The sequence below is a fragment of the Miscanthus floridulus genome, chromosome 11 (assembly GCF_019320115.1).
Source record: "Miscanthus floridulus cultivar M001 chromosome 11, ASM1932011v1, whole genome shotgun sequence".
Taxonomy (NCBI): Eukaryota; Viridiplantae; Streptophyta; class Magnoliopsida; order Poales; family Poaceae; genus Miscanthus; species Miscanthus floridulus.
In genome coordinates this window covers 70,555,122-70,622,786 of record NC_089590.1, presented here as the reverse complement: position 1 = coordinate 70,622,786, position 67,665 = coordinate 70,555,122, and the positions used below count along the sequence as shown (strand labels likewise).

At 46.4% G+C, this 67,665-nt stretch overlaps 2 protein-coding genes and 1 pseudogene across 3 annotated transcripts; 2 read left to right on the top strand and 1 right to left on the bottom strand.

The window, feature by feature from the left end:
* Nucleotides 1–7,475: 7,475 nt before the first annotated feature.
* On the top strand, nucleotides 7,476–8,884 carry LOC136493894 (flavanone 3-dioxygenase 2-like). The gene is made up of 2 exons (XM_066490021.1): nucleotides 7,476–8,196; nucleotides 8,284–8,884. The coding sequence occupies exons 1-2, from the start codon at nucleotides 7,837–7,839 to the stop codon at nucleotides 8,536–8,538; spliced, it is 615 nt and encodes a 204-aa protein (XP_066346118.1). The 5' UTR covers nucleotides 7,476–7,836; the 3' UTR covers nucleotides 8,539–8,884.
* An 8,466-nt stretch (nucleotides 8,885–17,350) lies between these two features.
* LOC136492160 (protein DMR6-LIKE OXYGENASE 1-like) lies at nucleotides 17,351–37,774 on the bottom strand (annotated as a pseudogene).
* A 21,448-nt stretch (nucleotides 37,775–59,222) lies between these two features.
* LOC136490723 (probably inactive receptor-like protein kinase At2g46850) lies at nucleotides 59,223–61,431 on the top strand. Of its 2 annotated transcripts, XM_066486922.1 has the most exons (3): nucleotides 59,223–60,051; nucleotides 60,145–60,228; nucleotides 60,329–61,431. In XM_066486922.1, exons 1-3 carry the CDS (start codon nucleotides 59,223–59,225, stop codon nucleotides 61,357–61,359), a joined length of 1,944 nt encoding a protein of 647 aa, XP_066343019.1. In that variant the 3' UTR covers nucleotides 61,360–61,431. The 2 variants fall into 2 exon arrangements, with proteins under 2 accessions (XP_066343019.1, XP_066343018.1); XM_066486921.1 differs by having other exon boundaries at nucleotides 59,223–60,228.
* The last annotated feature ends 6,234 nt before the right edge of the window (nucleotides 61,432–67,665 follow it).

Here is a 67,665-nt window from a genome sequence, read left to right as displayed (position 1 = left end):
CACCCTTCTTCATGTTAAACCTAGTAGCAAGGTCTGTGGAAACAAACTGACCGAGCAAGTCTGGTTGGACTGCGAGAAACCTATGCCCCAGTGGCTATGGCACTCTTGCTTACCAGCGTGATCAGAGTTTCCCTCCTACACCTCAAGCTCTACGGTCTTAACAAACAAAAGGTTCGGAACGCATGAACCCCTTTTCACACATAAAAAGGGAGGAAAAACAAATTCGTTCACACCAAAACAAAATGACAAGTTTGTTCAAATGATACAGAAGGGTCAGCACTTGTCTGCTGATTACAAGAATGATCGCCCGACCTATTGAACTAACAAACCCCTCCAGGGGAGAACCATGCCTTCAATCATGTCCACCAGGTCCTGCGAAAGGGGAGCCACCGCCGCTTCAATCTCCTCTAGCTCGTGAACTTCATAGCCAGGCGCAAAGCCATGGCTCATCATCTCCAGATCCATACTGTTCCCATAGTGAGAATGAGCAATCATGAAGGATTGATTGACCCTAGCAGCGAAGGTGTTCCTATCGAGCTGGAGCACCAGCGCTGTGATCTTGATGGCATGGGCCATGAGTGAACTGGTCCCCTCCGACTGCACCACCTCAAGGTCATCGTAGACCACTCTGAGGGTGGCACTCAGGATACCGAGCTCATCACTCTCCACCTAAAGATTCCTCCTTGCCTCAGCGAGGTCCATGGCCACCCCGATAGAAATGCTTTCGGCCTCCAGCTTCTGGGCTGTTGTGTTTCCAAGCTCGGCCTAGAAGGAGCCAACCTTCTGCTACACGTCATCGCGCTCCTCGTGAGTCACGTCACGCTCTGAGCGGAGCCTCTCCATGGTCTGGAGTAGCTCATCTCGCTCCTTGCGCAGCTGGGCGACCGCCTTGGCATCCAGGCTCGCCCTCTTCTCCTGGGTCGTGAGCTTCTCCTCGACCCCCAGCTTCAGCTCCCTTTCCTTCTCAACCTCGACCAGAAGGTTGAGGATCAGCTGGTGGGTCTCAGCGTCCTTCTGGAGTAGCTCATCCCGCTCCTTCCTGACCTTGGTGGCCTCCTCCTCATCCCATCGTGACCTCACCAATAGGGCCTCGAAGGCCTTCTCGGTCTCATCAGTGTCCCAGCTAACCTTGGCCACCTGCGACCGAAGACTGTCTGCTTCCTTCATGAGGGGAGTCAGCTCGGCCACCCTCTATTGGGCAACAACAAGCGGAGTGGTCACCTCCCCGCATAGCCATGCCTCCTCGATGAGGTGGTCCCAAGTTTCCTTCTATTCACGAAGGAACCGAGACTTCCCTCGGCTGCGAGTGATGAGGGACTGAAGGGAGATGATGGTCAAGATACAAAAAATATATAAAGAAAGAAAAGGGCGAGAGGAATATCAAGCAAATACCTGACCAGAGGGAATGACAACATCGCATAAGGCACCCCTGGCATGGTCTAGGGCTTCCAGCATGGACGCGAATCCCCACATCGAGGCTGACAACATCTCGCTCCATGCTCTCGGTGGCATCGTCGAGGGTGAAGAGCGTCGAGCTGGATCCTGCGGATTCATCCACCAGAGCAGGGGCTTGCCCCACATGGGTGAGTCACAGCCTACCGACATCAACACCAGGGATGGCTCCCTGCTGGCTCCAAGTGCCGCCGACCCTTCTCACCGTGACATCCCCGTCAGGACACTCCCTCCGGCGATGGAAGGGATCAACAGTATGGACATTGACCTCTCCTAGCACCATGATGTCTAGGAACCCCTTAGCTATGTCCCCCTCTGTCTAGGCCCATGCCAGGCGCCATCGCTTGAGCTGCCGATGGCACGAGTCGCGTCGGTGCTTTAGGCGCTGCCATGGTTGTGTCCAGCTATGACCCGCCTGTCATAGCCACCGCCACCTCCACCTATGTTGGTGGGGCCCCGACCGGCTACGTCGCGCCCACCACGGTTGGTGCCACAAGTGTGGTCGGTAGCCCCATCCGCCCCGTCATCGGCAGCGGTATCGCCGCCATCACCAGGCTGCTCTACGACCTCTGAAGGCACCCCTTGAGCTCCCGCATCTGCCTGTCCCACCGAGGGCATGAGCGCCACCATGGGCAGCGCCTATCCTAGCCAGAGATGCAGTCACACCTAGAGCCACCCCCGCCCAAAATGGGTGCAGCGCCAGCCGATAACTGCTGAAGGGTGATGTTTTTCTTTGGTGCCAGCGCCAAAGGATTATGCTGCATGCCGACTGCTGCAAGGAACCAAAAACTTAAGTCATGATGAAATCCAACCAAAATAAGGAAAAATAGAGGAGCGGGTAACTCACCTCCACGTCGTTCAGGCGGCAGATACATTTAGGGGGCGAACCCCCCGACCTCTGCTCCGCCTCATCTGGGCGAGGCCATTTTGAGCCCACCCCCTGCTCCTAGGCAGATGGGCTCGCTCCCCTTGACTCTTGGGGCATGACGGCGGAGCCGCTCGCCTCTGCCAACATCTTAGGCGCGGCAGCAGAGCCACCTGCCCCATTGACTCCTAAGGGAGGCTGATGGTATGTCCCACCTCCAGTTGGCTCCCTAGACGTACCCTCCCCTCTGTGGAACAGGAAGGGTCCTGACTCCTACAAGGACGAAACCAATACCTGTTAGCGCATCTTCGTTCTCTAGGATGTACCACTCGACATCGTCGGCTATCGTATCGTCATCGCCAATTGTCATCATTGTCATCAGTTGTCGGTGTCCTCCCCTGCTTCTCAGACCTACAGCTTCCGCTGCCTCTTCCTCCTCTTGTCCTCCTTTGCCTTCCTCAGCCGCTCGCCCTCAGCGCGAGTCGTAGCCCTCATAGATGAATCCCTCGGCAATGGTGCCGAGTGATCCATGAAGATGAGGTCCCTTGTCTGGTCCCGCCCCTCTCCAAGTTAGTATCAAGAGGTCAGGAAAATGATTGAAGAGAAGGCAGGAGATGGGGAAATGTATAAAGACGACATGGCCTAGTTCCAGCCACATCGGAGGATGTCCTGGCACTGGGAAGACAAAATCGAGGGGGCACCCACATTGTCCCGTGAGGGCTCCATGGCCTCCTTGATGCGTTGCATGATCATGGAGTTGGGGAGCGCACCCTCGGCGAGCGTCGTTCCGTCGAACGACGCCTCGGGCATTATCGCGTATAGCGGGAGCGCTCGCGTCATCAACGGCGCCACCCTCCTTGCGTGGTAGGCCCCGATGACATCCAACCCCGTCAGGCTGTTCTCCTTGAGGATGTGGATGGCGGTGATGTGGTCTCGGATCTTCTTATTGTCCTTCTCTAGGACGCCCCATTTCCTCCATGACTCCGGGGCCTCTTCGATCAGGCGCCCAGTGAACTCCGGTAGAGGGGTGGCGGTGTCGTTCTTGAGGTAGAACCACTACGAGTGCCACCCCTTGTTGGACGTCGAGAGCCGCATGGGTGGGTACTCGCCTGACCCGATTATTCCGGAGCTAAATGCCGGCGCACCCCATCGGCATATGCAGCTCTTGCTTGCCGCTCTTCTCCCACTTCTTCTAGAGGGTGACAGCGAAGAAGTGCCTCCACAGATCGAAGTGGGGGCTGATCCCCAGGAACCCCTTGCATAGGGTGATGAATGCTGCCATGTGCTAGATCCCATTGAGGTTGAGATGCTACAGCTCGATCTTGTAATAATGCAGTAGCCCCAGAAGAAATTTGTGGGTGGGAGTCATGAACCCATGCTCATGGAAGTGGGCGAATAGCACAACATAGTCGTCAAGCGGCGATGACAGATCCTCCTCGTCGGGCAGCAGCCACTCCTCGGTCGAGGTCCGCACGCGGAGAAGACTGCGATGGACGAGGCCTTCCATGCGCTGGAAGGTGATGTTAGAGCGGCACCATGGATCCATTGGAGGTCGAGGATGTGGAGGCAGGAAACCTAAGCGATTGGCAGCAGCGGTCGTGGTTGCGGAGGCAAGGGTGCAAGGTATGGAACCCTAGGGGTGAACCCTTTGGTTTTATAGGGGCGACGGGTGTGAGGAAACCAACCGCCCGCCTAGATCTCTGCGCCTGCCATGATCTACCACCACGTCTCCCCGGGGGACGCGCGCATGTAATCTCTGTCTGATCCCTCAGAAAACTCGCTGGATGTTTTGCCTCTCCGGACGGACCATGACTCGTCATGAGTAAGAGGAATACGGATCTAAAAGCGCCTCTATGGCCCGATTGGACCTAGGAGTTCGTAGGTTGGCCCATTGATGAGTTCGACAACCACTCTGGGCGCCTTTAGGGTGAGAGGTGGAAAGGGATGGGCTCACTAGCGGCCAGTACCGGGCGCACAAGCACCGCGAGCATCCTGGCCCATGTTCAAGTCTCAACCAGTTATGATCCATGATTTTTTTGAAGAAAGGTACTTAGCCCTTGGGACTGGTCGAACGGACCCGAGAACTATATGGATTGACCACTGAGAATCTAGGGTCAGTCACCAAGCTGACCCAAGCCAGATCCCCACAAACGGGATGCTGGGGGCCCTACTCAGAGTAACCCATTAATAGCTCACCACGTGCCATGATTCGTCCTTAAAGGAAAATCATGGCATGGCTCGGCCCCTCCGTTTTTATCGGAAAAAAACACTTGAGGGAGGACGATCGCAAAGACAAACCGATACTCAACCGAGCCCCTGCTATGGGAGGGGGCTCGAGGAAAGGGATTCACCACCCCTAGGTCACGCTGTGGGCAACAAAAGAAGGCCGAGGCCTTTAGAGTCCTTTCGTTCAGAAAAGCCTCCGAAGAAGTATTCTACTCCACAGGCTCGGGGGCTACTATTGGGGACCAATACTAGGGTACCCGAAGAGGAGGAGCTAATAACCATCAACATTGATTCATTTGAGCAGTCAAGAGCGCGGCTACAGCTCCAACCAACCCCTAGGTGCGCAAGCTCCACCTCGCCCGACCTCTGGGGGCGGGCTCTACCTCATCCGACACCGAGGTCGCAGGCTCTGCCTCGCCTGACCTCTGAGGGCTAGCTCCGCCTGCCCCGACACCGAGGCCACAGGGCTCCGCCTCGCCCAACGAAGACCCATACCACCGCCAACCACTCTAGGTCCAAGCGAATGGGCCTGGGTCAAAGCTCTAACACCAGGGAGGTGACCGACACGCCCTGATATAACCCATGGCCGTGACGGGCCATACCTGGGGATTCACATCAGGAACTAGCGTCGGGCGTACTGGTGTTGTTCTGCTTAACCCTCGTATGAGCACTGACAGGCGCGTCAGTTCACCACGACATCCGCTAGGATAGAGTGGAGCGCCACGACCGGGAGACGACGCCTGCGCATGACGCCAACGACGGACAGGGCCGTGACGTGGAGCTATCCTTGTTGACGTCTACAGGGTCGGTGGGACCCACGTGAAGGAAAAGAAGGACCCGGCGATCCTATAGGACTTCTTCTCCTTCTCCTTCTCCTTCTCCTCTTCTCCCTCAAATGTAACACGTGCTTTCCCTTGGCCTATAAAAGGAAAAGCAGGGCATCCCATAAGGGGCATCGCAACGCACCGCAACACATCACATTGATTCAAACTCGAACCCATCGAACCCCAAACCGATAAGAACACACAAGCACACAGCCGGGAAGCGACCGAACTCTCGGCACCCATTCGTTCCTCTCACCAGAGAATTGGGACATGTCCCTCTCTCGGCCATTTGTAACCCCTACTACGAACTTTCAGTGCTAGTAACACGAGCAACAGCAACGAACTGGACGTAGGGACATTCTGCCCGAACCAGTATAAACCTTGTGTCCTCTTAGCACACCATCCGAGCCAGACACGCAATATTAGAAATTTACTTGTTGGTGGCAAATCGAAACACCGACAGTATCCTTAACTATCAATACAGGTATGTTGGATAAAAAAAAAAGATGTCATACAACCTAGAAGATACTCGATCTACGCGTTGCTATCAAGATTGCGAAGAATTTTGGATGAAATTAAGTAGAGATGACATGGATAGCTTGCATTAATAGATTGAAAGTTAGTGGCATAACATAGCTATTAGCAAAAGTTGATGTGGATAGTTAATGGGAGATGATGTTGATGTCTTGCATGTATAGTAGGGATTAGGTTTATAAGAGACATAGATAAATTAAAGAGCTATGAGTGTACTCATTTATTTTTTTCTTAAAACTTTTTTAAAGATGGCAATATAGATATGTTACAATAAAAAATATGATCAATCTATACCTAATAATAGACAAAATTTCCGGCCACTTTTTTCTTTCATCCATTTTTTTCGTCCACTTCCCCCTAACTACCGGTAGTCGAGAGTTTCTTCCGTCTAAACTTATATAACCCTAGATAGTTAGGATAAATAGATCTCTCCGGTATGTCGAGTTTTAGGTAACCTAAATAGGAATCCTAATCCTAATCCAAATAGATTTGATTCCTCGGACCTATCCTAATCCAAATATAAAATCTGTCCTACATATCTTTTTCTCCTTTTATGTTTTTCTATTCCTAATCCAAATATAAAATCTCTATCCGTACGGGTCTCTTTTTCCTTTTATGTTTTCCGTTAGGTGTCCGTTTCCATTTTTCTTGCATGGCAGCCGCCGCTCATCCTTTTTATTAATTTCTGGTTTCCCCGTTTTCATCCTTATTTCCTATTTTTTATTTCTTTTCTGGTATTTTCCGATTTTTTCTTATAAAAGCTAAAAAAATATCTCATCTATCAATATCTACTTCTCGAAGTTCATTTAGGTTGATTCTGATATGTTAATAGATTGAATAGATTTCTAACTCAATTCGGTCACATTAGCAGACAGTTCATGTGAATACATTGGACTATAGAAATTAACATGTATATCCTATTTTCTTCGTAGTGTCCCTATCTCATACGTTAGAGATTTCTACAAACAATATGTGCATTAAGCGTCCACGTAGTGTCCATATCTCATACGCTAGGGATTTCTACTAAAAATGTGTGCATTAAGCGTCTACGTATAATCTATATTTTATATCTATACATCTACACCTAGTATAACTGAAATCTCTTAAGTAGTTTGTTGCCTAATTTAGTCTAAATAAATATAACCCTATAATCCCGGACGAAGGCTGACACGTGAAAAAAATGTGAGAGGTCTCCCGTCATAAACATCAATGGATAGATCAATTGTTCACAAGTCAACAACTAACTATTTGTGGACTTTAATAATTATAAGTATTAGAACTATGGATGGTCCACATGATATTAAACTATTACAACACATGAATAGTATGAAAATTAAAGTTTATAAGTTATGATAATACATCTAAATATATCCATATGCTTTGCATTGGGAAAAAAACAAATCTATCAACACTGTATTTTAATTCGATACATGTTAATAGGATATCGATATATTATTACCATCATTAACTTATAGTATATTATTGTGTGTGCGTGCGTGCATACCTCGTGCGTGTGTACAATTCTCGTTATCGTTTCCATAAACATATGTTATTGGCTTTGCATATGATTCATTTAAAGAATTTTTTATGATTGCTATGTTGGTAGCTCCATGCATGCATGCATGTGTGGTTTGCATGCATGTATCATTCATGTATTTAGTTTTTCCATATATCATAAATGACATGAGTAGTTTTTTTGTGGCAAAAGGTAGGAGTGTAGGTAACTTAGGAGCATTATATATGGATGATGATGATCATAATGCTAGAGATGAGTAATTTTAATATATAGGGGTCACTTTATTTATCATTATTTTTTTTACCGCAAAGGTGGGTAAGAAACAAATCAGATTCAATAGTGGTTCTCATCAACAATGGATGTTATTCTTGTGGGATTTCTAACATTGTCTCTTTTTCTAACGTGCATGGAGGACTGACATGGAGGAATTTTCCGTTCCAATTTTCGGCAGGGAGATAGCCAGCGCGTACTGCCGCGAGGTCCGGCTGCTCGGTCTCCGGCTTCTCGGCATGATCTCCCTCAGCCTGGACCTTGAGGAGGACTACATCGAGAAGGCCCTCGGCGAGCAGGAGCAGCACATGGCCGTGAACTACTACCCGCAGTGCCCGGAGCCCGAGCTCACCTACGGTCTGCCGAAGCACACGGATCCCAACGCCCTCACCATCCTCCTCCAGGACCCCAACGTCGCCGGCCTTCAGGTCCTCAAGGGCGGCGACCAATGGATCGCCGTCAGCCCCCTGCAAAACGCTTTCGTCGTCAACCTAGGCGATCAGTTACAGGTAACGCGTACGTACGTAGTGACGCTAGCTGTTCTCAAATTGATGCCTTGGGTTTCGATGTGCTCATTTATACACATGCATACGCAGGCGCTAAGCAATGGCGCGTACAAGAGCGTGTGGCACCGTGCGGTGGTGAACGCCGCGCGAGAGCGCATGTCGGTGGCATCTTTCCTGTGCCCGTGCAACAGCGCGGTGATCAGCCCCGTGGCGGCGCTCGTCCGCGACGGGGACGTGCCCGTGTACCGGAGCTACACCTACGACGAGTACTACAAGAAGTTCTGGAGCAGGAGCCTGGACCAGGAGCACTGCCTGGAGCTTTTCAGAAGCACCCAGCTCCAGTAAAGGCAGTATATAACTATATTGCACGTACGTGTGAGACTTAATTTGCTTGAACTAAGTTTATTTGCTTGCACTACTACAGAATGGACTTGTTGTCCCGGGCGGTAACAGCCTTTAGTCCCGATTACCGCGCTGGGACAACGATCCTGGGACTAAAGGTGGAACCTTCAGTCCCGGGTCATCGAGCCGGGACTAAAGAGGGACCTTTAGTCCCGGTTGGTAACATCAACCGGGACTAAAGGCCCTCCAGCCGAGCGAACCTGGCGCACCCTTTAGTCCCGGTTGGTAACCCCAACCGGGACTAAAGGTTCCTTTCCTTTTTCTTTTTTTTTTGTTTAATTTGTTTTCAGTTCAGTTACACGTATTTGTTTAATATATAATATATTTTTATGTGCGTATTCTATGCTGCTAATATAAATACACGCATGCGTATAATTACATCTAATTCTCATCTTGAGCATTATTATATTCGAATAAAGTATGAAACTATATATATTATAGATATATATGTATATATACAACACTTTCATAATCTTGTTCTCGAAAATAACGATATCAATAAACATTTAATTTACATCATTTATTCCTTAAGATCAAAGTAGAACTCGCCGTTGTGATTTAGCACTTTTTCTAGAAGATATCCTGCTATTGACTCTTGAACTGCTTTCAGATGGTCTTTTTGCATGACCCTTCGTTTCAACCATTCAGTCTTGCATTTGAAATAAAAGGAAAAGTATTAATACACATATATGTATATATATTCATTTAAAAATAAATAAAAATTGATATATACGTACTCTCAGGACATCTTCAGGAGTTCTTCTTATGTGCGCAGTGATAAATTCACAAACGTAGTATCCACACAAGTTATTACCTTGTTCCTGCCGCAAACACCACTGTACGAGAAGAAGATTATTCTCATCATCTCACACGTAAATTGAAGTACGATATAGTAATTAAACACGTGGGGAAGTGTATATAGTACAACTTACTGGTATTTCAACTACATTAAGTGGTGCCTTGCAATCCTTGCGATGTTACCGAATAAACTCTTTCCAAACCCTGTGCGACCAATAATGTACGATCGTTAATAAATTATGGCAAAGTCTATTCAATAATAGTTGTGCGCGAGAGATCGAAATTACCCCTAGATAATGTCTATCATATCTTGGTATAGTGCCCGTTCTTTTCTCAACGAGTCAAAGATTAGTAACCGACTTGAGTTTAACTCAATGACAATGAGTATCCAGTGAAAACTGCATTGGTTTATATACACACGTACATGCATATAAGTTGTATTGATATTACATAAAATGTGTAGACTACATTATTATTAACACTTACTCAAAGTTGTACGGGAAAAGTATTGTTGTCTTGTCGTGCTGCTTCACGAAGAACATCATGATATTCTCCTGTGCTTCAGATACCCATCGCTCCTTGACAATAATACCGGTTTTGAATACGATATAAGGATCAATGAAGCCAACACTGGTGTCTTGTATTCTTTGAAGCTCTGACATCTGGAATCTGTATATAAATATAAGTTACATGTGAGGATAATTATATACACGTACGCATGGAAGTGAGTTTATTAAATAAAAGTAAGAATCACTTACAAACAAAAGGAGCTAATGATTGATTTGTCCAGAGCGTCCATGTGGTATAGTTGATGCAATTCTTCGAAACTAATATGTAAGATGTCATCGCCACGGAAGTAATGATGGTCTCTAAATCTGACAAAGATCCACTGCTCACCCCTGCCACACGCCTGCATGTACCACTTGTTGAGCAAGTACATTTGCGTACCCAATTCATTCAGAGCCGCAGGGTTGTACAGACTTTTGCCATATTTATAAGTCTTCCAGGTATCAACTTCCAGGTTCTGGATTGGAGCTTTGCCCGTCAATTGATCCAAGGTTAAACCAGTATCTTGAAAAAAAGCATTAAGGGCTTGAACCGACACTTCTCCAGAGTTGTCTGGTCGATAGACTTCTATGTTGGAACCATATTGATTAGCAACAATAAGATTTTGCATTGGTTGCTTCTGTTGTCCGAGCTGTGGGACATCCTTCCCTGATGCTCTTTTCCTTTTCTTATCTGCATCATGTGACTTCACGAGGGAGCGGTCATAGTCTGATAGTGGCGAAGGCTTACGAAGTTCAATCATCTTTTTCTTGTGAGCATCGACCTTCTGCCTCAGCACCTCTCGTGGTAGGTAAAAGTACGGCTTCTCCTTAAGCTTCGCTTGACTCTTCTTTTTGGTATCTATAAAAAAATCTTTACTTTTTTGTCTTCTTCAGCTGCTATTTGCTCATCAGTTTTTTCAGAAAGTATTTCTTGAGAAATAACTCTTTTTCTCGGGGTCTTCTTTGCCATCGGGACCTTAGACGTCTTTGTAGTGCGTCGCTGTGGAGGGGGTGGGGGCGGTGTTGGAGACCGGCGTGGAGGCGATGTGGCCGGTGTTGGTGGAGACCGGCGTGGAGGCGTTGGAGATTGTTGTGGAGGCGGTGGGGCCGGTGTAGGAGTTGGAGATCGTCGTGGAGGCGATGGGGCCGGTGTAGGAGTTGGCGATCGCCATGGGGATGAAGTCGTCTCGCCCCCCGCGACGCTGTGATGAGATGGGGAATGAATGATTAGGCTAGGCTGGGGGGAGACCCTGCTACAAAAACAAGTTGTGTGTCAATTATTTTTTAAGCCAATAGAAAATTAATGGAAAATAATATTTCATTCACTTTCATTCGTACCTAGGGTGAGGTAAGGGAAGCGGTGGCGCCCCAGGAATGATGATGAAGCGTTTGCGCCATTGAATAAATGTCTTTTCTGCTTCTCCTAGTGTCTTCTCCCCATCACCGCCTTCAATGTCAAGAGGAACATTGCTGTAACCTTTGAGCACTCTATCGACCGAGACGCTAGCATATCCAGGTTGAATAACTGACCCATGGATTCTTGGTGTCTTCGTTCGGTCTATTGGAGATACAACCCCGACAGCCACCATGATTGATGTATTATTACCATCTGGAATGTGCAGCTCACATGTTGTTTCGTACGTAGTGGTGGGCAATTCATTTGGCTTCGGAAGCATCTTCTTTATAAGGTTCAATAAATTTCCAAATGCCTTGTCGGATATACCATTCTTTGCCTTCCACTGTAGCAATTCCAGTGTTGTACTCAGCTTTTTTTGCCCCTCTTCGGCCGTCGGGTATAGCAACTTCCTATGATCCTCAAGCATGCGCTCGAACTTAACTTTCTCTTTTTCACTTTCCCATTCTTGTTGTGCATCACGAATGGCATCGCCAAGAGCATCACCGAGATCATCTTCTACCGCTACCTTTTCTTCATCTCCCCCCATTGTAGTATCATCAAAGGCACCATACTGAGCAATAATATCATCAATGTCTAAATCTTCCCCTTCACCTTCTTCCATCATGATCCCGCTTTCTCCATGCTTAGTCCAACATATATAGTTTGACATGAAACCTGACTTAAGCAAATGTGAATGAAGACTCATTGAGCTTGAATATTCCTTTAAATTCTTACATAGGGCACATGGACAGCACATGAAACCATCCCGCTTATTTGCCTCGGCCACACCAAAGAAATAGTGCAAGCCCTCAATAAAGTCTTGGGAGCGGCGATCAGCATTGTACATCCAATGGCGTGACATAATCTGTATTACACGACAAATTATAAAAACCTTGAACATAATTTAGTATTTTATTACACAATATAAATGACACACACACGGTTGATTAATTAACTAAGTCTGGCTACAACGTAAGCAATCCCAACTATCACTAAACAAACTAAAACTACAATGCACTTCAGTAACATAATTATTTCATGATCGTACGCAACTAAAACAGACAAATCATTCTTCTGTTGAATATCAATAAGCTTCTCCTGCTGGCTCACTGCCTCATCAGCAGCAGCCGCTACCTCAAGCGCACCCAAATTCTGCACGTATGTAGCATAATCTTCCTCCCAGTACCAACCATCGCATCCATTGCCCTCCCACTGTAATTAAAGCCAAAAATTATTTAGTCAAAAATATTCAAGAAAAGCAGGTCAATTAGCCATACAGATAAAATGCGTAAGAAACTCACATCGCGATCCGGGCACTTGTAGAAAACACGACCCTTGTTGGGTCCCTGTCTCTTGACTCGGTACTCCATCACAATCTTCTGCTTACACTTGCCGCAGATAATGAGAGGGAGTTCTGGCCTCAGTCGTTTCGCAACCGAACGAGAGGCCGATGATCCGGTACCAGTTGTCATCTACTTTCTATACTTATTTTTGTAAACTAGTGTAAATTTCATATTTTCTAAAATGATATATTTAAACAAAACTAGTACGGATTTCACATGTTTCAATAAATAACCATCCGTACTAGTTGACCTTGCTTACGTGATCATCTCGGCCAGCATTTCTCCACCGGACGGCACCGTACTTGGCCAAGGAAGAGCTCCGAATTCTACGAGAAAGGGAACACGGTCTTCCACGACCTGTTGCCGCTCTCCCTCGTAGCATCAAAGTTCCTCCTTGACGTCCGTTACCGCTCGGCAGAGAACATGTTGGCCGAGCTGAACACGGTCCGCAAGTTCAACTAGTACGGATTTTCTATAATTTTCTAACTATTTACTAAGTTTTTCATTTCATGGAAAATTTAATTCTAAAAAAGACATGATTTCTAAGTAGTTCATTTCATGAAAAAAATAATTCTAAGTGACCTGCTCGATATCGGCGAGCTCGCGGACGTTTAGGTTGCCGAGGATAGTAACATTTGTAGATCTGAAGTTATCAAATATCCATCAAATTATAGCTCAAAAACATGTTTCAATAAATGACCATCCGTACTAGTTGACCTTGCTTACGTGATCAACTCGGCGAGCATTTCTCCACCGGACAGCACCGTACTTGGCCAAGGAAGAGCTCCGATTCTACGAGAAAGGGAACACGGTCTTCTACGATAGTTGCCGCTCTCCCTCGTAGAATCAAAGCTCCTCCTTAACGTCCGTTACCGCTCGGCAGAGAACATGCTCACCGACCTGAACACGGTCCGCAAGTTCAACTAGTACGAATTTTCTACAATTTTCTAACTATTTTCTAAGTTTTTCATTTCATGAAAAATTTAATTCTAAAAAATAAAAGGCATGATTTCTAAGTATTTCATTTCATGAAAAAAATAATTCTAAGTGACCTGCTCGACATCGGCGAGCTCGTGGGCGTTTAGGTTGCCGAGGATAGTAACATTTGTAGATGACATTTGTAGGTCCGAAGTTATCAAATATCCATCAAATTATAGCTCAAAAACATGTTTCAATAAATAACCATCCGTACTAGTTGACCTTACTTACGTGATCATCTCGGCGAGCATTTCTCCACCGGACGGCACCGTACTTGCTAAGGAAGAGCTCCGATTCTATGAGAAAGGGAACACGGTCTTCTACGACCGTTACCGCTCTCCCTCGTAGAATCAAAGCTCCTCCTTGACGTCCGTTACCGCTCGGCAGAGAACATGCTTGCCGAGCTGAACACGGTCCGCAAGTTCAACTAGTACGGATTTTCTACAATTTTCTAACTATATTCTAAGTTTTTCATTTCATGGAAAAATTAATTCTAAGATCACGTAAGCCACCGGGGACGAGGATGGCGCGTGCTCCAGCGAGGACGAGCGAGGCGTGATTTTGATGAACTAATTTAACTTTTGTTTATCCAAACATATATGCAAATCATCATGTGATTTTGAGCTAAAAATGACATATAAAATCATAATAAAGTCCAACATATAAAGTTACACATGCATCTACATCGCAAAATGAGATAAGCTACTGATAAAACATAAGATGATTAAGTTTGTTACCTCCAAAATCGAAGAGCAACACCAATGGAGGGGGAGCGAGCAAGAACAACAGCAAGCTGAAGAACAGAGGCAGTGAGTTTGAATGGAATGGCTCGGGCTCGGGGAGGAAGAAATGAGCTGGATTATAGGCCGGGATAATTAGTCCCGGTTAGGGGTCCAAACCGGGACTAAAGATTAATCTTTATTCCCGGGAAATTACCCAAACCGGGACTAAAAGCTTTAGTCCCGGTTGGTATTACGAACCGGGACCCTTACCAGCCGGGACTAAAGATCCCTGCCCCGCGGACGACCGTTGGGCAGGGACCTTTAGTCCCGGTTGGTATTACCAACCGGGACTAAAGGGTCCTTTAGTCCCGGGGGCAAAAAATGCCGAGGCTAATGCTAATTTGGGACATCGTTCTAAAGTCTGTTCTCTAGTAGTGTTGGTTTTGTTTCCTGATGTACCATTTCCTTGTGTTGTGTAATAAGCTAAGCTTGTCCTAGCAATCTTTCTTGTACTTTCAAGCTAGGAAAATTTTGCCTTTTCCATACCAGCAGCTCTTTGTATTTTGCCATTGTGTATGAGTATGACACGCCGCTATGCATGTCATGCCAAAAAGGCAAACCCTTGTTATCAATCTGGCTTTGAGCCTCCTACCGAGATATGCATCTTTAGTTTTGTTGGAGTACTAGCTAATATGACGATCAAAGCTCGAATTTCTTTTTATTGGAGCAGAGTTGCAATTTTTTAATAATTATAGAAATTTGGGGTTCCACAATTAAAAGTGTTTATGACATTTAAAATTTATCCATAAATATAAGGGTTTATTTGGATCAACGCAGCTAATTGTTAGCGGGTCTATTAGCTGACATATTAGTTGAGCCTTGTTTGGATCCCCAACTAATAGTTGATGGCAATTAGGTAAATAATGGCAGTTAATAGCTTTTTATTAGCTAAATAGTCCATAAATGTCTCAGATGAGAAGCTTTGGCTGAATTTTTGGTTGCTCAAAAGGTTCCCTCCCTTTCATTTATCTTGGCCTAGAGTGGATGAATTTTTTCCTTTGATCAGTTGATGTGAAAGAGGTTGTCCTTCATCACTTCACCTTTCTTAGTCAAGCTGGCAGATTGGAACCGACAAACTCGGTGTTCTCTTCGTTGCCCACCTTTTATATGTGCATTCTTACCTTGCCAGCAATAGTGATTAAGCATTGATAAATACAAAATGCATTGTCTTTGGAGAGATACAGAAGCAAATTGACAGGAAATCTCCTAATAAAGTTGTCTTGGAAATGGTTTGTCACCCAAAATATGAAGGTCTTGGTGTGTTAAAACTAAAAACTCGAAATGAAGCTTTACAATTGAAAAATCTTCACAAAATATTCAATAGGCAAGACATTCCTTGGGTGCAATTAATTTGGGAAAAATATTACACAAATGGTAAGCTCCCAGCAAATCATGTGAAGAAAGGATCATTTTGATGACATGATAACCTTAAGCCTCTAGATAAATTAAAAAGTATGGCCAGTGTGATTGTTTCAGACGGTAAAAGTTGTTTTCTTTGGGTTGATCTGGGGTGGCCAAGTCTAGAAACTGTAATTTCCAGAACCTTTTCCGCTGCAAAGAACAAATCAATATCTCTTGCAAAGGCTCATATGGCTTTAGCAATAATTGATCTCTTCAACCTCCCACTTTTAGTAGAGGTCCTTCCAACAATTGTAGCATTTCGAATAAATTCTAAGGAGCTTAATTCTCTCTCAAAATCCATGTTGGCCATATATTTGGAGTTCCAACAATTTTGCTTCTTCCAAGGCATACAAAGTTCACATAGGACATTGCTCTATCCATGTTGCTTTTAAACGGTTATGGAATTCTTCATGTCAATGAAAGCAAAAAGGTTTTCCTTACTTCTTTTAAAAGATAGACCGAGTACTAGAAACATTCTCAGAAGAAAGAATTACAAGTAAATCGATGACATCAGTTGTCTTATTTGCCAAAAAAGGACTAAACAAAACTATGAAGCACCTCTTTGCTTCCTCTCCTTTTGCAAAAAAAAAGTTGTTGGAGCCTTATCGACTTCAACTATCAGATGAATTCTTCAAGTAGTGGAAGATTTTAGGCAACAATTTAATGTCCCTTTATTAATCAATGTTTTCATTCTCTATTTGGATGGCAAGAAACAACTTAATATTCAAAAGGTTTCAACGAAGCACAACGACGCCAAGAGAACTTTCACTTCTGAACTGCATACATTGTTGCAAAGAACAACGAACAAAGTAGCTCCACATCAAGTTCATGGGTAGAAAATCTTTTGTAACTTTCCCCCATTTTCTTTCTTTCATTTTTATATTTTCTTTCTTTGTCTCTTGAATTCCTCCTTTGTTTTCCTCTAGACTTAAACATTTATTAATATTTATGCTTAAACATTAGGGGCTTCTTGACCATCATGATTCCTCAAAAAAATATTCCATTTTAAGATATTAGTTAGGCTATTACCTAGAGTATTTGGATCGACCGGAACTAATTTTAGTAACTAACAACATGGGATCTAAACATGCCCTAAATATTTCTGCCGTCTAAGCATTACCATTAGATGTTGTTCCAATTAGCCTAGTAGCTAGGTTATACTAATTGGCTAATAGTCCAATGAGAACCTAAGCCTTAAACCATGCCATCTAAGGCTTGTAGTTGCACCAGTAAAAGCTATATATATCGTTTGCTTTTATAAATAAAAGGTGCATGAATGACATTTCCCTTACTGCTTAATTTGCCCTGAAAACACGAAACATGTGGACCAATGGAGTACAACTTAGTGACAATTATTCTAACTATATTTTCGCATTGCACATGGTTTATTTACAAAAATCTTACAATGGCATAATAGATAATCCCTCTGTCTACGAATACAATGTGTTTTCCTTTACTTATATTTTACTTATACAATGCAGATAAGGCTACTGTTTTTTGTGCTAAAGCAATTTTGACAAAAATTTTGAAAGTATTATATAGCAAAGGTGTAGGAAATATATTTTGATAATGTTTCTAAAATTACTTTCTTGTCATCGACCTAACATATAGTATTTGTATTAGCAATCTATTAGTCGCATCATATATATTTATTTATATAAATATGAGTAGGATTTTAGTTACTTATATCAAAGACAACACTATTTCTTGTGGTGAAACTTATCTATCTAGGTTCAAGTCCTCGAGGTTTGAATTTTTCTAGAATTATTTCAGAATTTAATGATGTTGATATTATAGTTATAGACAACCACAGAAAACAATGTTTTGCATAGTCTTTTTTTTTTCCTGGTGCTCGTGGCCGGCGTTGTTGATGTTCACTCTATGGATCCTCCGGCCTAAACCGGTCGAGGCAGCTGGCCGACTGGAGGCCCATGTTCCAGAACTCGTCGTAGTACTCCTGGTAAGTGAATGGGCGGTAGGCCAGAGGGTGGCCGTCGTCCGCCAGCGCGTCGGCCAGTAAAACGTCGGCACCGAGATCCTCTCGCTCTCGCTGTTGACGATCACGCGGTGGAGCACGCTCTTGTATCGGTCGTTGCTCAGTGCCTGCATCCAATTCCAATACAATAGCCGAATGAATTTGTTAGTTCAGCACGTCCAGATTACCATCGTCTTACACCGGCAACAAGAACCAGCAGTTGCAATAACTTGCAGAGTGAATTGAAGTGTTGTGTGTTATATTCCCATCGCCCGCCACGCTGCACCTGGAGGCCGGAGACGCCGTCCTGGAGCAGCAGCGTGATGGCATTGGGGTCCTTGTGGCCCAGCAGCCCGTAGGTGAGCTCCGGCTGCGGGCACGGCGGGTCGTAGTTCACCGCCATGTGCTGCGCGTGCCTCCCCATGGCCGCCACCATGTGGCTCCGCTCCAGGCCCAGGCTCTCCGATATGGCCTCCAGCAGCCTCAGCGCCAGCGCCCTCGCTTCCGTCGCGTAGGTGCCCACCACTTGCCTGTCAAAGTGTCAAACAACCACCAGTACGACTTATCAATTTTGCCATGTTGCGCATGCGTCGAGCTGTATTTTCGGTGAATGGAATAACAACAGCAGGGTCGACTTTCTGTCACAGTAGTTCAGTTGTTTGTCTTTTTCATGCTTTCAATTCAGGAATGGTCAACGTCGAGCATGTACTGATTTCAAGTTTCAGTTTGACAAGTCCTTCCTTTTGTTGAAAAGAAAATTTTGAGTTTGACAAATTAACATGTCAAGTTGATTTGGAACCGGACGGACCAAAGACACCATTTTTGCAGAGAAAAATCAGAAAGCCGTAAAGTCAGCTGCACTGCAGATCGAGAAAACACAAATTCAGAGAGAAAGACGGGTTGAGAATGGATGGTCACCTGAAGGACGGGAATTTTTTTTATTTTTAACATATTTTGTAAACTAATTTTAAATCTAACACTGTTTTTTTTCAAAACTAACACTTTTGGCCGCACCTATATTGCCATAGCGCGGCCTGGCGTGGCTGGAGGATGACATGGCGTCGTCGTGGCAGGGTCTGCCGCGCCACCCATCTTGGCGCTGCTGTGACACGCCATCGCTGGTGGCGCGGCAAGGCCCAATTAAAAGCCCGCGCGACGCCCCACTGCGCCCGCCCTCGCCCTCAAACGCCACCGCCGTCTGCGCACCCGCCCTCCCAGGGCCGCCTTGCCTCGCCTCGCCTGCGTCCCCGCCCACCCACCCCCTGCCTGCGCCCCCGCCTGCCAGCCCAGCACCTCCTCGCCTGCGCCAGCCGCCGCCGCCTCGCTTGCCAGCGCCGCCTCCTCTCCTTCGACTCATATCAAGGTAGCTCTCTCTCGATTTCTTGTAATTATGAATGTTATTTTAGTTAGGGTTAGTGATTTAGTATAGTTAGGCTTAGTGATTTAGTATAGTTAGGTTAGTGAATTTTTTTTGCGCCATTAGGTTAGTGAATTTGTTTATTTAGGTAGGTAGTTTTTAGGGTTTAGGTTGTGTGTTGTAATATAGTTAAGGTTTGGTTAGGTAGTTAGGGTTTAGGTTACTGTTAGTTAGGCCTTTGGGTTTAGGGATTGATTATGTATTTATTATTTAGTTAGTTTATAGTAGTAAAGGTTGTCAGTATAGATACTAGTTTTCAAGTGTCAGTACTCAGTAGTGCGTGATACGGCGATTTAGAATGGTTTGATGAACCTCCTAGCTTTAATAACGTTTGTGTCCGTTTGAATACATAGAAGTTGTTTATTTTTCTAGTGAAGTTGTTTAATATGTATGTTAATGTTACTTTGAATATACACATGTGCTTTCATATTGTGTTCCTATTGCATAATAAGTAATTCAAATTTTGCAATGCTACATAATGTTAATTTGAATATTGTTAATTTGAATACTCTAACATTTTGTTTATCAATTTGCAACAGGATGGCCCCTCCCACGCAGCACCCGTTGTACCCCCTTCTTGAGGTGGAGTACGACGAGCCGCACCGAGCACACATCTTGAGTGACACCGACGCAGAGGTGGCCTTGCCTCCTTTGAGGCCCCGCACGCACATCAGGGACGCACCAGTGGGACGAGCGTTACGCGTCGTACATATGGCGTGCTGGCTTCCTCGAGCTTATCCGTGTTGTCAACTACGGTCTTTCGCCCCTTAACCCAGCACTACTTACTGCGGCTGTAGATAGGTGCGAGGCCTTCGTTGTACGTAAACATTCTTATAACAAATTTGAGGCAACTAACAGTCATTCTATTCTTATAACAGGTGGAGGCCAGAGACCCTACACGTTCCACCTACCTTGCGGCGAGATGACCTTGACCATGCAGGACCTGAAGGCTATCTTCGGCCTTCGGTTGGGGGGACTTTCAGTTACAGGTGTAGTTGACAACGATCACTGGAGGGAGCTAGTGGCTCAGTTCACTGGTTTTCTTCCACCAGACGACGAGGTTTCCAAGAAAAATAAGTGAGCTATTCAAAGCCTATTTAATACTTGCATTGCTTTCCTGCATCCATCGGGTCTCATTTTCTTTGGTGAATTTCAGAAAAAGTTCCGGTGTTTCGTCGTCGTGGATCACAGAGCGCTTTGATTATTTGGACCCACAGGGCTGATGAGGTTCAGATCGACAGATTCGCTAGAGTATGGCTCTGGCACTTCCTTGGTGCTTTCCTCTTCCTAGACGCCTCAAGTAACACCATCAGTTGGATCTTTCTTGACATACTACGCCAGCCGTGGGAGAACATAGCGGCGTATAGCTGGGCAGCGCAGTCTAGGCATGGACGTATCGACAGCTATGTGTTGCCTGCCGTCGCACCTTAGGGTATGCGAACCTTAGGGTTACTCCTACCTACTCCAGGTTTGGTGTTGGGAACAATGGCCCGTTGGGAGGCCCCTTGCTACTGGTTTGCCGGTAAGTACTTCGGTTCACTATATTCTTCGAGGAAGTTACATATGATGAAAATATTAATGGCTAATTCATTATCGTGTTCAATGTAGCAATGGAACGGGCAGGATACACTCCCTATAGCTCTGTATATCTGGGCGCAAGCAGAGTTAGTTAGAGGGAATGCGAGGCGCAAGTACAGGGAATACACGAACGGTCTCGATGTCCTAACACAGCACCAGGTTACAGCACTCTTTACTATCATACATGTGTCTTGTTCAATGTATACTATATCACAACCTAACTCAATTACGAAATGTTTAGGTGCATTGGTGTCCTTGGGATGCTCCAGAGCTCGAGTACTATCTGAGTCCTTTCACTAGGGATGAGTCAGACAAGTATCGCTGCAACAGTCCCTCTTATTTTCTTCCACGTGGTCGAGATTCACTTGCCCATCAGGGTTTGCAGGCAGTTTGGAAGAATGACAGGCTACCCACCACCGCTTTACTCCACCAACCAAGAATTGCATGGGTGCGTTATCGATTAATAACAAAGCTACAATTCAGAGGTGTGTATGGTACAACTAACAATCATTTTGTTGTAGCTATGACCGCAAGAAGAGGTACAAGACCAAGGATTGACGTGTGACACACAACGCATACATCCAGTTGTGGCAGAATAGGGACCGGCAGCCGATCGATGCGGGTCCCCCACACTGACCAGCACACCTTCGACAAATACCTGCTGTGGCTTCATAGGTCTACGAGGATACATATCAAGCCCTCATACACTAAGGAGGCGATAGACGAGGACGATGAGGAAGATATGATCAAAGATGTGTACGATGTTGCCACTAGGGACGACACACAACTATAGAGAGCCCCGCTTCAAAGATACGTGGTAAGATACTCGAATGGTACAATTTGTTATCCATTTGGTATTAAGTATGTGTACTAAAACTGTCCAACCACGTTTCTGTACCCAGTCGACACAATTGTCAAGGCTGTCCAACGAAGCAGTGTTTTGGCTTCACGAGTCTAGAGAGCAGGGGCCAGGCAGTTCTCGAGGCTTTTGTGGAGGTAAACATAAACTTTTCTGTTCCAAAAATGTTTCTTTAGTGTATATGCGTTTGGAAAATGCACTAACTTTAACGTCTATTTATGCAGAAGGTGAAGCAGAGCTACAAGAAGCTAGCTCAGAAGCTGAGCTGCATGGGCACTCCTTGGGTGGAACCGGTAGTCCTGGCGCGGTCGGGTGGCACGTCTTCTGGCTCTTTGAGGACACCAGCCGGCTCTTTTCAGCCTATGATAGGTGCCACTTCCGTAGTGCGTACACCACCACATCATAGCGCTAGGAAGGACCCTGCAAACGAGGACGATGAGGACTACGACTACGACGACGACGACCCCCGGGCTTCCGTGGACAGCACCACCAGTGGGACGATTGGCCGTAGGACAAGATCGGCATGTCTCATCTAGGTGGTGCCCCGCTTGGTACCCAAGGAGCCTCACAGGTAATAACAAAGGTAGTCTCTTTAAATACGTAGGCTCCATGAACTAACGATCATAAAGATTATAAGTAATCATGCATATCATATACTTGCAGAGTATGAGCCGTATGCACCGACAACGCGACCACACCGACGTTGGCTACTACTCCCAATGTGTTGCCTACAAATCCAAAGAGACAAAGGCGTCCGAGGGATCCTTACACTCCTAAGAGTTAGTTAGTTATGTCGAACTTATGTCGAACAAATATTGTCGTCCGAAACTTGCAGACTCGTGAACCAATGAAAATGTTATGTGGCAACTTGTCAACTTACGCACAGACTCCATTTATTTGCTTCATATTCGTTTCAATGCGTCGCGGCAGCACTTGTAGTTGTTTACAGCACCGACAGCAGGCCGAGGAGGGAGGGAGGCGGCAACGGAGGGTCGGGCACCGACAGCACTTGAGAGTGGCAGGAGGATGCGGGGGGGGGGGGGGGCAGGCGGGTGGATGCGGCGCCTGCACTGGTCTGGTTCTTCGCTGCGCTCCTCTTCTTCCTCACGCGCCGACCTTGTCCCATCCAAACCAAACACTACCTAGAGAAGAAATTGCTAGTAGTCACCCCTAGGATACACCAAAGGACAAGGAGACCTTATAGTGATTTTTGCGAAGAGGAAGATGACCTTGTGCCTATTCGCCCGTTCCTCTCTTGGGAGAGACGGAAAGAATGGGAGACAGAGAAGGTACGATGGGTGCGATTCCAAAATTTATCATGTTAAAAATTTGACAAGCTATAATTTTAATTGCTACTAAAACATGTCAAACTAAATTCATTAGACTAGATTAGACTTACCAAATCTCTCACGCCTACATTTTTTTGAAATAGTCTTCTCTAATTTCATCTTTATTATTCAAAATATTTTGGTAACAACATAATAAAACTTAAAAATAGTCTTCTCCAAGCGGCGGGCAGGCGAGGCGGCGGGAGGGCACGGCAGGTAGGGGCGTGGACGCGGCAGGCAGGAGGGACTGGGCCACGGGCCTTTTAGCCGGCTCTACCGCGCCACGGGTCAGGGCGCGTCACTGCCATGCCAAGGTCGGTGGCGCGGTAGACCCTGCCATGTCACCGCTCAGCGCCCCCGGTCTTCGCCACATCATCCTCCCGCCGCGCCACCATGCATGGCGCGGCACAGGCGTTTCGCCACACCATGGCAATAGGCGCGGCCAAAAGTGTTAGTTTTGAAGAAAAAAACAGTGTTAGATTTAAAATTAGTTTACAAAAAGTGTTAAAAATACGTCTGAAACACTCCCAACATGCCTCTGTTAACATCTGGAACACTTTAAACATACATTTGCAACATAGGGGATGAGAGAGGCCAGGGCCAGTTGATTCCAACCTCGGAGTAGGAGCCGGTGCAGAGCAGTAGCACGCGACCACCACCAGCACAGGCCACGCTTCATGGGTGCCCTTGGCTCGGTGGGGACCGACTTGAGGCGTGCGACGGCACCACCAGCGCCAGTGGAGGTGGGCGACCCTCCCCCCGCCCGATCTCGTCTACATCGCTACATGCCATCGTCAAGGGAGGATGCGGACCAAGCTCATTGGAGAGGAAGAGAGGCAGAGGCCGATTAGTCACCGCTCCTGGCCCGGGGTGCCGTCGGAGAGGGACAGAAGTAGTCGGGCAAGCGCGACGAACTGCAGCTACGCGATGGTTGAGGAACTGAGGTGGAGAGGGAGGAAGGTAGTCCGGCGGTGCTTAGTTGAGGTGGAGATGGAGGATGGCGGCCGGCTAGCCGCAGTCGAGAGCATCGCGGGAGAACGGTCACAGTGGAGCGTGGAATTGGAATTCTGCGGTGAGTGGGGATTGGGGAATGACGTTTCTGGAGACCCATGGGTGAAGAAGATAGTCAAATGTTTTTTTATCAAATAGCCAATCGGAGGAGGCATCTCGTACCGTCATGGCCCACGGCAACAGGGACGTCCGAACGATCAGGCGCCCTGACCCCAGTATTTTCTTTCTTAAAATGGATGAGAACTATACATTACAATTTAGTTGCTACCTCCATTAAAAATAAGTGATGTTCTGAGCTGTCTTGAGGCAATTGTTTAAAATTTTGACTATGTTTATCTTTAAATTTGTACGTTAAGTTGGAAGACTTGAAAGTGGTACAAGTAAGTTTGGCTTGCCAAGTAGTTCAACAGAATAGTAGTAAAGTAAAAAAAAGAGGACACATCTAATGCATGGCCGGCCGCTCCCGCCAGCCCGCACTCTCTCTCTCTCTCTCTCTCTCTCTCTCTCTCTCTCTCTCTCTCTCTCTCTCGCACGCTCTATCTCTCACGCCCGGTGTCTTTTTCCCTCTCCGACGTCTTCTTTATCTCTAGCGAACCTCGCCCCTGTCGCTGCCCCCGGCCCTCCCGTGACCGCTGGGCGCGCTAGGGCTTAACCAAAGCTTGGCGGCCCCGACCTGGCTCGACCCTCCCCCACCACCAGGGTCCCTAAACTGCTCGCCGGCCATCTCCACTGCCTTCATCCCCCCAAACCTTCCTTTCTAAGCCCATCGGAGTTGGGGAAGATGAGAGGGAGAGCTCGTCGGAACCCTAACTCGCAAATTCTAGAGGAGCGGGAAAACGAGGAGGAGCTCGTCGGGTGTTGGAGAGAGAGACGTGTGCGGGCGGGCACGTGAGTTTGGGAGGTGATGTGGTCTCTCTAGAAAATAGTCGTCCGTAAATAAGTCATTACCAAAAAAACATTTTTTCGTGCCTTCCTCTTTCACTGACTTTTATTTGTATACAACGTTTTGCATTATATGAAATTTGTAGTAATAAGCATATTCTCATGCTAAACTAAGAAAGCCATCATTTGATACCTTTCCTCAGTGGCGTTCGTCTTTACATAATTTACATTTTCTCATATTGAACTTTGTATAAGGCCTTGTTTGGTGCCATGTATAAGCGCGTCGGTGACCCGCACAAGCCAATAATCACGCCAAACGGTTTGAAAATGAACGCGGACGGGCGTTCCCGAAACGCGGCCTCGGAGACACGTTGGTTTAAGAGACAATTCCCTGTATGCCATTAAAAATATCGTAATGTCCTGTGTGCCTCTGAAAAAGTTCAACGGTCTTCAGCGCCACTGCTCCAACTTTTTCGTGCCCTCCATGCCACTTCTGTCAGTTTGGGGTATAACGCCGTCAAATTGCAGGTGTGAAAAGACGAAAATGTCCTTAAGTGTAAATATGTCATTAATTTTTTTGAGCATCTTAACGACTTCAAATGAAAAAACTCAAAACTAGAAAGTTGTAGATCTCGTCGAGATCTATAATTTTTATATAAAAAATATTTTCATTTAATTCCGCAAAAAAAATATGATTTGATATGATTAATATATCTTAGAAAAATCATAATATTTTTTTTGTGAAATTAAATAAAAATAATTTTTATATGAAAATTATAGATCTCGACGAGATCTACAAGTTTCTAGTTTTGGGTTTTTTTCATTTGAAGTCGTTAAGATGCTGAAAAAAATTAATGACATATTTACACTTAAGGGCATTTTCGTCTTTTCACACCTGCAGTTTGACGGCGTTAGAGCCCAAACTGACGGAAGTGGCATGGAGGGCACGAAAAAAGTTGGAGCAGTGGCGCTGAAGACCGCTGAACTTTTTCAGAGACACACAGGGCATTGCGATATTTTTTAATGGCACACAGGAAATTCCCCCTTGGTTTAAACGCGGTCACGCATTCGTGGTTGCAGAACCAACAGGGCCTAAGTTGATTCTGTGAGGACTTGCTTTAGCAAATCATTTTGGTGTAGCCATTCTTCATTCAAGCTTGCAAAGTTGCAATTTGTGGATATATACTCCCTCAATATTTCAGAATATAAAGCATGATTTGGACTCGTCATGTCTATAAAACTGGATTTTAAATTCTTGATTTCAACTCTAATAAAATATTGTATATATAAATCCTATGGTATAAACATATACTCCCTTCATTTTTCAAATAATTAATTGATGTTTTGGACAATGACACAATCTCCAAAGTGTAGCTTTGACCACTATTTTCTATTAGGATATAAATAAACATCTTAATTAATTTGTGCTTTTCTAAAATACTTCAAGACAAATTTATGCATATGAGCTCCGAGTTTGTAAAATATTATTTAAAATATTTTTACTCAAAACTTTAAAAGTTTAGCTTAGACCTTGCCCAAAACGTCATATCTGCAGTCCGAAAGGAATAACCGACTTATATATCACTTGAGACCAACTGTAGGTTTAAACTTGCAAATGCTTTGACTCTTTAAATAGGTGCATGTCTTATAAAATATCCTAGTCTCTCTATGTAGGATTGATAACCGTAGTTTGATAAGAGAAGGAAAAAACTTAAATTACAAGTTTGGAACAAACAATTAGTCAAAATTATATGTAAATTTAGGACATAATTAAAACTTGTATCAATAGATTTGTACTTAAACTGTCTTTAAGATATGTACTTTTTTAGCAACTGACAACATAATAATGTAAAAGAAAACAAAAGTTAAAATCTAAATTTTATGACTTTTCTTTATAAAAATACACCATCTCGGAGGGACTAGAATGTACGGCGGGACCATCCACTTCGCACTATGGACGCACGAAATTCTATTTGAATGAATATTTAGTTGTCACACTGCCTTTTTCTTTCCCTTTCATGACGACATACCCACCGAACAATGGAGTGCCTTTCTCGAGGTTTTCATGCTCTCTAAAGAAATATATATTTATGCAAAACCAATAAACAGATCAAAATGCCAACGTGACTGGTGTGTGCTGCGGGCCAAATAAATTTTTAGTGAAATTGATGTTAATGTTTTGTGCTTGTACGGTACCAATGCTATTGAACTTGACAACTCTGGCTGCCGACCCCAACGCTCTAGAAAACACGATATTCGTTTCGTTGAGATTTGAAAGCAAAAGTATATCTGTATATGTCATATATCAAGGAAATAAATACTTGGTGACCACCGGTGGGCCACTGGCCGGCGGCCGCATTTTCCCCGTTCTCACCAGAAGCATGTCGACTGGGCCACCGGGTGATTCTAACCCAACTACGAGAGGGAAGGAATAGTGACGGCAACAAAGCCCAGTTCTCTGGTGGGTTTTGAAAACGAACCAACTCCAGCCCATTTTATAATGGGGCAGACAGAACAGAAGACATTCGCATGGAAGAGGAAGACAGACTAGGTGCCCAGCCCACAATTAAAAAAAGAAGAGAATGTGTGTAACTGGGCCTCAGGCAATAGAGCCCGAGAGATCCCAACAATACCATCTGAGCTAGCTTATTTTCCTCAAAAAAAATCTGAGCTAGCTTATATATAGATACAGCTTAGCATTTTGTTTACATGGAAGAAAGAGAAAAAGGTGAGCAGGGAAGAGATGACTCTTGATTCCACACTAAGCTTGCTTGCATTACGATTAGAGATGAAAACGGAACAGAAAAAAAAAGCTCTGTCGCATCCCATTCTCTCTTGTGTTTCACCCGCGCCAGGAGGTTTCTTATCTATTTTCCTAGGATCCTGTTTTCATCCTACAAACCCATATTTATCATGTTTTAATCTCGTTTTTAATCTATGAGATATGTCCAACAATTACATGTTTCTTTGTTATGTTATTAATATACTTTATCATCACCGATTATGCATGTTAATGTGTAAACACGTATGGCTTGCAAGTAAATATTTGCCGAACTTCATAGGTGTATATTATTGTGTTATCTTATACATGCATATTTGAGAATATTAGATCATGTGATCCTAACTTAATTTTCTAGCTCCTTCCGTATTTCATCTCCGTAGGTTTGTAATCTCGATTTCATTTTCAATTTTGGCTTTTCAAATCTGATCCCATTTCTACATTAAAATATAGAAAAGGAAACAGGAGAGGGATTACATGGCACCATGTTAGCCACAAAAGTGATAATCTGACTTTCGTGGTAGTTCAAGAGGGTCAATTAGATTTTACCAAAAAAATAAAAATACTTCAACAAAAAATATCCAAATATTTTTCTATGCATCTATAATACTTAAATCAAATTTAATAATAAAAAAATCATAAAATTTTGTTTTAACTAAGAAAATATGAAAACAGATTTATATTTTTTTGTAAAATCATGATCTACGTTTTTTTGTTCCTTCCTCAGAATTATTTGAACCTTATATGGTCTTCTAAAATCTAAAATAGGCCAAATATGAAACAGAGGATTATGCAAGCCAAGACAAATCCTTGCAGACCGTACCGTAAATAACTAGATGTGTAAATTGCAAATAATGTTTTCTCAACAACAACGTCTTACTTAACCATCAAGACATGCACGTGAAATTTCAAATATAAAATATAATTCTAATTCTGATTCTATATTAACAAATTGCATCATGTGGTTAAACTTTATAGCAGCAGAGTCTTCTCAAGGAACATCATCATGACTATGATGTGTTCAGACTTCACAAACTCTCGAACAAAATGTTTGTGACTTGACTGATAACATTTAGATAGACACAATCGCTTCCCCATTTGTCGTTGTTGTCATATGTCTATGAGTGCACTGGGAGCATAGAGCTTTCTAACGGTAATTTTAACAATTAAAAACACTAGATGTTGTACTCCAATGCACCATCGGATAGTTCTGGTGTGCCCTCGACAGCTTCCTTGAACTCTCTAGACTAACTCTTTGGTGCACCGCTAGAGAGCTCCGATGAGCTCTTTCAAACTTTATCACCGCTTGTCAGTCAGTGTTACAGTGTTACTAAGCTCCGGTGCCACAGGAAGATAACGTGCACGCGGTGAAAACAACCAGACGAAATTAAGCATTGTACGAAAGCTTTGGTGCCACCTGCCCAGGTGCACACCAGAGTCCGGAGGGCTCCGATGAGTGTAAAATTACTCGACCCATCTTCTATTCTCAAACCTTTTTAAACGGCTAACTCCAATATACCTCCCATATAATGGTCATCACCTTTAGTACTTGCATAGTCTGTGCCTGTGCCCGCTCCGTGTCCTGTGCCCGCTTTTGTCTCGATCTGCGCTCGTACGGTTTCGCGCGTCTACCGCTCACGCCCCCTCCACACCCACACGCATACAGGCAGGCCCGTCAACTGCAGCAGGCGGCTGCTATAGATGGGATCCACTGCAACATGTGCAACACCAGATCAGGAAACATTTACAATATACGTTCGAAACAGTTGAAACACTTACAACATACGTTTGAAACACGAGGGAAAGACGTGTGTAGACATTGCAAAACATATGCAACATCTAGATGAAAAACACTTTCAACATATGTGTGAAAATATATGCAACATCCGGATGAAACACTTGCAACATAAGTGTGAAACATATGCAACACGCAGATAAACACACGTGCAACATCCATCTGAAATAGCTGAAACATTTGGAACAAACGCTTGCAACATACGTGTATAGCCATTACAACATATGCAATATCCCAATCTATTTTTGCAACATCAACATAAAACACTTGCAACATGCATATAAAACATCTAAAACACTTGAAACATACGCTTGCAACATCCGAGGAAGGAAGGGAGCATGAGGTGGAGCCAAAGAAGCCCGCTCTGGGTCTAGCCACTCTGGATCTCTTGATATCGCGAGCTGAGGTCGAGCGTCGTGGCGGCACCGGCGTCAACAACGGCCACGACCTCCTGGTGGGGAACGTTGGCGTCGGCAGCACCTCGACGTGGCGACGGATGGGGCACAGCACACAGGGGCGAGGACCAGGCACGGTGCAACAAGGCGGAGTGGGCGCGGCAGCAAATGTGGTGCGGCTTGACGCCGGATGGGGGTGTCGTCGCATGGGGACTTAGGGTGGGTGGACGGCGCGGTGAGCCACGACGAGCGAAGCAAGGAGTTGAGGATTTCTGTCGGCTGTCACAGTGTAGATGGAGTAGATAGAGGAGAAAGAACATAGATGGACCTGTTGAGCCGATCGTGATGCTAGAGCGAGCGTGGAATAGAGTGTCTAATTTTTTTAAGATTCTAAACATATGTTTTGTAGCATTATCATAGTTTGTTACAGCTGCCGAAGAATTAGGCGACCGCGCGCGAGGCACACGCATACTCGACGCGAAGGCCAAAGCCCACTCCGACTACTTGTGCACAGGCGGCGTGCGGGCACCTGACATGTTAGCCGTTTTTTTATTTTTAGCCCTTTTTTTGAAAGTTTTTTATAAATACGCCCCTGGAGGAAAGATTTCAGAATCTAGACCCTTAGCTCGGCGCCATCGATGCTGGCGCCGAGCTAACACGTCTCAGCGTCAGCGTCCCTGACGCCGAGCTCTTGGGCTCGAGATCCACGTAGAGGTGACATGGTAGGGAGCTCGGCGCCAGTCACCCTAGCGTCAAGCTCGACGCCATAGATCTTGGCGCCGAGCTCGGCGCTAGGGTGACTGGCGGTGAGCTTGTGTTTTAATCCCGGCCCCAACCTTTCTGCTCGAGCCTTCTTCCTTTCTTTCTCCTCCCTCTCTGGTTTTTTCTCTCCCCACTTCGCCCTGCCTCACGAATTAGCATATTGGACCTTGAAAACTTTGATTTGATCCGTAGATCTTCGAGAGCAAGGTATCCTCGCTCTCCTCCTAGTTTTTTTCGCATCGATTCGGTATATATTAGTCGGATTTTTTAACCTAAGAATCGTCATTACTTAGGGTTTCATTCTACCCCTCAATATTTGTATTATACAACCATAGGAAGATGCCAAGGCATGGAAAAGCTAGCAAACCTAGGCGTATGTAGTTATGTTATGGGTTCACTATTGTGCATCAAATGGGAAACCCTAGGTTTAGAGTTTAATGTTAATTACTTTCGGTTCTTAGAACGAAATTGGTTGTATTGTAGTTATGGTTCTCATTGACATTTATTTGTGATGTTTTGATTTATGTTTGTTAAATTACATCCATTTTGTTAGATGCAAGAAATGTTTCGGGAGGAGTTTTGGCGAAAATGGAGTCGTCCTCGAGAATTATACCCCGACGTGTCTAGCAAAGAAGCCCCTGTCCCTCCTGACCTCCCTGTCCCTAACTGTGACTGTGGTTTCCCGGCCCATGTTTTTTAATCAAAACATCCGGACACAGCGACGCGGTGCTTCTACACATGCAGCCGTTTTAATGTAAGAAATTGTTTCCACTATCTGTTTTCTTTATTTGTGTAAGTATGCTACTAATATTTTGTTGGAATCTCGTTGTGTAGGACCATGAGAGGTGTTTTTTCTTTCAGTGGATCGATGGTGCAGACAAGTTTGATCCTAGGTACCTCCTTTTCGACGATTGGTTTAGAGGGAGACATCCACGTAAGCACTTCAAGCGGTGGGTTCCACCCCCCCACCCTAACCCTCTGTCAATGATGGCTAAGGAGAAGCACCTAGCCATAGTTAGACAACTCGAGGAACCTCCTCTGTGCGATTGCAGAGATCGAGCTATGATAAACCCTGAGAATACATTGGAGTTTGTGTGTCCAAACAAGCATGAAGTAAGTGCAAAGTGTATGTGTTGAAATGTTGAGCTATATGTGTTCATGTACTAATGTCACCTTATTTAGGTGTTTTCAATGGCGAAGTGTTGTTTCAAGGAGTGGTTGTATGGTCCTAAGAACCAATGGCCGGAAGAACCATGAAAGGTTAAGGAAAAGAAGAAAGAAAGGGTAATTTACAAAGCACCTCTTGTCATGTGCGAATGTGGTGTTAAATCCAACTATGGCCTAGTCCCTTCGGAGCTTAGAATAGGCCATTATTGCAGCCATATGGTTGAGTATGATGAGGTTGGTTATTTTTGTGGTAAACATAAAATCATATTTTGTTTCTTTTGCTAAGACATATATGATATAATATTTCTTTTGAATAGAGCACTAGGAAATGCAGGTGGGAATGTTATGATGGTCAAGCTAAGTTCTTGGATGAACTGAAGGGGAGGCAAGTAATTGCACGGAAGAGGGGATATGGACCTGACTACGTCAACCTATTCGTTAAACATCACAAAGAAAAGATGCGTGAGTTTGCTAGACAGCGTGGTATTTATAACCCGATCGATGTTGGGCTTGACAAATGGGGATTGGAGAGATGGATGACATTAGAGGAGGAGAGGGCAAGGAAGGAGGCAAGGGAGGAGACAAGAGTACAAATGCAGGTCTTGAATGAGCATGTTGTTGCATTATGTGCCAGTGAGTGCTTGAAAGCCTTTTTTCATTGCCTGATTTTAAATGTAATATAATAGCGTTGCTAACTGATTGCATTTTATACATGTAGGGATTGGATACAGCGAGGAACATGCCACAGAGGTGGCTCGTGCAAGGAATGAGGAAAAGAAGTTAGATGAGCATAGATCGAGAGCTGGTCGCACCGTTCAATCACCGATTGTGTTGTCAGATGAGGGGGACAAGGATGAGGACGACACTGGCAGACTGAGTGAGCTCATCGCTCTAGCAGAGGCGGGCTTATAGGTGGAGGAGGCGGAGGATGACACTGGTAGACTAAGTGAGCTCATCGCTCTAGCAGAGATGGGCTTGCAGGTAGAGAAGGATGACGACGCGTTCTTCACTCAGGCTGTAGAGGCCGTAGATGAAGCAGAGGCCGCTTACTACAGGCGACAGGCAGGTCAGAGCAATGCAGGTAAGCCTAGCCACAACAACAAGGTTGTGGTAGAGGATTGGTACTCGGATGATGATTTGCTTACTCAATATGTTTTAGACTGAGGATTTGAAAGTGCATTTGCCCCCTATGTGGGTTTTGGTGTATTGATGATATCCAAATTAGGGACTAATGTGATCTGAATGAGATATGTCACAGCTATTACCCATTATGCGCTCTCCAATGGTTTTATTTTTGTTTTTGAGTTTAGGATCCGCCGCACTATAAAGAGGGATGCAAACATAGTTGGTCTGAGGAAGATATAGTGCTCAAGCATAAAAATAAAATCAAAATAGAGACACTCTAGCACTCCACGAGCACGTAGAATATTTTTCAGTAACTGTTGGTGTCGGAAGTCCCGACGTAAGTCGGAACTCCCGATAGTCGAAAGTCATGACTCATGCCAGAAGTCCTGATGCCCAGTCACATAGCCTGTGCAGTGATTGTGGTCGTCGAAAGTCCTGAAAGGTCCTAATGGCTAGAGGGGGGTGAATAGCCTATTAAAAAATTCTACAACAACACTTAGCAAACCGGTTAGACAATTATGAGGCGAAGCAAGTGTTGCGCTAGCCTACTAAAATTGCAAGCCACCTACCACAATTCTAGTTTGTATAGTTTCTATCCACACAATAGCTATGTCACTATACTAAGTTAGTGTGATCTCAAAGGCTAACTAAAGAGCCACACTAACCAAACTAACAAAGCTCTCACAACTAGCTACACTAAAGAGCTTGATAACTAGTTTGCGGTAATGTAAAGAGAGTGAGCAAGATGTTTATACCGCCGTGTCGAGGAGTGAACCAATCAATCACAAGAATGAATACCAATGAAGACCAATCACCTCGGAATCAAATGATGAATACAATGATTTTTTACTGAGGTTCACTTGCTTGCCGGCAAGCTAGTCCTCGTTGTGGTGATTCACTCACTTGGAGGTTCACGCGCTAATTGGAATCACACGCCAAACCCTCAATAGGGTGCCGCACAACCAACACAAGATGAGGATCACACAAGCCACGAGCAATCCACTCGAGTACCTTTTGGCTCTCCACTGGGGAAAGGTCAAGAACCCCTCACAATCACCACGATCGGAGCCGGAGACAATCACCAACCTCCGCTTGGGAATCCTCGCTGCTCCCAGCCATCTAGGTGGTGGCAACCACCAAGAGTAACAAATGAATCTCGCAGCGAAACACGAACACCAAGTGCCTCTAGATGCAAACACTCAAGCAATGCACTTGGATTCACTCCCAATCTCACAAAGATGTTGAATCTATGATGGAGATGAGTGGGAGGGCTTTGGGTAAGCTCACAAGGTTGCTATGTCAATGCAAATGGCCAAGAGAGTGAGCTTGAGCCGGCCATGGGGCCTAAATAGAAGTCCCCATGAAATAGAGCCGTTGTACCCCTTCACAGGGCACAACATGGAGTGACCGGACGCTCCGGTCATATCGACCGGACGTAGGACCCTAGCGTCTGGTCGTGCGATGCACGCCACGTGTACCCTCTCTTCAAATACAAAGCGCCCGATCCCAATGGTCAAGTGATGACCGGACGCGCTGCTGCGAAGTGATCGGACGCTGGATCTCAACATCCGGTCGTTTCTAGTAAGCATCTAGAAGCGAGAAATCACGGCCGGATGTGTCCGGTCATGCTCGACTAGACACACCCAGCATTCGGTCACTCTACATGATCATATGTCAGACTAACCAGACTCAGGCCCTGAGCGTCCGGTCAGTTTTTGCACCAGCATTCGGCCATGAGACCAAAACTGCACGCCCTCTGCTACCACTAACCGGATGCGCCGGTCCAACCGAGACCAGCATCCGGTCACTTACAATGACCTCCGTCTTTTCTATATAGAGCACCGATGGCACCATCAGACTGTCCGCACTCTACGGGCGGACACTCCACCGGTGAAGTTTCTAACCCTTGCTCAAATGAGCCAACCACCAAGTGTATCACCTTGTGCACATGTGTTAGCATATTTTCACAAACATTTTCAAGGGTGTTAGCACTCCACTAGATCCTAAATGCATATGCAATGAGTTAGAGCATCTAGTGGCACTTTGATAACCGCATTTCGATATGAGTTTCACCCCTCTTAATAGTACGGCTATCGAACCTAAATGTAATCACACTCTCTAAGTGTCTTGATCACCAAAACAAAATGGCTCCTATCATTTATACCTTTGCCTTGAGCCTTTTATTTTTCTCTTTCTTTTTTTCAAGTCCAAGCGCTTGATCATCACCATGGCATCACCATCATCATGATCTTCATGATTTCTTCATCACTTGGAGTAGTGCCACCTATCTCATAATCACCTTGATAAACTAGGTTAGCACTTAGGGTTTCATCAATTCACCAAAACCAAACTAGAGCTTTCAAGTCCCGACCCAAGTCGGGAGTCCCAACCCAAGTCTGTACGATACGATTAGACTATACACGTTCTAATAAATTTACATTTAATCTGTGTACTAGATTTAAGCCTTTTTAACACACAAAACACATGAAATGGCATGTGAGATCATGTACCGAACTAGGGTATAGAATTCCTTCGACTAAACCTAGCATGCCTTAGGTAATTAAACCAAACAACAAACACATAGATGTGCTATGTGAATAAGATAAAGTCATCCTAGTAGTGTGGTCACATAGCAAATTGTGTTGCACCTTCTCCAAAGTAGCCTCCCATTGTTGGTGGTGGTGGTGGTGGGGGTGGCGGCGGAGGACCCTTGTTCCTGTGATTAGGGCAGGTGCAATAAGGATCATTGCAGAGTGCCTCATGTGAATCAGCACCGTTGTTGTTGTCGTCCTGTCTGTCGTCCTTGTAACCGCTGCTAACTTCCCTTTTCTAGATCGAATATATGGTCTTGCAGGTTGTAGATGTACTCTGCATGCGGATAAATAGGTCGAGGATCGACCCACCTAGTGAACCCATAGTTTTCTTTGACCAAGGAAGACTGCAATAAGTATGTCATGTGAGTTGTATAGACGAGGAACATATTGAAGAAACAAATACTAATAGCAAGTACCCATGCTCGCGGGCATTTGAAGAAACGACGACCTCCATCTATTCTCTCGGTGAACATCTGCACTAGGCAGTCCTCACCATGCATGCATTTTGGCCACTCTTCTTTCCGTTCATCGTATCCTCTCAGTGGTGCCTCTTTGGTAAAATCGCTTTTGCTCTCAACTGGGAACCTCTCATAAAGAGCTTCCTCAAAGAAATCAGGACCAAGAGGACCCTCCCACCTAATGGTTATTCCCTTCCCCTTTCCTCTCCCTCTGGATGACCCTCCAGACATTGGTACTACAATGAAAGAAAATGCTGAGTAATGCTCTTCTTCCTTGTTTTGTGTGTGAATGAGAGGAAGTGATGGGTTATTTATAGGTTGAGAGGAGGAATGGAGGCCTCTCAATGTGCCATGTCAGCGATCCATATGCCTCTTCACCTCAACCCTTGGATCAAACAGTCATAAGATGGATGGTGGAGATGGAGTGGAATTGTGCTTCCTTGTATGCCAGTACTATGTCAGTGAAGTGATAAATCGCTGCTGTCCTTGTATCTGAAAAGTCTATTTTTATTGTCTGAAAAGCCTAGATTCGTTCACTGTTGCTTGGTAACCCTAGATTCATCTGCAAAGCATCTATACGATACGATTGGACTATACACGTTCTAATAAATTTACATTTAATCTGTGTACTACATTTGTGCCTTTTAGTAGTGTAGTATGATTAATGATTCATGGAAAAAATTCACAAGAGTTTCCCTTGTTTTAGGAGCATCCATAGTTACAAACATAGACATCATTATATATTCCAAACATTTAATAATCCAATGAGCAAAATGCAATCACAACGAACATCACAACCAACATAACATGTCCTGCACAGTCCAAATAGTCCACAATGTCCATATAGTCCCAAATAGTTATAGGAAAGTAAATATAAAATCCATAATAGTGCATACTAACATCTACCACAACCCTCACTGCCTCCTACTCTTGCCCTTACCCTTGTGACTGAGAGCGCTCGTACCTAGAGTGTAAGGGTCACATGGATGGCACCGCCTAGTACCTGGAGGCTATGTAGGCTGAGTCGAGGGAGCGTCATAGAGCTGAGAGGGGCCAAGCTCCTTTGTGCCTCTGGTCCACGTCGTCGTCGTCGTCCCCGTCCCCTGTAGTTGCTTGGCTAGAGGAACCCAAGCCTCCTCTGCCTGTGGAAGGAACGTACATGTCTTGCGTCGTGTCTGTCCTGCAACCACAATGAGCAGCCACACGGCGTAGCCGATGTGACAGCCTCTATTATACAAAATTATGTTAACTAAAACAATCTAACGTATTAATAATATGTTTCAAAGAATATTTTGAATCTTACGTCCAGGAAGCTAAGCATGTAGTCGTCCCTGACTCTCGGCCGAATGCGCTCAATCTCTTCAACGGGGCATTTGAGTGTATTGTCCTACAACAAAGTTATCAGTAATAATACTTCTAAACAGATAGCAATAGGTTTTGTTTTCTTTTGTACAAGAATCTAACGTATTATAAGGGTGATACAGCTCGAAGGTGGCACTAACTAAAATAGATAACTCCTAATGTCGGTCCAAGAACGCCTAATGTATTGGTATGCAACTTAACGTAGAAAAATAAGGCAATTGACTTACCACTTTGTCTATGATCGATCCTGCCTCCACCAGCCTTCCTGCACGAGTAGATTGGCCGTACGCCGTGTCATCATCGTTGGAGGACTCAATGTCGGCGTAGTCATCTTCTGTCCACTGTACCCTCAGCCTACAATGTGTCGCACGCTGGTACCAAGCTTGGTACCGCCTGAACTCACGGTTCTTGTGCGGCTCGTTGTTCTCATCCACATTGTTGTGCATCTCCTCCCATTGCTCAATGTAGGATTGGTGGTGCTTCTCCTAGTCAAAAATCTTTCTGTTCTTCTGATGATCCAACATGCACGTATGTCATCGTTACTTGAATCCATGTACATGTCACCATATTAATAGAAATGGACCATCATGAGACATTTGAAATAGCAAAACGCTTACTTGTGTAAGTCAACGCTAGTCGAGAACGGAGCCGTAGGCCAAAGCTATCTCACTCCAAATTGGCGTGCAACTCTATTTGGTAGGTGGAACTCGACAGCATAGAAGCAGATTAGAGGGCACCTCATCCTATAGAAGTCATCGTCGAACCCACAAACATTGCTCAACTAAAAAGGAAGTGCCCCCTCTCCATCATACGACTCTCACTCCACCTGCAACATGTCCAAACAAGATGTTAGATGGTATACTAATCCATTTCAAACCAGCATGGGAAATAAAATTTACTTACACTAGACGCCATCAGCGTGTCTAGCTCATTCGTAAACTCAATGTACGTCCGCTCTAACCTTACGTATGGAACCCTGACCTAGTCCCAAAGGTACGCCCACATCGGCTACCAACTTGGAGGCTGACCTTGGAACCACTCACGACGAGCCAGAACCTCTGGATGGCCAACTAGAAGACGAGCCCACATCCACAGTTGTAATAGGTACACGCATCCACCAAGTGACGTGTTGGACAAAGTCCGACGACACCCCTCGCACAGCTGTCGGTATAGAAAACCTAAGACTGTAGAGCCTCAGCTGTAGTGACCCGCCTGGTCCCAGTCACTGAGGCAGTGGACCCACATCCAGGATGCAGTGTCACCTGTGGCATCGGGGAAGAGAACGTAGGCAAACAGGTGTAGGATCCATGCCCTGTTGTAGTACCCAACTGTCTCCTCATCTGCCTCCTCGGGACACTGTGCGAACTCTTGTCTGCGCTAGGAGATGAGAACTCCAGAAGTGCAAGCCCCTTGCTCGCCAAGCTCACGCCCAAAGAAGGCCTCCACTCATGCTCTCTAGCCTTCTGACCTGCACTGCCCGATGACTGGGTTGCCGTGAATCCTCAGGTCTAGCATCTTCTAACAGTCCTGGAGTGTGACTATCATCTCCCCAAAACGTAGGTGGAAGTTGTGAGTCTCCGGCTGCCACCCATATTTTAGACAAATCAAGATTACATGTCAAAAAGGCAAGCGCAAGAACAAATGGCCATGAATGGAGGCAATGATTGAATATAATACCTATCAACCAATGTAGTTATGGCCGCTGAGTTAAACTTGGGCAACCCACGACGAACCTGAAAAGAGATGACATCTAGGCTAGCTCTTTGTAGGAAAGGAGTGTACCTGTCATCGTACCGCATGTTCAAGAACCCACTGTGGGTTCTAGGATGAAGGAGCGGAAGGTCCTGCATGGAATAAAACATAGTCTCCTATTACTTCACGAACACATGTACGCTCACCAAAATTTGAACAAAATGTATAGATTATTACCTGCCCCTACGCTATGAGACGTCCTCGGTGGGTCTCCTCATACGTTGGGTCGAGCAGGTGGAATTACGCCATCCTACAAAAAAGTCAATGAATTAGAAATTCAATATGCAATGAAACATGAACTTAGAAATATACAAGTAATTGACACAATTACATGCATAATTAATTAAATGAATACGACAAATATTAAGTATGTAATCAACCAATAATCGCACCTCACTAATCTGCCAATAGCAACTTCGTGAATTGTGGCCAAGTCTACCACACTTGCCGCACTCATACTGCTCGGGGTCAGTAACAAGTTGGGTTCCTCTCCCATGCCTTGTTCTTCTGGGTATCTAATCCATAACCATCCTATGCCTCGTCCTCTTCCTTGATCCACGCGTGTTCCAATGGTAAGCTAGATCCACAATGTATTTCAGCCCATCATATGGAGGCCACTCTCTAGGGTCCCGAAAAGGCACGAAGCGGGGGCTCCATGTGTGCCCAAGCATGTCGACACTGAACTCGTGAGGTATCCTGCTCTCGATATTATAGTTGCGATGCCTAGCTACTGCCACCAAATGGGAACAAAGAAAGTGGTACCGCCTTGGTTTACCACAAGTGCATTTGAAATCTTGGAGGACAACCACATGCATCCTCGACTCTCGGACCACACCGTCGGACGTTGTACCACCCCTATGCTCGACCTAATAAGTCCTTGTGACGTGATCAAAGCATGTAACCTCATGTGCGCCAGCCCTTTCATTTGATTTCTCTAGGTGTGCCTTCGGTTTCAGAGCCCATACCTCTCCATCACTCTGTAACTTCAATGCATGGGTGAAAGGTCCAAATGGCTAGAGGGGGGTGAATAGCCTAATAAAAAATTTCTACAACAACACTTAACAAACCGGTTAGACAATTATAAGGTGAAGCAAGTGTTGCGCTAGCCTACTAAAAATGCAAGCCACCTACCACAATTTTAGTTTCTATTGTTTCTAACCACACAATAGCTATGACACTACACTAAGTTAGTGTGCTCTCAAAGGCTAACTAAAGAGCCACATTAACCAAACTAACAAGCTCTCACAACTAGCTACACTAAAGAGCTTGACAACTAGTTTGCGGTAAAGTAAAGAGAGTGAGCAAGAAGGTTATACCGCCATATCGAGGAAGGAGCCAAACAATCACAAGAATGAATACCAGTGAAGACTAATCACATTGGAATCAAATGATGAACACAATGATTTTTTACCGAGGTTCACTTGCTTGCCGGCAAGCTACTCCTCGTTATGGCGATTCACTCACTTGGAGGTTCACGAGCTAATTGGCATCACACGCCAAACCCTCAATAGGGTGCCGCACAACCAACGCAAGATGAGGATCACACAAGCTATGAGCAATCCACTAGAGTACCTTTTTGGCTCTCCACCGGGGAAAGGTCAAGAACCCCTCATAATCACCAAGATCGGAGCCAGAGACAATCACCAACCTCCGCTCGATGATCCTTGCTACTCCAAGCCGTCTAGGTGGCGGCAACCACCAAGAGTAACAAGCGAACCCCACAACGAAACACAAACACCAAGTGCCTCTAGATGCAAACACCCAAGCAATGCACTTGGATTCTCTCCCAATCTCACAAAGATGACGAATCAATGATGGAGATGAGTGGAAGGGCTTTAGCTAAGCTCACAAGGTTGCTATGTCAATGAAAATGGCCAAGAGAGCGAGCTTGAGCCGGCCATGGGGCTTAAATAGAAGCCCCCACAAAATAGAGTCGTTGTACCCCTTCACTGGGCACAACACGGGATGACCGGACGCTCCGGTCAAATTGACCGGATGCTAGACCTCAGTGTCCGATCGTGCGATGCATGCCACGTGTGCTCTCTCTTTAAAAACTAAGCGCTTGATCCCAATGGTCAAGTGATGACCAGACGCGCTGCTGTGAAGTGACCGGACGCTGGACCTCAGCGTCTGGTCGTTTCCAGTAAGCATCTAGAAACGATTTTTCACGACCGGATGTGTCCGGTCATGCTCGACCGGACACACCCGGTGTCCGGTCACTCGGTGACTCCTCTGTGCGTGACCATGTCAGTGTGACCGGACGTAGCCAGCCAGTGTCCGGTCATTTCAGCGCCAACGTCCGGTCGATGACCGATGCTGCACTTTTTCTACTGCTACTGACCGGACGTTCCGGTCCTTCAGTGACCAGCGTCTGGTCACTTACAGTGACCTCCATCTTTTCTGTCTAGAGCGTCGATGGCACCGTCGGACTGTCCGCACTCTACGGGCGGACACTCCGCCGGTGAAGTTCCTAACCCTTGCTCAAATGTGCCAACCACCAAGTGTATCACATTGTGCATATGTGGTAGCATATTTTTACAAGCATTTTCAAGGGTGTTAGCACTCCACTAGATCCTAAATGCATATGCAATGAGTTAGAGCATATAGTGGCACTTTGATAACTGCATTTTGATACGAGTTTCATCCCTCTTAATAGTACGGCTATCAAACCTAAATGTGATCACACTCTTTAAGTGTCTTGATCACCAAAACAAAATATCTCCTACCATTTATACCTTTGCCTTGATCCTTTTGTTTTTCTCTTTCTTCTTTTCAAGTCCAAGCGCTTGATCATCACCATGTCATCACCATCATCATGTCATGGTCTTCATTTGCTTCATTGCTTAGAATGTGCTACCTAGCTCATGATCACTTGATAAACTAGGTTAGCACTTAGGGTTTCATCAATTCACCAAAACTAAACTAGAGCTTTCAATCTCCTCCTTTTTTTGTAATTGATGACAATCCTTTCACAAAGATATGAATTAAAATTCAATTGAATCCATGTTGCTTGCCCAAGCATATTTACCATGTATAATAGAATATGGACAAGTTTCATGAACCCCAAATGGTAGCAATTGCTCCCCCTATATATGTGCTAAGAGTTTGGATTGAAGCTTGCACAGATGCTTAGATAGGAAATATAGGAGACAATGTCTACCAAATGATGCTAAGGTATAAAAGATGGACCTTTGAAGCGTGATACCAATCGGAGTGCACCGTTATACCATCCTTAGCACCATGGTTAGCTTGATACCATTTGGAAAGACTTAGAAATGACATCACTAGATAACCTACGCATGCTAGATTTTCATTTCATCATTCAAACCTACAACTAGCATACACCACACAAGCATGGATATTGAAATTTAAAACTTGTGCCATGCAAGCAAACATATGCAATGCACATTCAAATGCACCATACAAGTTCATGTGCTCCCCCTACTCGTGTGCTCAAAATTTTAATTGATCTCTTTCCTTTGTCATATCTCTCCCCCTATGTCAAATACTTTCTCTATCACTTATATCTTTCTTTCTCTCCCCCTTTGTCATCAATGACCATAAAGGTTCAAAATATAGATAGGTTGAGATTATCAATGTCAATAAATGGGGTGAGGATCATTTTCCCAAATTTGGTCCAATCTAGATCATGTGCCAAAGATATTTAACTCGGTTTGATCCAAGGACAAGCTTCTTCACACCTCCAAATAAGGGTTATCTTGTACCATGTTGAGTTAAACACTTAGAGCTCATTTACTAGATCAAACACTAGGTTTACAAGCCCACAAACACGTCATATGCTACCACTAGATCAAAATAAGCATAGAAGCAATAGTGGTACCATATAATCATCAAATTCATTTGATTTTCATGAATGAGCCTATTAAATGTGAAAGATGTCTAGATGCACTAAACATGTCCTTAGCAAGGATGTATGCCATGTCAATCAACTTTTACCTTGGATTGCTCGAAGGAGAGGCATGTCATATAAGTGGGGGGTGCATCAACACATATTTGAGAAATCCAATATGTTCAACTCATTCCTTAGCTTGTAAAACCTTTTCTCATCCAATGGCTTGGTGAATATATCGGCAAGTTGATCTTCGGTGCCTACACTCTCAATACAAATGTCCCCTTTTTGTTGGTGATCTCTTATGAAATGGTGGCAGACATCAATGTGCTTTGTTCTTACATGTTGAACTGGATTGTTGGTCAACTTGATTGCACTCTCATTGTCACATAGCAATGGCACTTTCTTGAACTTGATTCCAAAATCACTCAAAGTGGCCTTCATCCAAAGTATTTGTGCATAACAACTACCGGCGGATATGTATTCGGCTTCGGCGGTTGATAATGCAATACTATTTTGCTTCTTTGATGACCATGAAACAAGTGATCTTCCCAACAATTGACATGTGCCTGAGGTGCTCTTCCTTTCAACCTTGCATCTTGCATAATTTGAGTCGGAGTAACCATCTAGCTCAAACTTTACTCATTTGGGATACCACAAACCAACATTTGGTGTATGCTTCAAGTACCTCAATATTCTCTTTGTATCCTTCAAATGACTTTCTCTTGGTGAGGCTTGAAATCTTGCACACATACATACACTAAACATGACATCCGGTCTTGATGCGGTCACATAGAGTAGGCTTCCAATCATAGACCGATATAATTTTTTATCCACCATATTTCCACTTGCATCACTATCCAAGTTGCCATTTGTTCCCATTGGTGTACTAATGACTTTACTATCACTCATGCCAAACTTCTTGATCATGTCCTTGATATACTTGCATTGACTCACAAATGTACCATTCTTCAATTGCTTGATTTGAAGACCAAGGAAGTAACTTAACTCTCCAATTATGGACATCTCAAACTCATTAGCCATCATCTTTCCAAACTCATCACAAAAATCTTGATTGGTTGATCCAAATATGATGTCATCAACATAGATTTGCAACACAAATAAGTCTTTACCAATCTTCTTGATGAAAAGAGTGGTGTCAACCTTGCCCATCATGAATCCTTTAGAGAGTAGGAAGTCCCTCAATCTCTCATACCATGCTCTAGGTGCTTGCTTCAAGCCATACAATGCCTTCTTCAACTTGTACACATGGTCGGGCTTCTTGTCATCTTCAAAACCGGGAGGTTGCTCAATATATACTTCTTCATTGATGTAACCATTTAGAAATGCACTCTTAACATCCATTTGATAGAGCTTGATATTTTGGGCACAAGTATAGGCTAGGAAAATTCTAATTGCTTTCAATCTAGCAACCAGGGCATATGTTTCTCCAAAGTCAAGACCTTCAACTTGTGTATAGCCTTGTGCTACTAATCTTACTTTGTTCCTTACTACTATCCCATTTTGATCTTGCTTGTTTCTAAAGACCCATTTGGTTCCAATCACATTGTGTCCCTTTGGTCTCTCTACTAATTTCTATACTTGATTTCTTGTGAAGTTATTCAATTCTTCATGCATAGCATTCATCCAATCAACATCCTTCAATGCTTTATCTATCTTTGGTTCAATGGATGACACAAATGAGAAATGCTCACAAAATGAAGCCAATCTTGATCTAATTTGCACACCTCTAGAAATATCACCAATGATAGTGTCCAATGGTTGATCTCTTGCAACATTGGTTGGTTGAAGGATTAGAACTTGATTGCTTTCACTTACTAGATCATTAGGTTGAGATGATGTGCTAGCCACTTGATCTTGTTCATTGTCATGAGAACCACTTGCTTGAGTTGTATCATCTTGCACATTTGAGTTAGAGAGCACTTGCACTTGATCATCTTCATCATCATTCACTGGCCTAGGCCTCAATTCACCAATATCCATGTTCTTCAAGGCATTTGAAAGTTGAATGCCTCTAATATCTTCCAAGTTATCATTCTCTTCTTGTGAACCCTTGGTTTCATCAAATTCAACATCATGAATTTCCTCAAGAGTACCACTATCCAAATTCCAAACTCTATATGCTTTGCTTGTAGTGGAGTAGCCAAGTAGGAACCCTTCATCACATTTCTTGTCAAACTTGCCCAATCTAGTGCCTTTTTTCAAGATATAGCATTTGCAACCAAAGACCCGAAAATATGCAATGTTAGGCTTTCTACCATTCAAGAGCTCATATGGTGTCTTCTCTTTCAATGGGTGACAATAGAGGCGGTTGCTACAATAGCAAGCCGTGTTGATAGCTTCGGCCCAAAAAGATTGACTAACATTATACTCACTAAGCATAGACCTTGCCATATCAATAAGTGTTCTATTTTTCCTCTCAACAAGGCCATTTGATTGTGGAGTGTATTTGGCCGAGAATTGATGTCTAATTCCAAATTCATCACACAACTCATCAATTCTGGTGTTCTTGAACTCACTACCATTGTCACTTCTAACTCTCTTGATGGTTGTTTCAAACTCATTGTGAATGCCCTTGACAAATGATTTGAATGTTGCAAACACATCACTTTTGTCCACTAGAAAGAATACACATGTGTATCTAGTATAATCATCCACTATCACAAAGTCATATTTGTTACCACTGATGCTAGTGTATTGTGTTGGCCCAAACAAATCCATGTGCAATAACTCAAATGCTTTACTAGTGCTCATCATGCTTTTCTTGGGATGGGTGTTTCCAGCTTGTTTTCTGGCTTGACAAGAGCTACAAAGCTTATCTTTTTCAAACACAACATCTTTCAAGCCTCTAACCAAGTCATGCTTAACCAATCTATTCAATTGTTTCATTCCAACATGACCAAGCCTTCTATACCATAACCAACCCATACTAGACATAGTGAACAAGCATGTAGATAATCTAGCTTCACTAGCATTGAAATCAACCAAGTATAGATTCTCATATCTAAAGCCTTTGAAGATCAAGTTAGAGCCATCTACACTTATGATCTCTACATCATCTACCCTAAATATGCATTTGAATCCAAGATCACACAATTGAGCCACGGATAGCAAATTGAAGTTCAAGCTCTCTACTAGCAACACATTGGATATGCTCATATTATTGGATATTGCAATCTTACCAAGCCCTTTGACCTTGCCTTTGCCATTATCACCAAATATAATACTATCATAACCATCATTACCATTGGTGTTGATTGAGTTGAACATTCTTGTATCACTGGTCATGTGTTGAGTGCACCCACTATCAAGAACCCAATGCCTTCCTCCAGCTTTGTAATTGACCTACAAAAGAAGATTAATTCTTTTTAGGTACCCAAACTTTCTTGGGTCCTTGAAGGTTAGTCACTAAGCTCTTTGGTACCCAAATGGCTTTCTTCTTTGAGCCCATCCATGGTTTACCAATGAACTTAGCCTTCACACCATTTGTACCCTTAGTAAGCACATAGAAAGAATCAAGCTTAATGGAGGATACATTAGCATTTTTACTCTTGGTCTTGCACTCATACGATTTATGACCAACTTACTTGCAACTAGTGCAAAACTGACCATTGTTCTTCACAAAACTAGTCTTGTGAGGAGCAAAGGCCGCCTTGCCTTTCTTGGGGGTATAGCTCAATCCCTCTTTGTAGAGATAAGCTCTTTAACTATCCAAGCACATAAGCAAGCGGTCCTCACCACCATAGGCCTTAGCCAAAGTGTGAGTGAGCTTATTGACCTCCTTCTTGAGGTTCTCATTCTCAACCATTAGTGAGGCATCACAAGTGAGACCATCACTACTAGATGAGGTGGAAGTAGAAGTACTACAAGAAGGGTTAGCGGGAGCAACAATCATAGGCATAGATAATGATTCATCAATTATATCACAAGTTAAGCCTACATTGTAAGTTTCAGCATGCTTCTTTTTAAGTTGCTCATCAAGCAAAGAGGAATGAGCCTTTTTAAGCTTTTTGTGAGCCTTGCCAAGCTTCTCATAGGCTTCCTCTAGCCTCTCATGAGTTACTTTGAGCTCATCAAGGACTTGCTTAAGGGCTTTTACCTCCTTATTCAAGCTCTTGCATTCCCTTCTCTTAATGTCAAAGTGTTCTTTAGCATCTTCTAGCATGTTAAATAGTTCATCCTTAGTAGGTTCATCATCATCACTATCATTTTCATTTTTATTTTCATTATCATGTTCCTCATCACTTTCATCATCACAAATTTATACCTTAGTGGCCTTAGCCATGAAGCATGATGGAGTGTCGAAGAGAGAAGGCTTCTCATTGATTGCAATGCTTGCAAGTGCCTTCTTCTTGGTGGTCTTGTCATCATCACTATCATCATCATCACTTGAGGAAGCATCACTATCCCAAGTGACCACATATGAACCACCCTTCTTCTTCTTGAAGGTCATCTTGTCCTTCTTCTCTTTCTTTTCCTTCTTGTCCTTCTTCTTATTTTTCTTGTTGTCATCATCATTGTCGCTATTGTATGGACATTGAGCAACAAGATGATCTTTGCTTCCACATTTGAAGCACCTTCTTGACTCTTCCTTGTTCTTGGATGAAGATCTCTATATGTATCATCGGTCATTATATCTCCCAACACTTGGTTTGGTGTCATGGTGTCCAAACCACTCCTCACTAGAATAGTGACCAATGTGCCAAATCTTGAAGGCAAACATCTCAAGAACTTGTGAGAGAAGTCCTTGTCCTTCACCTCTTCTCCAAGTGCTTTAAGATCATTGACAAGCACTTTAAGCCTATGAAACATCTCCAGCACACTCTCATCCTCCTTCATCTTGAAGCTTGCAAACTTCTCTTTGAGAATGTATGCCTTTGCACCCTTCATGGCTTGAGTGCCTTCAAAAGATTCTTCCAACTTCTTCCAAGCCTCGTGAGCCGTCTTAATATTCTTGATTTGCTCAAATGTTCTCTCATCAATCGCATCATGAATGGCACTTAGAGCAATGTCATTGTTTTGGAGAAGCACTTCTTCGTCCGCGGTGGGATTCTCCAGATCCTCAATCTCAATTTTGGTTTCTACCACCTTCCACACTCTTCTATTGATTGACTTGATATGTGTGGTCATCTTTGATTTCCAATATGGATAATTTATGCCATCAAATTGGGGTGGCTTCTTGGTGTTGTTGATTTGAGCCATTTTTACACCAAAGGTTGTTAAGCCTCAAATCACGGTGACCTCAGCTCTGATACCACTTGAAAGGTCCTAATGGCTAGAGGGGGGGTGAATAGCCTAATAAAATTTTTTTACAACAACACTTAACAAACCGGTTAGACAATTACGAGGCAAAGCAAGTGTTGCGCTAGCCTACTAAAAATACAAGCCACCTACCACAATTTTAGTTTATATTATTTCTAACCACATAATAGCTATGACACTACACTAAGTTAGTGTGCTCTCAAAGGCTAACTAAAGAGCCACACTAACCAAACTAACAAGGTCTCATAAATAGCTACACTAAAGAGCTTGACAACTAGTTTGTGGTAAAATAAAGAGAGTGAGCAAGAAGGTTATACTGCCGTGTCGAGAAAGGAGCCAAACAATCACAAGAATGAATACCAATGAAGACCAATCACCTCGGAATCAAATGATGAACACAATGATTTTTTACCGAGGTTCACTTGCTTGTCGGCAAGCTACTCCTCGTTATGGCGATTCACTCACTTGGAGGTTCACGAGCTAATTGGCATCACACGCCAAACCCTCAATAGGGTGCCGCACAACCAACGCAAGATGAGGATCACACAAGCTATGAACAATCCACTAGAGTACCTTTTTGGCTCTCCACCGGGGAAAGGTCAAGAACCCCTCACAATCACCAAGATCGGAGCCAGAGACAATCACCAACCTCCGCTCGATGATCCTTGCTACTCCAAGCCGTCTAGGTGGCGGCAACCACCAAGAGTAACAAGCGAACCCCACAGCGAAACACAAACACCAAGTGCCTCTAGATGCAAACACCCAAGCAATGCACTTGGATTCTCTCCCAATCTCACAAAGATGACGAATCAATGATGGAGATGAGTGGAAGGGCTTTAGCTAAGCTCACAAGGTTGCTATGTCAATGAAAATGGCCAAGAGAGCGAGCTTGAGCCGGCCATGGGGCTTAAATAGAAGCCCCCACGAAATAGAGTCGTTGTACCCCTTCACTGGGCACAACACGGGGTGACCGGATGCTAGACCTCAACATTCGGTCGTGCGATGCATGCCACATGTCCTCTCTCTTTAAAAACTAAGCGCCTAATCCCAATGGTCAAGTGATGACCGGACGCGCTGCTGTGAAGTGACCGGACACTGGACCTCAGCGTCTGGTCATTTCCAGTAAGCATCTAGAAATGATTTTTCACGACCGGACGTGTCCTGTCATGCTCGACCGGACACACCCAGCATCCGGTCACTTAGCAACTCCTCTGTACATGACCATGTTAGTGTGATCGGACGCAGCCAGCCAGCGTCCGGTCGTTTCAGCGCCAGCGTCCGGTCGATGACCGACGCTGCACTTTTTCTGCTGCTACTGACTGGACGTTCCGGTCCTTCAGAGACCAGTGTCCGGTCACTTACAGTGACCTCCATCTTTTCTGTCTAGGGCGCCGGTGGCACCGTCGGACTGTCCATACTCTACGGGCGGACACTCCGTCAGTGAAGTTCCTAACCCTTGCTCAAATGTGCCAACCACCAAGTGTATCACCTTGTGCACATGTGTTAGCATATTTTCACAAGCATTTTCAAGGGTGTTAGCACTCCACTAGATCCTAAATGCATATGCAATGAGTTAGAGCATCTAGTAGCACTTTGATAACCGCATTTCAATACGAGTTTCACCCCTCTTAATAGTACGGCTATCAAACCTAAATGTGATCACACTCTCTAAGTGTCTTGATCACCAAAACAAAATAACACCTACCATTTATACATTTGCCTTGAGCCTTTTGTTTTTCTCTTTCTTCTTTTCAAGTCCAAGCGCTTGATCATCACCATGTCATCACCATCATCATGTCATGGTCTTCATTTGCTTCATCGCTTGGAATGTGCTACCTATCTCATGATCACTTGATAAACTAGGTTAGCACTTAGGGTTTCATCAATTCACCAAAACCAAACTAGAGCTTTCAATGGGTGTGTCTATCGTTGAACTAGGCCACAAGGTTATGGAAGGTGAATTGAACAATTGCATTCACGGGCACACCATGTATCCCCAAGAGCAACTTATTGAATGACTCTGCCATGTTGCTGCACTGAAACTCATACCTCCATCCACCGGCATCGTGAGCTCTCGTCCATTTCTTCAAATCCCTCATCAAACCAGTGAGCCATTGTCTACCTTCTGCATTTGATGCGATTTTGACCTGCTCCAACTTTTTCTAAAAGTACTTGTCCTCAAGCTGTCGAGCAGCCTCCTGGAATAGATTGAAGTTACCCTTCACACCATCCTTCCGGAGTAGATTCTCGGCAAGGTGCCAAGTACACCAACAATGGTGCAAAGGTGCATACCCCTCTATCTGCTCTCGCACGGCATTAAGTATGCCCTGGTGCCTATCAGATATGACGGCAACCTCCCTGCCAGGCCCAACCACATGTATCCAGACTAGCCTCAAGAACCATCCCCAACTATCATTGTTCTCCTTCTCAACCAAAGCAAATGCCAAAGGAACCAACTTGTTGTTCGCGTCATAGGATATGGCTATAAGAAGTGTGCCCTGATATTTACCAATCAAGAACGTACCATCAATGGAGAAGATAGGACGACAGTGCCTAAAGGCCTCGACACACTGAGGGAAGCACCAGAAAGCACGGAAGAATATCTGCCTCCCATCCTTCCATGCATTTGGTTTTGGGATGTACTCATAATGTATGCCTGGATTCACCGCTTTGATTGCATTGAAAAGTACTGGCAGCTGCTCATACCCATCCTCCCAGTCCCCATATATCATCTTCTATGCTCGATGCTTAGTCCTCCAAGTTTTACCATAAGTTATCACATAACCTCCATATAACGCCTCAACGATCCTGATAATTGTCCTCACCTTCATGTTGGGTTCTCCCTGTAATATTCCCATCAACCGCTTGGCAATGAGGGTAGATGTCAGCTGCCGATGCCTCCGTGTCAGCTCATGGTCAGCACAATTGTGTGGCCCAACAACTTTTGTGATCTTCTACTTTCTGGTGACCGTTTGCTTCCTTGCACAAACCCTCCATGGGCAGCGTTCCTTGTCACACACAACTGTGTAACGGCGTTCCGTGTATGAATGCAAGACCTTGTAAGGTCTCTTTCGTATCACTGCAAACGCCTACAACCACCTCTTCAATGTAGGGAGGTCATTGAACACCCTCCCATTCTCAATTACCATATTAGGGCCGGCCTTAGGAGCTTCTAGGAGCTCATCATCACGTCCTTCTGCACACGCCTGATCTGAATGAGCAAGATCGTTGAACTCGTAAAATCTTGGATCACGGTGGCCGAGAAAGATACGGCTCAGCATCTCAACATCACTCTCTATCAGCTCTCCAATAGGATGATCATCATCAGAATCAAGAGCCCTTGCCATCTCATATGGCTCCGAATCATGCATAATTTCAACACTATTGGAGCCACAGAATCCATCTCCAAAGTGCACTTACGCAGCAACAGGGGGCATATCCACTTTCTCAGAAATGTCTCCTGTAACATAAGTAGAGAAATGAGAAAAGAATGAAAAAATGGATGTAAGGAAGGGGGTAAGCTCTCACTAAGCATGCGGTTAAGACACTTACTCGGATGATTCTGTGTCAAAGGGATCTCGTGAGGAGGATCTGTCACAACAACATGAGTCTGACAAGCATCTCCAACTATCGCATTGGGGGCAGATTGAGCATCGAGAACCGTAGGTGCAACCTCCACATCCATATCAGGTTCCTGGACAGGAGGGTCGATGTGTGCCTACTGACCCATTGGTGGGGAAAACCTTGAGGGAAAGGATCAACTAACACATGACGCACAACCACGTCTAAATATTGTAGTTGGCTCTTCATAGCCAATCTCACATAGTTCTTCCACTGATCCACACAACCAATTGGGATCATTCGTCTGAGAATGTTGGGAGAACCTAGGTGCAATACACCATCAATTGCAATGCCATCATCTCCAAGGCAATGCAGCTCCTCCCGAGCTCGTGCAAGCATCTCACTAAATGAAGGCCTATCATTGAATAGCACAGGCACGCTTTGCATGTCAATAAACTCAACATATTCAACGGTGCCTCCATGATATATGGTTATTAGGTTATCTATCTAGTTCAAACACATAACAAAACATATGTCCTTTAGTCCAAATTAGACGCTAGATAGTACCTAACAAGTACTTTCTAACTACAAACTAAGTAAATAAGATAACAACTACATACATAGATACAATGTACTAACTAAATAGCTAGGTCCTATTTAGTCAGCTAAATATGTAATTACCTATCTAAGTAGCTATCTAACTATATCTATGTACCTATGTATCTATGTTTCTATCTATCTACATATATATCTCACTAGATCACTAACTAAATCAACTACCTAAGTCATCACATTAACTAGTAAATAACAAATACCAACTAAATAGGTACATTGCATATTCATAACTTTTACCTTTGCAATGACTGATCCGCGGATGTCGGCACGGACAGCCAATTAGGCGAGGCCGGACGCGGGCGGCACGGCACGGCACGGCGGGCGCCAAGCGGCACGGCGCGGGCACGACGTGGCCACGACACGGTCACTGCACGGCGGGCACGGTGCCGGCGCGGCACGGCGCGGCGCGCGCAAGGCGGGGCGCGGACGGTGGTGGCATGGGGCCGACGTGGCGCGGTGCGGGCGAGGCTCGGGCACGTGGTCCGGCGCGGTGGCCGCCGCGGCCGCAGCCGAGGAAGTAGGGAAGGACGGCTGGCGCGGGCGCGGGGCTCGGCGCGGCCTCGATGGCGGGGCGGGGCGGGCGGCCAGTGGCGGGCTCCGGCGTGCGCCGGCGAGGGCTCGGGCGAGGCCGCGCAGGCTCGGGCAGCCGGTGGCGGGCACCGGGCGCGGCGGCGGTGGTGCTCTGCTCGGCTCGGGCGAGGGAGATGCGAAAGCGAGAGAGGGGGAAAGGAAGAGAGAAATAATTGTGGCCCAAACGTAATAAAGGCTCGGCGCCAGTCACCCTGGCGCCGAGCTCGGCGCCAAAATCTACAGCGCCGAGCTCGACGCCAGGGTGGCTGGCACCGAGCTCCCTGACTTATCACCTCCACGTGGGTCTCGAGTCCAAGAGCTCGGCGCTAGGGACACTGGCGCCGAGACGTGTTAGCTCGGCGTCAGCATCGATGACGCCAAGCTAAGGGTCTAGATTTTCCTAGCGTCGAGACGTGTTAGATCGGCGTCAGCATCGATGGCGCCGAGCTAAATGTCCAGATTCTAAAATCTTTCCTTTAAAGACGTATTTGTAAAAAACTTTTTAAAAAAGGACTACAAATAAAAAATTCAGACGTACTAGTCTGTATACACGACTACACCGCGGCCGCGCTGGTCTCGAGGCTGCTCCGGAACTGGGCGTGGAGAAGCCGTCCGCCTGCGCCTCCACGCCGACTACTTGCGCTCGGTTTCTGACATGCCCCACGCCCGTCCGCCCGCCCTCCACGGCATCGCCTTGGTCCGCGCTGCCTGCTTGCCCCTTCGTTTCGTTTCTCTATCTCTATCTCTATCTCTATCTCTATCTCTATCTCTATCTTACTATCTCCACACTACACACGCTCTGCAGTTCGCTCGCGACGTGACGCTTTACATCTTCAGGTATGGCCTACGGTGACCAGAAGACAGGAGCACCGTTTCGCCATCTACCGTCCGCTTACGACTACTACTGTCTACTAGTAGCAAAATTGGGTATTTGGGTTGCATTGCTCGCACTCGCATGACTGCATGAGGCTGCTCAGCTCAGCTGCTGTTGCCTCTCGACGTGACATGCGAGGACTGGGATGGGAAGGATCGGACCAAGGAGAGCGACGGCGACATCTGCTGTTGCCAAGGGATCCCTTAATCATTGCAGCGAGGCTGAAACCCTTTTCGTGATATGGTAGATACTCCGTAGACGTGTTCAATCTTCTCCCCAGCTTGAACCTCCGTGCTCCCGGGAACCTAGATGCGAAGGCCAGGTTCGTGTCAAATGTAGATGGAAGAGTAAAAATGGTCGCCTGGGGATGTACAGTACTCCATATGATCTAGAAATACCACCACCATTGAAAAGTGTAAAAGTTGGGGCTCCGCCGTCTGCCCCTATCAGTGAGGCGGTGACCAAGTTCGGCACCGTTGCCCTTCTAATGCCAGCAGGGGCGGAGCTACAGGGTGGTCCCTGTGGGCCGCGGACCACCCTGTAGATTTGGCCCAAAGTCTAATATCCCTCGGTATTTTGGCCCAAAGCCTATTCGCCTGTGCTACCGATCGAACCTGGTGGAAGACTCGAAGCGACGTCCGCAACGCAAGACCGCGACCTGCCCCTTGGTTTCTGACTCCAACCGCTCGACTCGACGGACTGCAGCGTTGCAGTTGCAGCAGCGGAGCGCCGGAGCAGCCGCCGCCCGCCGGCCAGACATCGGAGTCAGAGGCTAGCAACGCACTTCAGTACCTGTATGTTGATCCTCATATCCTTTCTTTACCAAAGTTCTATCACGTCTCTCTCTGTATCAAGTGATTAAGCCCTAAACTGCTAAACAGGAGACAATCAACGATCTAGTGATCTGCAGTTCAACTTCAATTCACGGCACATCCCAGTTTGGAGTTCGCCACTGCCGCGGTATGCAGAAATAATTTAGTTTCTATTTCATCGCAATTTTAAAATTTTATTGTAGCACTGAAATGATTTAAATATTTAATTAAAACATTGTATCATTGGACATTGGGATTATTTATTTCTCTTTCAGATTTGTAAAAAATGAAGAGTGGTGATATTGTCTCTCTTTTTCAGAAATATGAATCAAAGAAAAAGGCTTCTTCTCCATCTCCGTTCCAGAAGAACAAATTTGTAATATTTCAATTCTATGTTAAGAAAACTATACTCATCTATTTTATGAACTCTGTATGTCCTTTTATGCTTAATCGAATTTTGTAATTCATATATTTGTGTACTGACGAGTTAAATTTATAACGGTTAAAAGAAAATTTAGACAATGGACCACCATAGCTACAAATCCTGGCTACGCCACTGAATGCCAGTCCCAGTCTCAATGGGATTTCTCACATCGTAGTCGTGTTTACAGAGGAGTACTCCGACGCCGTGTTGTGGAGACGCATTACGATGCAGTCAGTGCGGTAATCTTTATGATTCCCAAGAACTTCCATCTGAATATGCAATACTTGGCTCTTGTACATAGTGGCGTGCGAAAAACTTCTTGGAGAAGGCAGCTGTTCCAATCTTTACAGACAAGAAGTACGGACACTTGCAATTTTTACTTGTACAGATACTTGCAGTTTTCGTCAGAGCACGAGACAATGCACAATAATTCAGACTACAGGAGAGAAATTGTTTGAATCAAATTCATGTAACTTTTGTTCAGGCTCAGTAAAGTACATACAGGAAGTTCATGATATGAATCACCATGTCGCAAGGGAATCATTGCATTAAACACCATAGTACAGAACTACCAGTAATATATGGTCTAGATCATACGTGATAGATAAAAAAATAGTTTTAGAACACTATCAGAAAATGACGATAGGATGTGCTTACTTATGTTAACCTTGTCCAATTGATTTGTTCAGTCCCCAGCATTAAGGGCACAACTAAAGTTGGCAGCCGTCATCGTTGGTCCCAAATAAGGGTGGATAACGAGCCAGCTCGGCTCGTTTGGGCTCGGCTCGTTCTGGCTCGTTAAGATAACGAGCTAGCTCGGCTCGGCTCGTTATCCTAACGAGCCAGAAAGCCAGCTCGGCTCGGCTCGTTAAAAGCTCGAGTTGGCTCGTTAAGCTCGCGAGCCAGGTATAAAAAATACACAAAATCTAATATTTGCATTTATCTAAAGTTTGAGAATAATAATAATACAAAAGAAATGCATCTAGACCAGTTACTAGTTAATTTATAGGGTCTAGACCAGTTACCAGTCAATTATAAAGTGCAAGACATGAAGTAATACAAAAACTAATACAAGTTTTGATACTTTTTTTCCTGGAAGCTTGGCTCGTTTAGCTCGCGAGCGGCTCGCGAGCTGGCTCGATTTGGCTCGTTATAGCTAACGAGCTAAAATCTTGGCTCGGCTCGGCTCATTATCATAACGAGCCGAGCCGAGCCGAGTCGAGCCAGCCACGAGCCGAGCGAGCTAACGAGCTTCGAGTTTTTCGTCCAGCCTTAGTCCCAAAGCATCTTGAACAGTTCCCTAATAACACTTTCCATCCCACAAATTGTCCTATATTTTTTCGGTAGTGCTAGCACCCGGATGTCCGAATGAACGCCCGTGCGCTGCACTTTGTTTCGTGCTCCACATGGGGCCTGTGTTGCTTAAGCGACAAGAGAGGAAGGGCGCGCGGCGTCTCCGATTCGGAAGGACCTGGTCGCGGCGTCGTACAAATGCCCTGCCGGTGCCAGGGGAGATGATGCAGCAGAAGGTGGGAAGAAGAGATGCAACACCCAATCTACTTTTAAAACATCCAAATACAACAGTTGCAACATACGTCTGAAGGCAATTAAAACACTTAAAACATGCTTCTGAAACACTTGAAAAAAACACCTGAAAATACTTAAAAACCATTGCAACCATACGCAACATCCAAATAAAACGCATGCAACGTATGTGTGAAACATACACAACATCCAAATAAGCACACTTGCATAAGAGATGCAAACACCCGATCTACTTTTGAAACATCCAAATACAACAATTGCAACGTATTTCTGAAAGCAGTTGAAACACTTGAAAAACATGCTTCTGAAACACTTGAAATTAAAAAAAACACACCTAAAAACACTTGGAAACCATTGCAACCATACGCAACATCTAAATAAAACACATGCAACATATGTGTGAAACATATGCAACATCCAGATAAACACACTTGCAACATGCGTCCGAAAAACACAGATGAAACATACCTCTGAAACATCTAAAACACTCGAAACATACGCTTGCAACATGTGCAACATTCCCCGGTCTACTTTTGCAACATCCATATGAAACAAATACAACATACATCTGAAATGCTTGAAACACTTGAAACATACATATGCAACATATGGGAGGGGAAGGCTGGGTCGGTCAATTCTGGCCACGGGGTGGGGGAGAGCTCGGTCGCCAGAGTGAGAGAGGGCGCCGAGGGGTGGGGAGGGCGATGCGCCGGGGTGGGGCAGAGCCGCCCACTCCCTTGCAACACCGACGCGCCACCTCCATGGATCTCGCTCGTGCTCTATTGATCTCGTCGTGGTGGGGGAGAGGGCCACCAAAGCAATGGGCATTAGGCGCTCCCGGTGGGTGAGGATGTCGGGGTGGGGGAGCGTGCCGCCGGCGGCCAGGGAGGCTGCCATGGGCACGCGTCTAGGTAGGCGTGGGGCGCGAGCGTGGAAGGGAGGAGGAAGCGAGGGACTAGGTGCGAGAGCGAGCTGAGGCGTCCGTCCGTTTTGGTGAAAAAAAGGCCTTATATCTCCTCAAATAAATGGGAGTTGCAGCTTCCCCAATAGCATGCCTGGCCCTACAACATATGTTATTGTTCCCTTTCCCAAACATTGACCCCTTTGTTGTTGTAGCCGTTGGAGGCAGGGGCGGATCCAAAAGAGGGGCTGCCGGGGCTATAGCCCTCTTAGTGAGCCTGATTTCTTCATTAGATCATAGTTAATTAGCCTCAAATTAACATTAATATCTAGTTCTAACTCTAAATCTTCATTATTTAGCTCTCTTTGTTCCCATCCTACTGTTATGAACGACGTATAGGAATATGAAGTAAAGAATCAAACCACAGAGGAGACACACGATTTAACGTGGAAAACCCCTCCAATGTGAAGGGGAAAAACCACGGGCACCAGCCAGCAACAATCTCACTATCTCAAGAGTTTTGGGTTACACGCCTATAGCGGCTTACAAGAGAATCAAGTCTCCACGAAACCCTAGCAAGGGTGTATATACCATACCGTACCTATATCCTGGAGTGAATTTGGAACCACTCCAACACCTACATCCGCCGCTTGGTTGGAGGGATGCCCGTATCCGTCGTTCACCGCCGCCTGTCCCTTTGCCCAGCACCGAGCGTTGGTGGAAGCTCGTCCGCCGCTCACGTCAGTCTATATTGAAGCTTCGCGTGTCAGCTACTTGAGACCTGAGTCTCAAAATGCCCTGCCTCAAGCACCATAGGAGCACCACCCGCCACGTCCGCAAAGCTCCTCCATCACCAGGACAGGTTGGCGATGATTCAGGCGTAGCATCATCGAGTCCGGAGGAGAGAAGAGGCTAGATGGAAGATCCAAGCTGGAGTTTGGTCTCCTCAAACCTGAGGGCTGTGGCCCACCATCTGCACCGGCGGCGGTGATGGGGATCTCGGAAAGGTCCCCGATTCGCACGGCTGCACTGCACCAAGCCAGGTGCATCGGTCCGTGGCAAGATGAATCCGATTTGTGTGGTGCGGAGGAGGGAGAGACGACAATGGAGCTGAGGGTGTGGAGTGAGGCGCATGGGAAGAAGTGGAGCAGCACACCATTGAGAGAGAGAGAGAGGCACGGAGAAAGAGATTAAAGAAGAAAAGAAAAATGGTAAATTTATTTATGACATATATAGGACTTATATATATATTGGGCACATGATATTGCCATATTGGTGATCTGTAAAAACGTTCCCTAATAATCCAAAAAAAATATTGCGCTAGTCCGTTACCATCGCAGATTCTCTAAAAATTGTAAAACTATGGCACGATATAGAATAGAGCAAAAAGAAAACCTTCAAACTCAAGTCACCATTACTGTTGCGGCTCCTATCTCGGTGCGCCATGGAAATGCTCAAGCTCTGCCTCCAAGCAAAGGCAAGCTGCCCACCCGCTAGCACGTGCGCTCCGGGGCCGTATTCCGTGCCAACAGTCGTTGGCAGCCGTTGGTCGTTTGATTGGCGAGCACACGAGCTTCAGCTGATTCCACCCACTAGCTCTCGGTCTCGGTCAGTCCCACGCGCCAACCGAAGTCCGAAGTGCAGTCCCCCACTCCGTCCACCTACAACTACCCGGCAACACTACGCTGGAGCACTCTCTCAATCAGCATGCCGCGCGTCCACGACCGCCCGCCGCTACCCATGACTCCTCTGCCGCTCCGCCGCCTCCACCTCCACATCCTTCTCGTGCTCCTTGCAGCATCAGCCGCGCAGGCCACCGCCGACCCCAGCGGCTGCGGCGGGGGCGACCGCTGCGGCGACCTCGTCCTCCCCTACCCTTTCCATCTCAACTCCTCCTGTGTCAGCGCCGGAGCCAACTCCTCCCTCTTCCACCTCTCCTGCAACGCCAGCGCCACCCTCACCCTCGCGCTCGGCTCCGCCACGTTCCGCGTCCTCGCCTTCCTCCCCTCAGGATCGCTCCTCCTCGACTACGCCCCTGCGTCGCCATCCCCATGCGACGCGGCCTACGCCGCCTTCTCACGACCGACCTCGCCGGCGGCAGCGCTCGACGCCGCGCCCTTCCTCGCCATCACGCCGGCCAACGTGCTCCGCCTCTTCGCCTGCGAGGACTCCTCTCTCTGCCGCGCCGGCTGCGATGATGTCGCGACGTGTGGCGGCAAGTCTGGGTGCTGCTACCCGCTCTCGGACGGCAGCGTCTGGAAGCCTGGGAACGGGCTGGGCGTTTTCGCTGACTACGGGTGCCGGGGTTTCTCGAGCTGGGTCAAGAACCGGTCGGCGCCGGCAGGGGCGGCGAGCGGGGTTGTGAGGGGGATCGAGGTCGAGTGGGCCGTGCCGAGGGGCAGCGCCATGGCAAAATGCGCCGATGGCGCCGCGCTCGTGAATGCCACGGCACTGCACGACGGCGTGCGGTGCGCGTGCGCGGCGGGTCTCGTCGGGGACGGCTTCGCACAGGGCACAGGCTGCTCCAAAGGCACATGTAAGTACAAAAGTGTACACGGTTCTACTCGTGCGATCGATCTGCCACGTCTACCAATCAGTCCTCAAAACACGTATGCATTTGTGGACACAGCCTGCAGCAATGGTGAGCATGCAAGTGACGGCAGGGATTGTTGCCAGGGACGATTCTGCTCCAAGAAGGCAGTCGTCCTTGCTGGTACGCGGTCACTGCACATTGCCCTGATGATTCAATCAGCTAGATGCTAGTACGTGCGAACACCTTTTCTTGTGTTTGCTGATTTCGTCTGCGTTCACAGGATTTTTCGTTTCGCTCTTCTTCCTGGCGGCGGCAGTCTCGTTCTGGCTGTTCCTGAGACAGCCTTCTAAGGACAGCCGGTGGGACCTCGACCCGTGCATCCCCAAGATCCTCCGGAGCGTGTGCGACGCGAAGCAGTTCACGTACGAGCAGCTGGAGGAAGCAACGAAGAGGTTCGACAGCGAGAAGGCCGTGGACACCGTCGACGGCACGGTGCACGCCGGCGTGCTCGACGACGGCTCCCTGGTCGCGGTGCAGAGGATCGGCTACGAGACGCAGGGGAAGCTGAGGCTGGTCCTGGACCGGATCGAGCTCCTGTCCGAGATCTCTCACCCAAACATCGCCCGCGTCGTGGGCTTCTGCCTCGACTCCAGCAACGCGCTGCTGCTGGTGCACGAGCACTTCGCCGGGGGCACGCTGGAGGAGCACCTGCGCCAGATGAAGTGCCGCGTCCTCAGCTGGTACCACCGGCTCAACATCGCCATCGAGCTCGCCAGCGCCCTCACGTACCTGCAGGCGCACGAGACAGCCCCGACCTTCCTGTACGACCTCAGGTCCAGCGAGATCTTCCTGGACACCGACTTCGCCGCCAAGATCGCCGGCTACAAGCTCACGAGGCCGGCGACGTACTACTCCGCGTCGTACGACCAGGATGTCGTGTGCAACTTCGGCCACCTCCTGATCGAGCTACTGACGGGGCTGATGCAGCAGATCCCGCTCGACTCGGTCGCGCCCAAGGTGAGGGAAGGGAGGCTCCACGAGGTCATCGACCCGACGCTTCTGTCGGGAAAGCTGCTCCCGGCCTCGCACGATGAGGTGAGGAAGGTGTTCGAGCTCGCCGTCCGGTGTCTGTCCAGCGCCGAGAACGGGCTGTGCATGCTCGCCGTCACCAGAGAACTGATGCACATCCTGAGGGACAACAACGGGAGCAGCAGCAAGATCGAGATCTCCCTCGACGAGACGTTCTCTAGCTCCAGCCTGCTGCAGATGATCTCCATGTCGCCGGAAACCCTGCACCACCATCTTCCTTAGTGAGTCAGACGATGATGATCCGCTTGTTAATATCCAGAGCAGAGCAGGTCCTCTTGTTGAAGCCTCTTGCGAAGTCCCTTGTGCATGCTTTTCGTGCCAATGTTTGGTTGGCACAGTGTAATCGAAGTCCCGTAAATGTTTATTGCACAGTACTCCGACGCCGTGTGATGCCTGCGGATACGCATTACGGTGCAGTCAATGCGATAATCTTTATGATTCCCAAGAATTTCAATCTGAATATGTAACTTGGCTCTAGTACATAGTGGCGCGCGAAAAATTTCTTGGAGAAGGCAGCTGTTGCAATCTTTACAGACAACAAGTACGGACACTTGCAATCTTTACTTGTACAGATACTGTACGTGCAATTTTCGTCAGAGCATGAGACAAGACAACCATGCACAATAATTTAGACTACAGGAGACAAACAGTTTGAATCAAATTTATGTAACTCGAGCTCAGGTTCAGTAAAGTACATACAGGAAGTTAATCGTATGATTCACCATGTCGCAAGAGATTGCATTAAAAGCCATATTACAGAACTATCAGTATATATGGTCTAGATCAAAGTGATAGATAAAAAAGCACTTTATAACAGTAGCAGAAATGACGATAGTGCAAGCTTACTTAACCTTGTCCAGTTGCTTTGTTCAGTCCCCAGCATTAAGAGCAGCCCCCACGCAGTAGTTCTAGGGTCTGTTTGGGACTACTGCACCACGAACTTTGCTCGATAAACTTCACTGTGGAGTAGCTCAGAAAAAAAATTGAGTTTCTAGAGCATCCCTTTATGTGTTCTCACAACTTTACCTTTTTTTTCTGGAGTGGAGCTGCAACTAACTGACAAACATGCCATGTTCGCTTGGCTTATAAGCCGTACATTTTCAGCCAACGAACAATATTTTTCTCTCACAACAAATCAGCCAACAGTACTTTCAGTCATGGGGCTTATCAGCCAAGCGAACAGTGCAATGGAACAGAGCTAAAAAAAATATGGAGTGAAGCAGTCTTAAACATGCCCTTAGTATTTATCTTGTCAGACCAACTAGGCATGAATAAAAAAATGGATGAATTGTAGATGGTAGTTGTCGGTACAGAAAGTGACCAACTAGTTAATATTTGTAGTTTTACTGTACATTGTGATCGGATGTGTCCTAGCACTCAATGACACAAGATTTATACTGGTTCAGGCAACGTGCCCTACGTCCAGCCGGGGTCGGTCGGTGACTTTATTCCTGGGCCCAGGTGCTCGAAGTTTGCTGTGGGGTTATAAACGAGAAGGAGAAAAATGAGGTGTACAAGAGGCCCGGTTGGCTCCGGTCGGAAGGGCCAAGAGCGACGGGGACTCTGTTATGAGCTAAGTGTTCAAGCGTGCGCTTAAGGTCTGAACCTGGCGGTTCTGTGGTTGTGAGCTATTGGACTAATAAATCTAAAGAAACTGAGCTTGGATCGATCGGTCCTCCTTTGTTGGAGGAAGCGCACCCCCTTTTATAGATAAATGGGATAGGTTTATAAGTGAGAGGGTGAGAGTACGTATGCTGCCGAGCCTTGTTGCCCATGCCTACCGAGCCTTGTTGCCCACATCGGCGAGTACAAGATAGTGGTAGGCGCCTACAACACTGTTGCTGTCACTGTAGAATGTCAGATGCACATGGGAGGTCATGCTGCCTTTTTCAGGGATGGTGGACGTCGGTACCTGCAAATACTGTTTGATGCCTAGAGTCATGTGAGGAGTCTCGCTATGTTCACCCGGTACGGTAAATCCTGGTGCCCATACCGCTATCGATGTCCAGAGACATGCGGGGGGGGGGGGGCTTACCGTATGGGAGTTTTAGCGGCCCCTACAATACTGTAGAGGGAGGTGTCGGCGCCTACAATACTGTTTGTGTTAGGGTGGCTGTAGAATACTGTTCCATGCAAGGTATGGTCCCTGGTACAGTGGTTTTAAACTTGTGAGCCTTGCCTTGCCTTTCTCCGCACATCTTTCGATTCCTACCGAACGGGCGTCCCCTGTCAGATGGCTCTAGTCAGCTCTGAGTGTGCTGGTCGGAGAAGAGCGGTGAGCAGGGTTTCTACGAGCCCCGGTCGGAGGGACGCGGAGTCAGAGTCGGAAGTAGGGCTCGGGGCAGGCCTTCCGATCAGAGAGGCCGTCCGGAAGCGGCTAGAGCCCGAATCAAGCGCTCCGATCGAATAGGGGGGCCGAAGTAGCTGACGAGCGGGCGTTGCTCTTCTTGGGCCTGGCCTTCCGGTCGGTTGCTAGACCGTCCCTTTGCCTTGTTGTTTTTAGACTCTTGGGTCGAGCCTTGTCATGGAAGCCGGTCCTCAAGGGACCCCGGGTTTATGAACCCGACAGGAGCCCCTGAGCCCCCGGGCGAATCGGGTAGAATCGTCCGGGGGATTTTTGTCTTGCCGACGGGTGCGCGCGAGCGTACCCGCGGGTGTAGCCCCCGAGCCCCCAGGCGGTTCGGGCGGAACCGTCTGGGGGTTTTGTTTTAGCGGGCGTGTGTGCGTGTTTTTAGTCTGAGACGGAATTTTGTCAACCAAGACGTTGTTGTGCAGCCGAGGTGTTTTTAGGCGCGAAGATTTGGATTGAAACAGAACTTACTGATCCCGACGTCGATGCACGCCGTGGATCGGGCGAGGAAATTAGTTCGGACGTGAGAGAGCTCACTGATCCTGGCGTCGATGCGTGCCATGGGATCAGGTGAGGGAGTTAGTTTGGGACAAACCCTAGCGTCGGTGCGCGCCGTGGTTTTGAAATGGTTAGTCTTTGGGGTAGGACGAGACCGAGCCCATGGGTCCTGGCGTCGGTGCGCGCCGTGGGACCGGGCGGGTCAGAGTCGTGGATCCCTGGCCACGGCGTAGCCTAGGTGGCCGAGGTAGTTCAGTTTGTTTTCACGCGAGTTCAGAGTCACGGTCCCTGGATTTTTGGAGCACAGTCAGAAGTGAAGCCGTTACGCGAGTTCGGAGTCGCGGTCCCAAGCCGTAGCCGGATGTTGTAGATCCTGTCAACGCGAGTTCGGAGTCGTGGTTCCAAGGTTTTTGGAGCGCAGACGAAGTGTAGTTAGTTAGTTAAAGATCGGATGAGGCGGTGCTCGCGGATCCTGGCGTCGGTGCGCGCCGTGGGACCGGGCGAGTCGTAGTGGTGGATCTGGCGAGTTCGAGGTCGCTTCCTTGGCATTTGTCTTGAGCCCCTGAGCCCTGTCGGGCCTTCATGAGGGTCGATGTGAGTTGTGTGCGTTACCCCATCTGGTTCCTCACAAACCGGAGGGGCTGAGTTTCGTCGCCTGTCCCGATCGCTCGGGCTCGAATACTAGCTCAGTGAGTTCGCTAACGGGTGTGATCGAGCGGAATCCGGGTCCGTCGTTCGTGATGGGGTCGGCATAGCCCTCTTGTGACATTCCACTACTCCTTTACCTGCAACCCGACAGATGCCTAGGTCGTTCTGGAGACCGACCCGGATGGCCTAATGGCCTCCCCTCGATGGAGATTCTATGGGCCTGGCGAGAGGTTTAGGATCGAACGAGAGGGTTGAGATGACCTGGTCTGCCGGACCGGGCAAGGGCCGCACGGTGCTCATCTACGGTTTTCTCCCTTGGCTCTGTTGGTTACTCATGTCGAATGAGGCAACCGCCGCTTCATGACGCAACACGAGGCGTTCTTATGCATTTCGTTGCACGTGCGATGCTTAGTTCCTGAGCCCCCGAGCGGTTCAGGGCCCGAATCATCCGAGAGGCGTGGGCGTATGGAATGAGATGCGCATATGGATGTATGAAATGATTTATAAGGAAATAGAGGGATTCGGTACTGCTCACCTTGGTGGCTAAAGTGACGGGGTTTGGAAAGCTTCAGTCAAAAATGTCCGACCGGGACCTGCGCTCGTCAATCGTGGGTGAGCCCTTATGTGAATAGTTTTTGTATTTATGAACACATGCTCACCTTGATGACTTGAGTGATGGAGTCAGCACGGCCCACATAGGGCATCCCTTTACTTCCTACCTTGGTGGCTGTGCCCCTTCCCTAGAGCTGCCTCGACTGCATGAGGAGGTTAGGAGCTCCATGTTCTTCTACTGAGCGTCTATTGGTGCGACGCCCTCGAGGTACCCGTTGCGCTTGCCGAAGCCGAGAGAGCAGAACCGAGTGGATCCCTTGCGGTCGTAGTAGTATTTGTAGTAGTAGAAAATGTAAAAGTTAAGTTTGTGGGTGAGTCCCCGTGTGAACAGTTTTTTGTATCGATGAATACATCCGTGCTGCCCTTGTGACAGAACCACAATATTTGTTCCTTGTGTTTATCTTAGCATAACTTTTGTTTTATCCTTTCTTTCTTGTGCCTGCCCATTCGTCCCGTAGGGTGCAACCATGGGAGCCTGGGGCGTGGCCCGCGAGGCATGGCTATTTGTACCCATAGGGAAAGGCGGGGTGCGTCCGGTTGGGAGTAAGAACAGAGTTACGTAAGGTAATCAGAGGAACAGAATGTGTTTTCGTTTGGGGGACAAAGTTGTTTTATCATGTGATAGTGAAAAAGAAAGAGAGCATGGAGCTTGGTTCGGGGGGGAACGTTGCCTCAGCCCCGATCGAGCCGAACGTCGTGCTGTCGGGGAGTGAGCAGCCTGCGCCTTCGTCGATCGCACCGTCAGCAAATGCCGCCGGACCGGTTTAATAGCTTGCATAATATAAGTAGTTAGTAGACGTAAAAAGTTTAAGTTCATGGGGGAGCCCCCGTGTAAACGTTTCTGTGTGCTTAACGGTTATAATGGTGTTTTGTTTTCTATGATGGAGTCACTCCATTCGGGGAAGCTTGTTCCCTTTCGTTCCTTTGCTTTCCCTTAGCATAACTTTGTTTTTTATTTCTCTCTTTCTCGTACCTGCCTGTTTGTTCCGTAGGCTACAACCTTGGGAGCCCAGGGCATGGCCCGTGAGGCTCAGCTGGCTGTAACCGTAGGAAAAGGTGGGGTGCGATCAGTCGGAATTTTTAAAGTAAAGCTACGTAAGGTAAATTAAAGGAATGAACCACCCCTTTGCTAGGGCAGGAAGGAGTTTCTCCACACGACAGTAAACAAAACAGAGAGGTAGTAGTTAAGCATAATGATAGTAGTGTACTCTAGTGGAGCCCTCGAGCGCCTTGGGCCGAAAAGTGTTCGGGTCGGGGTGCTTTTTGCAGGAGCATATACTAAGTAAGTAATGGTAAGACTGAAACTTAGGGGAAGAAAAAATGACATGGCTGTTCCAAGGTGTTCGGAGAGAGCGTCATCGTTGTTGTCCTTCAGTCAATAGGCGTTCGATCAGACCACTTCATCCTTTAGTTGTCTGGATCCTTGCCCGTTGCGCACCCTTCTTCGGTTGCTGCCTCTTCGCCTATGGCCCTGCACCTCTCATCGTCGAAATGACGCAGGCATTGCTTGGCGGGCTTTGAGCCTGGGATAAGGCATAGTGCGTGCTTGGCGACCCCCCGTGGTATCCCCGACATGTCAGAAGACTGCCATGCGAAGACATCGCGATTGTCGTGCAGGAAGTCGACGAGCTCGCATTCCTATTTGGCTAGGAGCTGGGTCCCGATTCGCACCGTTTTGGCTGGGTTGGTGGGGTCGACACCCACCGCCTTGGTTTCCTCGAGCGGGTGGAAGGCCATCAAGGAGGTCGATTTGTTGCAGTCTGGGACTGCCGGGGTTGACGACTCCCCGAGCTGCAGGAGCTCGGATGAGTTGACGATCGCGGTGGCGAGCTCATAGTGCTCGCGGTCGCACGTGAAGGCGTGTGAGAAGGCGCTACTAACGGTGATGACGCCGTTTGGTCCCAGCATCTTCAGCTTGAGGTAGGTGTAGTTGGGGATTGCCATGAATCTTGTGTAGCATGGCCGCCCCAAGATGGCGTGGTAGGACCCTGGAAAGTCCACCACTTCGAAGGTGAGGACCTCCGAGCGGAAGTTGGCCCGACTACCGAACGTGATGGGCAGATCGATCTGTCCGAGCGGGTATGCATGTGCTCCCAGGATTACCCCGTGGAAGGGGGAGCCCGCCAGGCAGAGCTCCGATCGAGGGATGTGTATGGCATCGAGGGCGTCAACGTACAGGATGTTGAGGTCGCTGCCCCCGTCCATCAGCACCTTGGTGAGGCGCTTCTTGCGGACGATGGGGTCGATGACGCGCGGGTAGCATCCTAGACTTGCGACGTAGGAGGGATGGTCCCTCTGATCAAAGGTGATCGGGGATTCTGACCAGCTGAGAAAAGAGGGGACGGCCGTCTTGGCTATACATGCTTTTCTATAGCGGACCTTGTGCTAGCACTTGGACCAGATGGCGTCGGATCCGCCGA

Bases quoted from the DNA above. Each gene is read 5' to 3' on its own strand.
- LOC136493894 (XM_066490021.1), top strand. From the start codon at position 7,837: ATGGAGGAATTTTCCGTTCCAATTTTCGGCAGGGAGATAGCCAGCGCG. The intron at 8,197-8,283 runs GTAACGCGTACG...ATGCATACGCAG, and splicing joins ACCTAGGCGATCAGTTACAG to GCGCTAAGCAATGGCGCGTA.
- LOC136490723 (XM_066486921.1), top strand. From the start codon at position 59,223: ATGCCGCGCGTCCACGACCGCCCGCCGCTACCCATGACTCCTCTGCCG. The intron at 60,229-60,328 runs GTACGCGGTCAC...CTGCGTTCACAG, and splicing joins GAAGGCAGTCGTCCTTGCTG to GATTTTTCGTTTCGCTCTTC.